The 71915-nt window shown below is 46.7% G+C and overlaps 1 protein-coding gene, 1 long non-coding RNA gene and 2 pseudogenes across 2 annotated transcripts; 2 read left to right on the top strand and 2 right to left on the bottom strand.

Annotated features, from left to right (window-relative positions):
• Positions 1–12624: 12624 nt before the first annotated feature.
• Positions 12625–56381, bottom strand: BDH1 (3-hydroxybutyrate dehydrogenase 1). Its single transcript, XM_037037501.1, is given in 9 exon segments — positions 12625–13018; positions 13021–13377; positions 14880–15031; positions 15034–15057; positions 21533–21674; positions 32877–32987; positions 33642–33714; positions 37883–38009; positions 56242–56381. Coding segments are annotated over 8 exon segments (1041 nt in total). The 5' UTR covers positions 37975–38009; positions 56242–56381; the 3' UTR covers positions 12625–12928.
• On the top strand, positions 31424–31588 carry LOC118980987 (uncharacterized; annotated as a pseudogene).
• LOC118980850 (c-Myc-binding protein-like) lies at positions 46988–47310 on the bottom strand (annotated as a pseudogene).
• LOC118980852 (uncharacterized) lies at positions 51083–53510 on the top strand. Its single transcript, XR_005065232.1, has 2 exons — positions 51083–51542; positions 53066–53510. It is a non-coding gene; the product is annotated as an uncharacterized LOC118980852 (long non-coding RNA).
• Positions 56382–71915: the final 15534 nt, after the last annotated feature.

Here is a 71915-nt window from a genome sequence, read left to right as displayed (position 1 = left end):
AGGTAGTGACTCCTCAGGAACAAGGAGGAAAGGTGGCCATTTTGAGCAGGACATAGTCTTTGGGTAGAATCAGCGTTCCTACAAATCTGTGAGGAGAGGCCACATCAGAGAAATCATCCAATTGTCAGGATACACCCATGGGTTTAGTCACCTAATACACCCCAGAGTGGTGGTCTGGGAAACACCTTGAAAGGCGGAGTCCCAGAGAACTCACAGTTCATTCATGGCCTCGAGAAAATGCAAAATCATGCCCCTCCTGGGCTTTCTCATAATTTTACTTTTCCTGGGAGAGACTGCACTCTGATAATCAGGTCAAGATATCTTCCACTTCTAGGACCCTGGGTTTACTATAAAGAGTAAGACCCGGGAAGACATCAGCAGTGGGTCCAAGTGCAACCACCACTTCCCACTGCCTTGAATAATGGGCTGTCAGAGCAGGATAGGCCCTTGAGACCATCCTGTCTTATGCTCTCAGGGGGCCTCAGAATCTCCCAGGGAACTAGCTAACAGTGTGGGTTCCCACAGATTTCCCCAACCCTGTGACTGATCCAGTAGGCCTGGGAGAAGCCCCAGTATCAAAGTCTTGTACAAAGTTTCCTAGGCAATCCCAATATGAGATATTTAAGAATAGTGATTCTAGTTCTTTTTCCCATCTTACAGACTCCAAAAGAAATGCCCTCCTCACCATGGCCCGCCAGAGAACCTGCTGTTGAGCCAGACACCAAGTCCAAGACTTCGGACTCCCACTCCCCTGGACTGGCCAGGGCTAGGATAGGGCGTGGAAAAGATTTCTTTCCCAAGTCAGTTGTGTGACCTTTATCTCCTAACAACAGCCCCCCCACCCTGCTTTCTGATCGTAAGTGGAGCTGCTTCTTGTAGGGAAATGCCAGAAATGAGGGTGGACACTCTGGTCTTTGTTAGAGAGGCTGCCAGGATTGACACAGTAAGGCCACCAGCCCAACACAGCAGCAGCTCAGTTATAGTTCTGGGTCTTCTAATGTCATGTGTGACTTTGGACAAGTCATCCCTCCCCCTGAGTCTCTGTTTTGTCTGATTTACAAAACAGGGATAAAGCTGCGGTCTACTCTGCCTATCTCCCAGTCTGGTGTGCATGTGCTTCTAAACCCCAAGTGCAGCCCAAGTGGGAGGGATTACAGACACCAGAGATGTGACTAGAATATTGATTTCCACTCAGTGTTCCATGAGGACATGCTAGGCCTGTCTTAGAAAATGTAGAGGAAGCTAAGAAATTGCCAGTGATGCTCGTGGGAGATTCTCAGAGCCTTATGTTCTTGCTGGCAGGAAAAGGCCTACAGCTAACAGCGCTCCAGTGCCAGGGAACTTGCCATGATGAGGACCTCCTCATTGCCAGGTGTGTGTGTGTTAGGGGTGTGGGGAGTCACAGGATCAGGACCCTCCTACCTGTGGCCTGGTCCAGTCAGCACACTCTGTTCATCTCTTACAGTGTCTTGGCGCAGGAGCCCTGGGAAGTGTTCAGAGGATCCCAGGGGATCAAGAGAAGTAACATCCCACACTTTCCTGCCTCTGCCTGTTTTGGCTGTTAGAGCAGATTCAAGAGGGTGGCCTAGTTCCACCAGAGGATATCTTCCCTCTCACCACATCACACCTCTCAGCACTGTCTCTCGGCTGGCAGGAGTCCTGGCTCACCTAAAGTCATTGGGATGCTGGGGTTCTTACACCATTTTTCCAAACACTTGGTTTGTCACTTTGCTCAATGCCTTCCTCTCTTTGAACCTGTTTTCTCATTTGTAAAGTGGGGAAAATCTTTCTTTCCCTCCCTCCATTATAGGTTGGCTGTGTCCAATGAGAGCACATTGCTGGCATCATTACTCGTAAGAGAAAAAGGCAGAGGAGGCCCAGACCAGGAGGAAGAGATGGGAATAGAAAGACCTTCAACCTCAGGATGCAGGAAAGCTTTGCAGAGTTATTTAATTCCTCTCCCTACTTGGGGCCACCCCGGGGCGGTAGGTCCTTTGCATTACGATGTCCCTCAATCACCAGTGCTGTACTCAGCCTGGTCACCCCTAGAGAAGACATGTGAGACTCAGGGACCTCGTGGTGATTAAGCCTAAAGAAAAAGTTTCCAGTCAGAGACCTAAACAGATAATTCCTTGACACAGGTGTGAAATCATCTGGGCCAGTGGTTCCCAAACTTTTTTTATTAGAACCCTTTTTTCATAAGATCTTAAAGCAAACCCCTTATCAGCTACTTCTGAAGAATTGCTGAGACTCCAGGAAGCACCACTGATTTATTGTGCAGATGGGAAAAATGAAGCTCGAAGAGAGGATGGAATGTGACCAAACCACACAATAAACCAGTGGTTAAAACAAATTCTGCAAACCACCTTCAGCTCAGGCCTCTAACCCTCAGCACAGGTGTCTCTAGCTCAATGGCACATCAAAGGAAAATGGAAGGTTTTTCTACTTCCAGACGACTTACACATTCAGATAGGGGGCCTGGGGTAATAAATGGGGGCGATGTATTGACACAGTTGTAATAAACAAATCTTACTGGGGCACTGGGGGCTGTAGTCTCCTTTGAAAACAAGAGTGTTTGGCAGGATGTTTTCAAGTGCTGAGCCCCTTGCTGAAATAAAGCAGAAGCAGGCCCTGCAAAACTAGACAAAGGGGAATTCCTTACAGCTGCCTTGGCTCTGCCTTCTCCCTTGCTCCTCTGAGACCTGGCAGCCAGGCTTTGCTGGTGGCCAACATAAGACTGACCCAGCTGCAGAAGGGCCCCAGATGCCTTCCACCAGTGGTTACAGGGTAGGTCATGAGCCATGAGGCAGAACGCAACTTTTGGTGGGCTTCTTGGGTTGGCTTCCTGCCCTGGGAAGCTGACAGCCTGGGATGGGGAGTGGGCAGAGTTGACCCACCATCAGTCCACCATATTAATATGGGAGAGGTGAACAGGGACAGAAGACCAGGCACAGGACATTGTTACTAAGAGATTTAGAAATCTGACCTAGGTCCCGGAAGAGCTGAGGGAGGCAATTGTCCTCTGATGTACATCCATGTGGCCCAGAGAGGAGGGAGGAACTCACCCCAGCTGCTCAGCTGAGAGGCAGGAAGAGGCAGGACTGGTAAGCTTCGAGAGGAGACACGTGGAACCAGCAGGGCTCCCGAGGCCACTGAGATGTGCTGCCTCCTGTGTGTGAATGGGTCCCCGCTGCTGGCACCTTTGGAGCTGCTGAGGAGGTGAGCCAGGCAGAGGACAGGTGCTACTGGGGACTGACCAGGGAAGGCTACAGAAGGTCCTGTGGCTGTGCACGCTGGCATCTGCCTGCCTAAATGACATGGCTGCCTCCATTTCTCTGATCTAGGGAGTGGGTATTGCCACTAGTTTAAAGAACACTTGCTTTCTGAAAGGAGCTGAGGTTGAGTGGAAGGTCCCTGAGCCTGAGCTCTCCAGGTAGAGATTTTGCTCACCTAGAAAAGAGACAGGTCATTTTGTAGAGGAACTTGCAGACAGGTTCTGAGCAAACCCTTAACCCCAGTCTCTGCTGGCATCTGGCAGAGCACCACATCCTCTATGCTCAGGGCCTTCCACGCCCTAGCTATTCCTGGCCACGAGAAACTCTCAGACTGTTCCAGCTGGAGGGGCCTTCAGAGACCAGAGAGTTTTGTGGCTTTCACAGTGTTCTAGAACTAAGGAGAGGCCTCCACCGTAGTGTAAGGGAGGACAAGGGATGAGAGCTTAGACTTCCCCCCACCCCCCATTCTACTCAGGACTGCAACTTTGATCTTGACTACATTGAGACTCTGTATGAGAGTTATGTCCTCTTTCGAGTTTATTGTTCTCATTTTCACTTTATAGTGCACGACCTTGGGCAACTTAAACACCTCTGTGTCTCAGGTTCTTCATCTGTAAAATGAGAAAGGTAACAGTATTGTTTTCATAGGGTCATTGTAAGAATTAAGCGAATTAGTGTATGTAATGCACTTGAACGTGTTGAGCCTGAGTCACAGGAAAAAAATGTGTGTTAGGAGTGGTTGTTATTGATGTCATTACTATTATTTCAAGATGAGGAGAGTGAGGCCCAGAGAGGAGATGGGACTTGACCAAGTGACAGGGGAACTTGGTAGCAGAAAGGTGATGAGCACCGAGGGTTCCTGACTATCTAGCACACAGGTGGCAAACACAAGGACATAGGCTGAATTTGGCCGTCCAGCTTGTTTTATCCAGCCCGGCACCTTGTTTCTACCCAGCAGCCACACTGAGTTCTTGCTTAACTGTTAAGGAGTGCTTACATTTATACAGCCTTAAAATTACATTCTGCCCTTTAAAGGCAATTGCGAGGCTGATATGGTTCCCGGTGAAAATGAATTTGACACCCTTGACCTAGTGGAATTCTTTATGTCTTAGACATTTTGAGGTTGATCCTCCAGGGAGAGCTTTGAAGATAAACAAAAGATCATTTAGGGGAGGCCATGCTGTTTAAGGGGCCTCTGGTACAACCTCTATGGTCCTCAGAAGAGGAGGAGGGAGAATGAGGGTCAGAAGAGAAAGAGGAGCGGAGAAGGAAGAAAATAAAGAGGGAAGAGGAGGAGGAGGAGGTGGGAGAAGAGGATTCTTGAGCCATCTAAGAGATGGTTTCTTAGCTTGGTCTGCTGTAACAGGGTACCACAGACTCGTGGCTTAGCAGCAACAGAAATGTATTTCTCATAGTTCTGGTGGCTGGGAAGTCCGAAATCAAGGCTCCAGTACAGTCCAGTGAGCGTCCTCTTGCTGGTTCATAACTGGCTCCTTTCATTGTGGCCTCCCATGCCTGGTGGAAGGGCCTGGGGAGTCCTCCAGAGCCTACTTTATAAGGCACTAATCCCATTCCTGAGGGCTATACCCTCCTGACTTAAGCACCTTTCAAATGCCCCACCTCCTAATACTATCATCTTTGAGGGATAGAATTTAAATATCTGAATGGGGGCTGGGGAGGTAAAAAAAAACATTCAGCCCAAAGCAGATGATCTCCCTGGGGATGCTCTTCTTTTTTAAAGATTTTATTTATTTATTTTTAGAGAAACAGAAAGGGTGGGAGGAAGAAAAGGAGAGAAACATCAATGTGCAAGAGAAACATCAGTGGGCTGCTTCTCACACACCCTCAACCAGGGACCTGGCCTGAAACCCAGGCATGTGCCCGGACAGGGAGTCGAACCGGCAACCTTTTGGTTTGCTGGCTGTTGCTTAATCCACTGAGCCACACCAGCCAAGGCCTAGGGATGCTCTTGAGGGAACATCTTCATTAGGTGGAGGAGCTAGACCTCAAAAATATTTCAAGTCTAAGAATTTTGTGTTGGGGGATAAGTATTACACTTTTGGTGGCCCAGTCTCAGCCCGATTTATGCCAATTTCAGCGCAGCCATAGCCTCCTTTCCATCTGAGCTGAGCCACAGGCCCTGGAAGGTTGCAGCCAGCTTGGCAGGAATCCTGCTCTTTGTCTGAGAAACAGTCAGTGCTTATGCTCCGGAGTTAAAGAGAGTCTGGGTCTGAATCCTGTCACTTTCTGACTGATTAGGTAAGGAATTTAAACCTAAGCTTCAGTTAAATCATCTATAAAATTGGGATTATAAATCTTGCCTCTTGTTATTACCGGGGGGATCAAATGGGATAATGCACACACTGGCACAGAGGAAGTGTCAGTAAATGCTGATGATTACTGCTATCAAATGTGGTTTCCTGCCCTGAGGTGTGTGCAATGGCTTTCCCATCCTCGGTCCAGCTGGGGCCTATGTTACTTAGGATTTACTTTGGCTAGAAAAAAATAATTCCAAAATAGTGGTAATACAGAAAAGGCAGAAGTTTATCTCTTTTCACATACAGTCAAGATGGGTGGTCTAGAGTGGAAAGTAGTTTCCAGTGTCTGGCATCCAGACACTATTTTGTAATGTCCATACATGATCTTGACCTCATGGTCCAAGATGGCAGCATCCAAGTTTAAGGCAGTAGAACTGAAGGGATGAAGGAGCCAAAGGGGGCTTATAGCTATCTCTTAAGGAAGGTTCCTGGAGGCTGTTGTACACTATATCTGCTTATATGCCAATGGCCAGAACATAGTCACCTGATCACCTTTAGCTGCAAGGGAATCTGGGAAATATAGTCTTTATTATAGATAGCCAGGGGCCCAGCCATATATTGATGTATATATTCCTATAGAAGGGAAGACTGGATATCAGAGACCTGTAGCAGTCTCTGCCCCAAGCCTCTGGCTTGTCCAGGCCAGCTGGGCAGCTGGGAGCCAGGTACTTGAGCACTAAACAACCGAGCATGGGAAAGACCCTTGCCCATTCATGCTCCCTCAGAGACAAGGTTAGTCCAGAAGGTATCCAGCCACGTAACAGGAAAAACAAAGACATTCATTGAGGAAGATACAAAATACAAGAAACATTGTAAATAGGACAATGACGCCTCAGTCTCCTTCAAAGTAGGCATCTTGGGACCTCACACAGTTCTCCCAATCTCCATCAGCTTCTCCGTCATATTTTCCTGAATATCATCGACGGTCTGAAATCTCTTCCATTTCAAAGATGATTTTAGTTTGGGGAGAAGCCAGAAGTTGCAGGGCACCAAATCTGGGTTGTTGAGATGACTCAGCCCAGGGGGGTTGAGTCACCTGGGTGATTTGACGTTTTGCCAAAAAAACTCTGTGTGAGATATGAAGCATGAAGCAGGAGTGTTGTCATGGTGAAGCTGCCAATCACCAGCTGCCCATAGCTGCGGCCTTCTGAGTCATCCAAATAGTTTCCAGATGTTCAAGCTTAATGCAAAATCTGATGCAGATCCATTGCTCTACTCATCAGTCAGTTGAATACAATGGACACACAGTACACGTGCTCACTCAATGGCATCTACTCCCCTCACTGAATAGCACAGTGAAGTTGTCACTGTTCATACCTTCCAGGCCACTCTCCTTGGCTGTCAGGTTACACAATGTTGTACAAACCATTCTTGTTATACTGACAATGGTTTGACTTTTTTCTGGACAGACTCAGTATGCCATTGACCTAGAGCTCCAAGGCTGGTCAGGGAAGAAGACAAATTAAGTTGTGTGTAGCTTAAGTTTTATGTATTTCTGGTAGAAAAAAGCATTTCACTTCCTCCCCCAAATCATGGCACTTGTCACCTTGGGTTAAACTTTCTGGCCTCCTGAGCTCTGGGAGGGCAGTGGGATGCCTGCCATTGGACACTCCTGCTCAGGACAGGGCCTGCCACAAAGGAAGAACTCAAATAATAAAGGAAACAAGGAGTGGAAACAGATGCTACTAAGCACAGGGTTGACGTCTGAATATGGGAACACTGAGGGCACTCGTATTATCGTCAGCAGTTGCTCCTCCATTCCCATCAATGTCCCCTGAAATCACATCATGCCTGCTGCCAGTCTGTTCCACTGAAACAAGTCTGTTGACCCTGCCAGCCCACAGGGAAGTTTAGGATGCCCTCCATAATGTCATAGAACTTTCATCAGGTCCTAGTGGTCTGTTGCCCTGTTTCCTTGAAGGTGCCCTTGAGTTTCCCTAAATTGTGTGTTTTCTATTCAATACCATGCTCTTTCTTTTTTCCTTATGGTAAGTCCCATACCACTTTGTATACCTTTGGTCAAACATTGAGTCAAAACCTTTGGCCAAAATACAATATAAGTAGGAGAGAGAGAGTAAACAACCCAGTAACAGAACTCACAGCCAGAGGCCCAGCGAAAGCTCACTGGCTGGGAGTGGGCCCAGCCAGGCAGTAGCCACAGTGCAGTCTGTCAAGTCAGCTCACGTCACCTGAGAGCACCATTTAGCAGCACCGACACCCCAGGAAAATGGACTGTTCTTGAAACAGGGTTGAGGTGGGGGTGGGGGGTGGGGCTGACTGCAGCTAAAGCGGAGAAGAGCAGCCAGCTCACTGCTATTTCTGAAGGACCCCAATGTGATTACTCAGGGAGCTGTGATTAAGCGCATCTATAATTTGATGAGTGGAAGCAGCCTTACATTTTATAGAGTGATTAAGTCTCACTGAGAGAACAGTACATGGTGTTTTGGGGCCTCAGCATCCCCTAAGGTTGGTTCCCATTTGCACTCTCTGCTCTAACATACGTTCATGAATGCCAAGGCCAGGACGGTCCTCAGCCACAGTCCTGAGAATACTTCCTGGCCCTGCTTTCTACACCTCCAGCACTCCGTAGTGCTCAGGCCACTGCCAGATCCCACATTCACAATGGGCACAGTTGCAGTGAGACGCAGGAGACTCAGCCTCCCTTCTGTGCTGCTTTCTGCAAAACTGTGGGCTAGGAAAAAGTTGAGGTTAATGCTCCCCACACCTCACAGGCTACATGGTCAGCCTCTGACTGAGCAGAGTGTAGCCCAGCTCAAGGTCCCTGATGAGGGAGACTGAGGTCAGCTGGGGGCTAAAGGATGGAGTCCCAGGGAAGGCCTGGGATTCTTTCTTGGTTCTCCCACTTTCTGTGGTCTTGAGCAAGTAGCTTTACCTCCCTGAGACTTAGTTTCCTCATCTGTAAAATGGGAATATGGTCTTGCCTAACTCATAAGCTGTTTATGAGGGTCAGATGAAAGGTAAGTTGTAAGCACACTCGATTAGTTGTGAAGGGGCATGTGCACGTGAGGACTTCCCAGCAGCTCCCCAAATGTATTCAAACCTGGGCCAAAGCTTTTGGCTGCATGAGGGGACTCAGATGGCCACTCAGCTTGGTGTGTGTCATCAAGAATGAAGGCTGAGACGACTACAGCTGCAACCTTCTGCTCAGACAGTGAGGGGTATGAAAACCTTGCAGAATGAGGGCCCTGGACTCTTGACCTGACTGGGCCATTTCCAAGTATCCAGTGGACTAGTTGAGATTTAAATTGTTCTGTGTGGGTCTGAGTCAAGCCAAGTGCCAAAGGAATTCAGTTAGAGGTGGTAGATTTCCACTCAGTCCTTGGATAAATTTTCCCCAACCAAGGAAACACCATCTGGGAAAGTGATGAGTTCTCTGTCACTGGAGGGTTTCAAATCTGGGCCCTCCCCAAGGAGGCCCCCAGGAAGTGGAGACTCAGGCTTGATGAGAGCTGAGCCCCTTCTTTCCTTCTCCGAGTTTTGGGGGTCCTGGCAGCCTCTCCCAGCCCCAGCCCGTGGCCTGGTCCTTGGTGCTTACCCTACACCTCTAAAGTCACCACTCAGAAACCACCTCCTTTGGTGCCTATAAACACGGGGACAGCTTTATGGTGCTGGGATTGGTTTGTTCAGGCTCCACGAGAGCACACAGCACCACAGCCCTGCTTGTTCCATCTCCTCACCAGAGGACTCTCAAGCTCTGTGCTCATTAACCCTCGAGCCCTTTGGGGGCAGCTCCAGGATCTCTCTGCCCAAGGTTTGGGTTTGGGTGTTCGTAGAGCCCTCAGAAATGACCCAGAGAGGGGCAGTGTTAGCCCAGACAAGGCAGACTTCCTGCTGGAGGGTTGCTGGTGGGCGCCTCCAGTACCTTCTCTCCTAGGTGGTGGCACCCAGAGCCCAGAAGGGAGGGAAGCAGCAGCTGGCTCATGTGGCAGCACACTGCAGTTGTTACTGGGCACGTGTGCACAGATTTTCCCACTGTTACATAACAGATGTATTTTCCCCTTTTTTATTTTAGATCCTGGTGATTGGCTGCCCTGATTTTCATGCATCACTAGCTCTGGGTTGGAGGTTAAACCTGATTTGGCTGCCCAGTTGAATCCCTTACTTGCTGAGAGACCTGAAATAGTCTGTTTGCTTAGGTATAACATGAGATACGGACTCCACCCTGCTTACCTCCCAGGGCTGCTGCAAGAATCAGGAGAGAGAAAGGGTGAACTGGCTGCGTAATGTGCCCAGACAAGACAGATGTCTCTGGTTGCTACTTGGCAGCCCAAGCCTGGTGCCACCTGAGCTGGGGATGACTCTGCTTGCTCACATCAGCACCTGTACCAGGTTCGCACAGCTTTGCAGAGCTGGGCACTGTTCGGAACAGGTAGAGAACAGGCCTCACAAGTGGGGACTCTTTGGCACGGCCCCTGCTGTGGGCAGCAGGGGCACAGCCCAAGCAGCTTGAGGCAGGCAGGGCCAGGCCAGCCTGTCACCTGCTCACAGCGCCTCTTGGTCCTGGGGTAGAAAGTTAAGCACAGCTCTGTAATAAGGCATTATCAGGAGCATCTTGCACATAGATGCTCCACCAGCCTCCGCAATCAGGGGAGGCTTAGTGCCTGCTGAAGGCAGCAGGCCATGGGTCTCACAGACAGACGTGCTACTCGGCAAAGTCCAGGGTGCAAGCTGAGCCTCTCCTGACACCCTCACAAGTTCTAGGCTTTATCTACATGCTTTCCCTCCTCCAGCCTGAGGCTCCAACTGAGGCCCTGGACTGAGAGCCACCTGCTGAAATTCACACCACAGGGGAGGCAGAGTGGGACCGGCAAGGGATGCTGGACTCTCTCCCCACCTCACAGGCCCTGGGGAAGATCAAATAAGATCAGGAATCCTCATCCCTGAACCAGGCACCTGCCGACTAGGAGGTGGGTGTACATATCAAGGGGCCCAGAGGCTCAGACAGCGGGAGAAGCGCCTTCAAGCCTCCCTGACCCAGTGAATCCTTCCAAGGGGTAGATGCTGCAGACAGTGCTCCTGCCTGAGGCAGTGTCATTTGTTCCCAGCAGGACTGGATAGTGAGACCCTGGTGACAGCCTCTGAAAAGTCTCTTCCTTCTCCTCAACCCCACAAGGAGGGGCAGCTCTCTGCTGCCAACGAGTGAAGGTTCCCAGGGCTGTTGGGGCCACAGGGTAAGTGAACAGCAGCACTCAGGGGCCTTTCATGCGGATGCTGGGTCGGCCCGACCCACTGTGATGCCGGAGTTGCTTCCCCTCTTGGGAACAGCCATCTCTTCTGTTCTGCCCACCTCAGCAAGCTCTTGTAAGGATCAAAACCAGACTCTGCACCTCTGCAGGCACTAAGCTGCCAAAAAATGAACGGTAAATGTGAGGTTTTAACTAGCATTAGATTATCTGGAGAGGGAGGTTCTCTGGGCTTTTCAGTCATGAGGATAAAAATTAAAAATCAGAGCAGCCTGCAGGCCAGCCTAGCAGTTTTCTTTTTCTTCTGGAGACCCCAGCAGACTCGGAGGAAGGTTCTCCAGTGTTCACCTCACGGCTGATCCCAACTCAGAGCCTATGCCCATCTCTGCTTCCTGCTAGTTCCCAGCTATCCATGCATTTGTGTGACAAGTGTTACATTCATTTCCCTTTAATAAAATTAAGCATGAAAATGGAAGATGTGAAAATGCAATTCTGGAAGGCAAGCTCTGTGAGACAAAAGAATCTTAATGTTATATAACCATGATGGCCATCGACTGCCCCTCTCTGGGCTCTGGAGAATTTCAGACCTGTCTGCCTTCCCTGTCATCCCCGCTGGCCCTCTTGACCTTGCTTTGCAGAAGGGAGCTGGGACAGGGCATCCTTGATTGAAGACAGGGAACAAAGGGCAGGGTGAATTTGCCCGTTGCGGGATCTGCTTTTCCTCGGCACTGCCTGAGCCTTGCGGCCAGTCCCAGCTACCCAGGAAAGCTGTTTCTAAAGGGCCTCTCGTGTGTGTGCCAGTGGGAATGAGGAACCTCTGAGGGACTTCAGGCTTGAGTGGAAGCTCCCAGCGGGGAGCAGAGGCTGCAGAGGCAGCGGGCCCTCTAGCGGCAGGCCTGGCCGTCCCAAGGAGAGTGGAAGGGCCCATTTTTTGTGGGAGTGAGCACTCAGGAGCCCATCCTAGGGCTGCAAGCCACCTGGAGGAGGGTAGTGCCCAGTTTTGGTCCAAACATCCAGACCCTGAAAAATTTCAAGGACAGCAGCCTTCAAACCCAAACCCTAGAAGTGATGACACAGACTCTGCCTCTCAGTGACCTTGCTTCCTAATTAAAAATAAGGCCACAGCAGGAAGGCAAGCCATCAACCATGGCCATCAACATGGCCATGTTGTTCTACAGAACAACATGTGTGTGAATGTGTGTGAGTGTGAGCACCATGCGAGACAGGAAGAGACTCCAGACCCACACCTGGAGGAGAAGGTGCCAGCGTCTGGCCTTTGTACCACAGCTCCTGCCAAGGGTGCCCCACGAACGGAGCTTCCACCCCATGCAAAACTAAGCAGACTCAACCCAGAAACCACTCTCTCAGCCAAAGAGCACCTCCACAAGTCTGTCCTAAGTCTTAAGAGGTTGGAGAATCTGCAAATAGAAATCTTCACAATGTCCCCACTGTGTCCCCTCGACACAGTTCTGAATTGCCGGCTCTGGCCACACACACCAGCACCACACACATGCAGAGGTGGGTGATGGGCACGCAGCAAGTAAGGCTCGGGCGAGGCCATGGAACTCTCAGAGGAGACTCGGCTGGATCCAGAGCGCCCTGTAACACAACATGTGAAGCAATGCTACAGCACGGACAGGAACACATGGCTTGGACCATTCATAAGCAATAAAAAGATTATTCATGTATCCAATTCGGGCTACAAATTCATTGCATACAAAAGAAAAAAAATCTGTTCCCTTACTCATGAGGTTGGCTCAAGGATCAAACGAGATAAATTTTTTGAATGGGGATTTTGGCTTAAAAATGTAAAGGATTTGGATTCTATTTTATAATAAATCTGCTTTTAATATAAAGATATTTCCCAAAAATCTTTGTATGAAATCATCTTCAGAAAGATAGATACAACATGTTTGCCCTGAGGTACAGGGGCCCTGCCCATCATTCTGCAACCACACCGAGGAGGCCTGGGCTGGCTACCCCTTGGCTGACACTAAAACTGGTAGTGGGGTCCTCCAGGGACGGTGGATTACCCACCAGTGGGTAATGAAGAAGTCTCTGTACCAGCTCCTTCCTCCCTCCCTTCTCGCCCCTCCCACCAGGGCTCCGGCAGAGGCCAGCTGGAAACTCCTCAGTGTCTATAGATCCTGTCGGAGATCGCCCCAGGCAAGGGGGTCATGACCTGAATTTGCAGCCACCTGTGGTAGTCCACGGGGTGGTAGCAGGTGTATAAGGCTTGGCAGCAGTCAGGGCGTGGGTGACAGCGTTGATAACAGGGGACAGGTCAGTGGAGCCACTGTTGCAGTAGGTCTGCACGGCGGCGGTCTTCTCATCAAAGTACTTCTTGTCGTAGTCCTTGCGCACCACCTCAGGCGGCTCGTCCCACAACTTATTGGCAATGGCCTGGATGCGCTCGGGGCTCTAGAGGCTTGTGGCAGCAATGAAGTTGCCAGGTTCCACCACACAGACCTTCACACCCAGAGGATGCATCTCATAGTGCAGGCGGTCAGAGAAAGCCTCTGCCCCGAGCTGGGTGATGCAGTATGCGGAGCGGGCTGGGTGGGCCACGCGCCCAGCACGCTGCTGATGTTGAGGATGCGGCCCACGAAGGAAGACAGCAAGCACCTGCCCCGAAGGCACTGCCTGGTGGGGCAGGGGGCCGGTGCCTGGCATGTTTCTAGAGACCTGGCTAGACCCTGGTCTCCTGGCCCTTGATATTTATGTGGTGAGGGCCTGGCCTTCTGCACCACCCAAGGTCAGGGGGCCTTCTCCTTCATCCTCAAGGCCAGCTCAGGCCCACACATCAGCATCAACGTTCCTGATATTTTCCAGGTGGCCAGCTGTACTGGGCAGAACAGGGGAGGAGAAGGGAGCGGGAACAGGCCTGCATTCCAGGAGGGCACAGGATAATGCCCAACACACGACTAAGCTGTGCCTCACCCCTCCCATTGTATCTTCCCCCCAAAATGTTATCACCTGGCAGCGCTCTCTCAGCCAGCAGGGAGGGGCAAGGGCAGGGGCAGGGTTCGGAAGCTGTCTTCAGGACTAGGGCATGTGTGCAGCATCTCAGGCACTGGGCAAGAGCCATGACTCCAAGCAGCCCTCCCACAGGTCCAGGCCATCCAGACAGACAGCCCAGGCAGACCTGGGACCTGCTTACCCTAGGTGTGCGCCCAGGAAGTAAAGGCACAGCCTATCCAGGGCCCTGTGAGAGTCTCCTTTCAGAAACCTTTAAGCTGAAAGTCACGGAAGGGTTCTTCTAAAATCCTTAGCCCCTGTGGGTTCATGCCATCATTGCTGGGACCTTGGGAGTGATCACGTGGATCTCCCCTTCTTGCTGCCATATTGGTTGTTCTAGGGAGAGCATCGAATTAGTGACTTCTTAGGTGGTTTGGTTACATTTGGCTGCCTCACATGGTTTGGGCATTTTGTGCTCTCCAAATTTCTAATCTCATTATTTTTTACTTGTTAGCCTAATTGTCTCATTTTTTTAAAGTGTGCATAGTAACACTAGAATGGTCATACCAATATTCACCTAACCATACCCTTACTGATACTATGATATGATATATAAAGCTCTGTACATAAGGTTGGTTATTTCTCTAGATTAGGTTCCCAGAGTAGGATCCTTTGCTGCATAGACTGCCTCTCATAGGCTGCATTGCTTGCCTTTCACCTGAAATACCTTCTTTTTAAGATTTTATTTTTTAGAGAGGGGAAGGGAGGGAGAAAGAGAGGGAGAGAAACATCAATGTGTGGTTGCCTCTTGCATACCCCCTACTGGGGACCTGGTCCGCAACCCAGTCCTATGCCTTGACTGGGAATTGGACTGGTGACCCTTTGAATTGCCGGCCAGCACTCAACCACTGATCCACACCAGCCAGGGAGAATCTGAAATACCTTATGAAAACCACACATCCCTTTCTGCCCGCCAGGCAACAGCTCCTCCACTCACCACCACCCATAGATCCCACCGGCCCCTGGGAGTCATGTGCTCAGCCTCACTAGGCTGAGGTATTAGAGCTGCTGAGACCTACTTCCATTCTGAGCCAAGATGAAATTGTGGGGCAGGTCCAGGGGGCAGAAGGGAGGTCCCTTTCCAACTCACCTTTGGCCCTTTGGATGAGGGGGAGAAAGGATTTTGTTACCCTCACTGTGCCCCAGAGGTTCACTTCTGCCACCTCCTTGTAGGTCTCCATGCTGGTGAACTCCACCTCCCGAAACGCTGAGATGCTGCATTGTTAACCAGGCCCCACAGGCCTGGATGGGAGGGTGCAGAGCTGAGGTCACCACACGTGCTCCGTCACCCATCAGCCCGCTGCCCGCTTTCCTCCCCACTTTCATCCTTTTTCCCCATGACTTGCCAGCTTTGTTCCCAAGGCTGTGGGGACACCTTCTAGAATCACCAAAAAAAACCAGGAGACAGACAGTGCTGGCTGTAACCCTCCCTTGGTCTAGCTGGTCCAATCCTTATCTTTTCTCCTCCTTAACTGAGCCTCTGGGCCCATCATGACCAGGCCTGCCGGTGCCCCTAGCCTGGAGCCCCCCCTCACCTCACACACTCCCCCTCTATTCCAGCCCCACAGGCTCAGCACCACGCTCCCCGCCCAGGCAGCTGTGTTATCCCTGCCTCCGAACCTTCGCTGGCATTTTCCCTCTTGCCAGAGGCCAGGGGACACTCGGGAGCCTTTCAGGCCAAGCTCTTCTGGAAGACCAGAGAACTGACCCAGTGTCCAAAGTCACATAGCAAGTAAGAGGCTCAGCCAAGCCTTGATCTCAGGTTTGGCCCCAATCCTGCCTCACCCTGAGATCCACCTAACGGTGATTCCCTGCTCTGACCTCCCTTCTTCGAACCATGCCCTGTTGCTGGTTATCATGTGGTGAGCCCCTGTGATCCAGTAACCTGTTCATCATTAACTTGTCTGTATTCACCTGGTCTTGGCAGGTACACAACATGCCTCAGACTTGTGTGGTCCTGTGGGGCTGAGCACAGGGTCAGAGCAAATGCATGTTCTCCAAATATACCTGGGTTGACTGTTTCCAGTAAGACCAGCAAAGGGGCAGCTGGCTTTTACAGACACAGAACACTGGTGCTAGAAGGCTCCTTAGAGGCCGCTTAGTCTGATAACTAATCTTACAACTTGGGACACAGAGGCCCTGAGGGGAAAAGACTGGCTTCAGTGTGCCCAGTAAGTTAGAAGCAGAAGCTAGTTGGGGAAAGTGGCGGTGAGGAGGCAGCCATGTTTTACAGGGCCCCCTTTGAGTTTGTTTTTTTGGGATGCAAGGACAGAACAGGCCAGAGCCTCAGGACAGAACAGGGCCCTGCCACTTTGGTGTGGAGACCCTCAGGGTTCAGTCTCTAGCACCCATGAAAGCCCCTATCTCGGTGCAGCGGCCTCAGCGCAGGGCTGCCCTCCCAGGGGCTGTCTCCGGGAACTCTGGCCGGCTTGCTTCTGAGTTAATCACGGACTTTGTGTAAATGACAGAGTAATTGGTCTCAAGCTGCTTCCCTTCCGTGTTACCCAAATTAAAGCCTTGTCAACTGACCTCTGGTGTCTTCTCCTTCAATTACAGAAAGTTAAGGACATTTATTAGGGAAAGGAAATTGCTGGTTAATATAGTGCTCGTGGAGTTCTCACTCCCACTCCCCAGCAAGTGCTAAAGCCTGTTCTCAGACTTCACTGGGGACCTTGCACTGACTCAGCCACGACAAGCCCCACAGCTGCAGCCCAGCCCTGCATAATTCCCGGTCATCCTCCCACCCCCTTCTAGGAAGCATCTCTCACCACTTGGGGAGGCTGACCCTTTACCCTCCACCTTCCTAATGGTAAGCTGTCAGTCCTCCTCCTTTCTGCAACTTGAACTCTTCCATCGCCCCCATCTCCTTCCCTTCAACGTTGCACACATTAGGTGCTTAATAAATGGTTGTCGGGTGAACGCAAATACAATGTCTCCACATCCTGAAGAGCCTTCTCGTAACCATGCTGCTCCCTCAGGCATCTGCTCCCTGTCCCTCAGCAGCCAGGCTTCTGAGAACACAAACTAGCTCGCCAGTGTCCCACTTCACGGGCACCCTGGGTCCCAGCCTACCACTGCCCTGGCGACCCAGGGTGCTGCAAGCTAAGGACACCTGCAAGCTAAGGACACCAAACTCTGTCCTGGCTCTCAGCTTCTCCACAGTGTGAGTACTGCTCACCGTTCCTGATGCTCACTCCTCCCTTGACGTTAACAAAACCCACAAGTCTCCTCCGCCTTCCTCGCCGCCTTCCTCCTGCCGGCCCCACCAAGACGCAGGTGTCTGGTCCTAGACTGCCTCCTCTGAAATCACTCTGGGGGCTCAGGCAGCCCCGTTCTCTTTATGTTCATGGAGTCTTCCAGATGCTTTGTGTTCCATTTGTATGGGACGATATCACACAACCCAAAATAAGTCATCTTTTTTCCATCTAACATTATTTACAGCTGACACTGACATCTAAAAAAGTTTAACTGCACTTGACCTGTGAAAGCACATTGCTCCTGGATGACAGCTCCGTGGCCTTGATCAGTAGTGACAGTGTGTGGGCCCAGGAGCTCGCCCGAGTCCTTGGCCAACATTCTGAGTAAACCCATGACATCCCTGCTGGTCTGGGTGACAGCTAAGTTCCTGCAGTGGCCCCCTCGCTCCTCTGTGGAGGGGCCCCATGTACCCCTCGGAGACACGGCTCTCTCCTAACCCCAGTCTCCTCTTCCTGACAGTCGGTTTCACCCGAATGTCCCACCGCTCCCCAGCACACCCTAACCATACCAGTATTTCAAGTTCCTAGCTGCCCAACCCCGCTCTTCCTCCTTGTTCATAGTTCCACTTTCATTTCTGACTCCTCCAGCTCCTTCGTTTCTCCTCCCGTCTAATGAGTACTGTTAACATCACTGATAAAGATCAAAAGGGCAGCTGCCAGGCCCTGACCTAAACATTTTACATCTGTTAATTCACCTGATCCTCACCACCAAACTATAAAGCAGATATTAAATTGTCCGATGTCTGAACGAAGCAGCTGAGGCTCAGAGAGGTGAGGTGCCCCGCTCATGTCACCGACAGTGAGGGGACAGGACAGAATGTGGATCCAGGCCTGTGTGAGGACACAGCCCTTATGCTGCTGTTGGCTTCCTCTGTGGTGTCACCAGAACCGATGTCTTCTTTCCTGTCTCCATGGCATGGGTTGGGTCCTGCTATATCTCCCTCCTGCATCGCAGGAGAAGTTTCTCCTGTGTCTCCCTGTCTCAGCCTCTTCTCCACCTCCACCCTGATCCAACCTCTCTAATCGGAGGTGCCTGTGCCAGCCACGTCCTGCTCCGGAGGCTCCCTGCCACGGCAGAGCACGTCAAGTCTTTCCAGGCTTTTCTCACCCACTCCCCTTCAAGTGGTCCTCCTTCATGAAGCCCTGCCAGCCTGCTGCTCCCTGACATCATAGCCCCTCCTGCCTCTGCTGCTTCCTGGCTCTGTGCAGCGTCCCCACTCCTCAGCTTGAGAGAGCAGACAGGTCTAGGTAGGAGTCCTGGATGGCTAGCAAAGCACCTTCCCCACTTCACAGATGGGCAAGCAGAGGCCCACACAGGTGAATACACAATCCCAAGGTTACACTTCTAGTGAGAGGTGAACCTCAGAGAAAAGCCAGTCTTCTCGCTCCCAGACCAAGGGTATCCCAGACAACATGGTCTTCCCTTGGCACAAGGTCCCTGTGCTACCTACCACAGTTCCTCACAGGTTCTGCCATGAGCTGCCAGCTTCCTTTTGGCTGGTGTCCAACTGCTAACCCCTCTGCCAGGTCAAACCTCTGGTGCTCAGCAGGTACTCCGTCAACATTTACTGACTGCCGGGTGACTGGTTTCAAGATCGGATCACAGATCGGATCACAGCAGATCCAATACCCATAGCCTAGTGAGGCTGAGCCAACAGCCTGCTAGTAGGCCCACTTACTCAGCCTTTTCCTGGGGTGGGAGTCACATGCTCCAGATGTCCAGTCCCTCGGAGTCCTGCTGGGGGGCAAAGGGACTAGTGGCAGCTGGCTCACAGCTGTAGCAGAAAACCCCTTCATCTCACCCCTGAGACTGGCTGCCCTGGCTTTGGCGGCAACAGTTCCGTTGAGCCAGGGTGAAGGGCACCAAACCTGCCATCAAAAGGTGCCCTCCACTTGTCTCCTGGGAGCTTCCTGCTCCAGCAGAGGCTGAGTCTGAAGCTGCCACCCCTTTAAGAACCATGAACTGGTCTGAAAACTCTTGGGGGGGTGCCACCTGGAGTTCAGAGACAGTACTGCCAGAGAAGGGGAGAATTAGAGCTGCTTTACCCACCAGGAAGACAGCCCTGGGAAAGAAAGAGGCAGGGGACAGCGGGGAGGGAGGGAGAAGGGGAGCGGGGAGGGGGAGACCTGTACAAACAGATACCTCACATTTATTTTCTTTCCAGACCTAGAAACCTTCCAATCTTTTCCCCCCAAATGCAGTTTTGGTTAAGTAAGCTCATGGTGAATGGTTGACCAGCCCCCATTGGAACAGGTCATGCGGAAAAAGCATCAGGGAAGGGTTTTGCATCAGGGTGGTGCTGGGGTTTGAGCACCATCCCAGGACAGTGGTTTGGGTGCCTGGCCCTCGTGGGTCCCGATTCACTCTGCTCTTGCTGGTTAGGCTGTCTGCTCGAACCTACGCAGGGAGTGGAGGCAGTTCTGCCCTGGCAGGAGGCGACAAGGGCCAGAGCCCTGAGCAGCCCCCAGACTTGGTGCAACTCCACGCTGTGCTCAGTTCCACAGCGATGATTCCTTTACACTGGCATTTTAAACCACTACAAACCCACAGGCCAAGAGGAGGCGGCTTTATGGTGCTGGCTGCAGCTGTTTCCCCGCCTAGTAGTTTATGAAGGCAGCAGCAACCCAGCTGCCAGGGAAGGCGGAGAGGAGAAGGATTTACCACGAAGAGGGGGCGAAGCAAGCTGCATTGTCTGCACTGGTAATCATCCCAGTGGGTTTCCCACCCAGACTTTCTTAATGGGTGAGGAGCCCTGGGCTGCCTGGCAACTGCTAAACAGATATTCTGGAAGTCACAGACCTCCCCTTAGAGCACAGAGAGGCCTGGGGATGCCTGCTGTGGGGTGGGGATGGCCCTGGGCTGACACATCAGTGACAGGCTGGCCACCGGAGCAACAGCTTCTTTAATAGCCACACAGCACAGGAGCTGCTAAGGTAGGTGCTGGGAACAACAGCAGGCCCACCTGGCTGACAGTGCCCAGCACAGGGCCTGGTCACCACACCCTTTGCCCTCCCCACTGCCAGCAACTGAGGTCACTGCTCAGGAGAGCTGTCCCCACCCCCACCCCATTCTGGGGAAAGCAGAGAGCTGAATCAGGCATCCTATTTCCACCGGAAGCTCAAAGGTAGATGTCGTAGATGAAGTCAGCAGGCCAAACTGGCTTCCCCAGGCCGTACCATCTACGCTGCTGCGTTCTCCATGAATGGCGCCCCCTCCCCTCTGAGGCACAATAGAGCCCCGCCCACCAGGGTTCTCCACCGGCTGAACTGGGAGGACACTAGAGTCATTGTGTTATGGAAACTCTTTAGCCTGTGCCCATGTTGCCTACTGCCTCCCAAACTTTCTGCCCCTTTGGCTTCTGGGGCTCTTCCCCAACCTCTCTGACAGTTGTCTCTTCCCCTTCTCTGGTACCTAATTGCTCATGTTCCCCAGGAGACCCTCCTTGCATCTCCCCCCTTCCTAGTCTTGCTTCCAACCTTGGACACCTGATATCCAGCCCAGATACTCCCCCCAGGGTGTTCCTTGGGCACTTTAGCGTCTCCACATCCCTTGACTCTCCATGCGGGGGTACCATGTGTCCAGGACAGAGCCCTCTTGTCTCTCCCTCATCCTCATATGCACCAGTCACCAAGTCCAGTCAGCTATGTCTTCTCAGTACTTGCATCTGACCCTCCCCTTTCCCAGTACGCACTGCCCTCGTTCAGGACTCTTGTACCTGTATTGTCCCTTTAAACCCACTCCGCACTGTCAGCACAGCCCCCAGAGCTAGCTTTCACGAGTCTGACCAGGTCATTCCCTTCAGGAAATCCCCTTCAGTGGCCCCACTGCCCTCAAGAGAGTGGCTACTTCCCATGCCTGGCACCCCAGGCCCTGGGGACAAGTTCCCTCCCAACCTAATTTGCTGTGATCAGCTTCACCAGACTTGACCCCTGACTTGTAGCCCCTGCCACAGCTCGTGTGCTTCCCACCATTACTCATGGGCTCCCCTCCTCCTGGAACACCCTTGCCAGCACTCTGCCACAGTCTGACCTAACTGACCCCTTTTCCAGCTCACCCTGAGGTGTTCAGTCCCTCTGTCCTATGCTGCTCCCCAAGAGGGGACCTGGAGATCACCTGGTTTAGTCCCCCAATGGATCGTGACGTTCTCAAGGTCAGGGACTATGTCTTGGCCACCTTTGTGTTCCCGACCCATAGGCCCAGCACTGGGCTCTGTGTGGGCATTCTGTGTGCATGGGCCAAGCTGACCTGAACCAGCACATCCATTCATCAATCTTGTAGACTCTGAAATCACCTTTGGCTTTATTTCACGTTGCCTGGTTGCAAAGTGTGTGTCATTTAACCTATTGCACAGGAGTTCGAACAGTAAAGACAGTGGTCTTTGGCAGGAAACCTGCCAACAGAGGGTGGTGTTTAGAAAGGGCTCCTGTGCAGCACCTCACTGCCCCAAGGCGCCCCCCACCTTTCTCAGGGTCCTCCAGGCTTGTGCGGACAATCTCCACCATTTTCTCCACCTCCTCGCTTTTGCAGACATTGAGCTGAACAGTTCTCAGTCAATCGCCCTTCAAGCTGTCCAGTTGCCTGGCTCCAACATCCCCTTTGTCCTGAGGAGGAGACAGAAGCTGCTTCACCCCCCTACCTCCAGGCCGAGGACAAGGGCCAAGGCAGGGAGCTGGCCCCACGTTCCTGCTGAAGCCAGAGCTACCAGCGACTGAGGCAGTGGTCCCTAGAGGCCCACTTTGCCTGCTCCTCCAGTTGCGGGGGTGGCTGAAGCTGTACCAACCACCAAACGAAGTGCCATAGACATAACTATGAGCCCCTAAGTCCTCACTGGCAGGACCATTTCTCTAAGCAGAGGTCACAAATTAAATACCTACCAGTTCCAGACATGTGGGTGTCACAGGGTGAGAAGGTGATACTTAGGACTGGAGCACAAGTCTCACCTCTCAGCCCCTGCCAGCTCTTGTCCACTTGTGCATGCAAGCTCAGGGTTAACAGATGCTTGTGACTGAAATTTCTGTGTAAAATCTCTTAATTTTTTAAGTGTTCACAGCTTATTTGTGTTCTCCAAAAAAAAAAAAAGAAAACGATACTTGGGCCAAAGCACATCCACAGGCCGCGTGTGCCCAGCAGGCTGTGAGTCTGCCACCTCTGTTCTAAGCCAAGGGCCTGTCGCCTGCCAGAGCCAGGCTCTGCTGCCGGCTCGGTCACTAACCAGGCTCTGTACACTCAGGTGCGTCCTTTAACAGGTGCCCGGTTTTTCCAGATTCAGTCAGTCATAAGCACATTGCCACCTGTCCTGATTTGCTCAGGTTCATGGAATGAGGAAACTGTTTTTTTCAAAGCCTGCTAAGTATTAAAGCACTATGCAAATTCAGGTAATATTACACAGGAGAAAAGTATCACTCACTCAGCAAACATGTCTTGGGCCGCTATCACATTCCAGCACTGTGCTAAGTCCTGGGGATGCAGAAATAAGTAACAGTGCCTGTTCTCAAAAATCCACATTGTAGGGAAGGCGGCAGATGAGTAAGCAAACCGCACAAGGAGTATTTGCTGCAGGAAACCTTGTGTAAGGTGGGGGGCTGCAGAGAAGGTGGGGTGGGCAGGCAAGGCTTTCCAAAGGCAGTGACAGCTCCGGACAGGGGCCCCTGAGGCAGCTGTGGGGTGTGAGGCCAGAGAGGTGGGCAGAGACCGTGTGGTGAGCTGCAGGAGAGTTCACCTGAAAGCAGGTGGCATTTGCTGAGTGTTTACTGCACTTCACATTGTGCTAAGCACTTGACATGCATTTTCTCATTAGTCCTCACTCACATCATGAGGCAGTTTGTATTATCATATTTCATCTCTTCTATGACATATTTTTTCACAATAGGGATGAGCTACACACAATGTGAAAATGACACACTGGCAGTCATAATATAATTGGTAGTGATTTCCTCAATGGTGATGGGACAGTAGTGGATCTTACAAGAGGATAGGATCGCTACGGAGGATAAAGTGGTCAGAGGATGGCCTACTCTCAGACCAGGGCTTGCCCAGGGCATGTACAATTGGTACTAAAGCAAGGGATAGAGTAGGTGGTCAATATGTCAGCGGAAAGTTCTCTGTGGGTAAGGTGGAGTCTTGCATAAGCAGTTTGAACCAGAGGACCTGAACCCCAGGACTGGAGTTCAATGTCAGAGGGATGCACTGTCAGAAGAAGTCAGAAGAGAACAGTGAAGGGACCGTGTCCAATGGGGCCAAAGGTGATAGAGATAATCATTCTGGAGAGAGAATTCAGGGAGAACATGGTGACAAGGGAACTGACCTGTCCTACGCAGCCCAGAAAACAGACCCAGGGCTAAGAAGTCAAATTCAGCTCAAAATGACGAGTGTCTGTCACAGTCCAGAGGTGGCATGGACTGCCTAGGAGGTGTTCAGACACTGAGGGTGGGGGTGGGGGTTGGGGCAGGGTGAGGAACATGGTGCGGAGAACACCTGGGCATCAGACAGGAAGTCAGGGTAGCTTCCACTCCTAAATTGTTGTCCTTTCCGGGGAGCTCCCCGTGCCCCCACTCCAGTGGCCCTACTGCAGACACAACACACATGGCTCCTGAGTCCCAATCTGGCACTAGGAATGGCAGTCACTCCCAGAATCGCCTCTGTACACAGCAGCCGGTTGTGGGGCTTGGTTCACGCAAGGCTTGGCTCTGGAAGACTTGGATGTGCCAACCTTCCCAAATGACACGGCAGGTGTTCCATCCACAGGACAGACAGGCCGGGACTTTCTGCTGCCATTCCCACGGAGGGCTCACGGAGAAGAATTCCCTCGCCTGCCATCTTCAAGGCTGGAGGGGCTGGGGCCGCAGGCACCGCTCTTTTCCACACACAGCACACAGGCACCAGGAAAACGCATCTTGTTTTAATCCAGTCTTCATACCATGGCTCCTCAAATGCTCTTCAGAGCTGAGCCCAAGAAATCTGAGACCTCAAAGGAGTGCTGATGTCTGCTTCCAATAGGAGAGAGTCCAGCTGGGATGCACAGGAAGCACCTGAGTGTCTGTCGCTCTTCCCGGATTTGGCTAAGCCCGCTGCCATCTTCAGCAACTCCAGACGCCACCCCTGACCGCTCCCTGGGCCTCTAGCGTGCACGAAGCCAATGCTCCTGCAGTCCCCAGGGGAAGCCCCTCACCTCAGGTCAGGGCATCCACAAGAGCTGGCTTGGCAGCTTGGCATCTAAGAGCTTACTCTCAAAGGAGACTGCCCACAGCCTCAGGTTCAGCATTCAGGCCCCCAGGAGAGAAATCCTACCCTCCTACCCTCACCTGACAGACTCCCCTGAGTCCTCTACCTCTGAGCAGCTCCACACCCTGCTCCTGACAGTCACCTTAACAGGGAAAGGGCCTCTCATTTTGTCCCCGGCTGTTCCAAGGAGACCTTTCGAGACTGCCCTCAGCCTGTGAGCTACAGACTATGGTGGCTCATTCGCTTCCAGATCCACCTGTCCTCAGGCCATGGGCCACATTGCCGGGCTACAGTGCCTCCCTGGCTCCAGGGTTTCTTTCTATCTTTGTCCACATGTCTTGATACTCAGAGACAAGCTTTCAGTCCTGCTGCATTAGTACTGGTGTAGCGAAGTAACTAGTTTATTGATAAACCCACTTCTTACACTCTCCCTTTAAACTTCATCTGTAAGCTCTTTTTCCCACCCCAGATGAAATTTTAGACAAGTCTTATAACTTTTCCACTCATTCTCAGATAATAGAGGACCTCTTGTTTTGGAACAAAGTGTGCATTTCAGTCTGGTAATCAAATAACTCCTGCCCAGCCTGGTTTGAAAACTCAAACTCTCAAACTTGTATCCAGTTAAGAGCTTGCCAGTCTCAGACCTTCAGGACTGTGGGAATCCAGTGTGTGACACCAGGTAGAAGGGGTGGAGGTTGTCTTTCTCACTGTGTTCCAGCTCCTTCTGCTCTCCTATTCCTTTGCCTCAGACCCTCCCAGGTTAAACCCAGGGGCTGACAAACGAGGGAGCAAGACTGTAGTCCTCTGAGGGTGGTACATTGCCGTCTGTGGCTGGTACCCTGGGATGGCAGGTGCACTGGGGCTGGCCCTCCCTCCCTGGTGCACTTTGGTGGGTTCTGGAAGATCCCTCCACTGGAGACTCCTGCGCCCTTCCCTCCTCCAGCTGGGCATCCCTCAGCCTGGGCTTCAGTGAGGCACCCCCTGGCCAGGCCACGTGGACCTCTAGGGGTTTCACTGGGCAGATGCCCTTAAGATGACTCCAGGAGCTCTCCCCACCATCCATATGGGGTTCGGGCAATGGTGTCTTGCTCAGGTAGGACAGGCCTTCCCCTGTGTAGCTCTCTCTGCTCTGCTTCCAGATGAGCCATTCTGGCCTCTTTCTTAGGCCTTTAAACTTCTTTCGGTAAACATAACACTCCATTCTGTGGCCTCAGACTCCAGGGCACAAATGGTAAGCTCTGCAAGGAGTTCTCTTGAGACCTGATGGAAAATATCACAGCGCATGAACATCTCTTTTCAATCTCTCCACATCCTCCACCTCAATTTACCACAATGGTGAGGCAGGTGATGGGCTGATCCTGGCAGAAAGATCTCACAGTCTCTCAGCATCATTGTCAGTGATCTAGCACCTCAGGGCACGATGCAACAATACTCAGCCTGCGTTACATGTGAGCATCTTTTTAATAAAAAAGTATTTATTTATCTTTAGAGAGAGAAGAAGGGAGAAAGAAGGGGAGAGAAACATTGATGTGAGAGAGATACATGGATCAGCTGCCTCACACACGCACCCCAGCTGGAGACCGGGCAGCAACCCGGGCACATTCCCTGACTGGGAATTAAACCTGCGACCTATCACTCTGCAAAATGACACCCAACCAACTGAGCCAAGCCAGTCAGGTCACATATAAGCATCTTGCCACATGTATTAGAATTACTATAAGAAGGAAAGAGAGCCTGGGACATAGTAATAATTGTAGGAAAAACATAAGGAGGAGCTAGCAGAAAAGTTGGAGAGAAATCAAGGGAGCAGCACCCACAAAGTCAAGAAATAAAGTGTTACAAAGAACAGCAGTTTGGCAAAGTCTCCTGATGGGTTGAGTGTGACACAGTCTGAGAAGTGACCAATGGATCTGGCAAAAGGGAAACTTTGGCCTCCTTGATAAAAGCCATGTCAGAGCCCCTCCTGGTCCAGTCCTGCCCTCCTTTCCCAGCTCACCTTCCCTTCTTCCATGAGGACCGCATCTGACTACTGGCAGTGCCTGGACATGCCTCCTCCACTCACCACAGAGACTCCTGCTTATCCTCCCGGATGGGGATTGCACACCACCTTGGCCTGTCAAGGCTTCCCTGTGAAGAGAGATGCAATCTGTTCCCTCTCTCATACAAAATCTTACATTCCCCTCTACAAGTCCCCCACCCCCGCCGCTCTCACCTCACACCCCTCCCTCTCACTCACTTGGCTGCAACCACAGAGCCCCCCCCCCCACCTCCCTGGTAAGGTCTTTCTACCCTCTTTAAAACTGAACACCTCCTCTACCACATTCACCCCTCCATCTTTTCCTGCTTTATTTTTCTCCATAGCTATTTACTAACCCACAGAGAAGCAGTTTACTTATTGTATCCCTTGCCTATCTCCTCACTATACCCACCATGTAAAATCCACAAAGGTATGAACTTTTCACTGAATTGCAATATGCACTATTGTCACAGAATTTTGTCAGCTCACAGTAAGTAGGCAACAAATATTTGTTGAATGAATGAATGAACAGAGTGGTACAGGCAAAAACCCAATCCAGGTGGGTTGGAAAGAAAATTGAAAGTACAACGGTGAACACACCTACTACAAACAAGCTGACAGGAGTGCTTTCCTACAAAGATGAGCAGAACAATGGGGCAGCAGTACACGTAGGGTGTGGGGAGTGGGGCACACACCTTCACTACAAAATGATCTGGTAGAAAGTGAAGAGTTAGCACTGTAAGAGGGTTAAGACATCTGCTATAGCCAAGTCCTTGAGGTGGCCTTCGGCACTGAGATCTGAAGCACAAGAGGAGGGGTAATCTCTAAGCAATGGCCGCAGTGTCTGGGTGCAGAGGTAGCTGGAATCTGTCACGTGGCTCCACATCTCAGAACCAGGCTGTAGACTAATCTCCCCATTTTTTAAAGCCCTAATGACTTCTGCCTTCTCTAGCTCTTGCCCAGAAAAGATAGATCACAACACTGAAATAGTCGAGAGGCAGACACCAAGCTGACAGTGAGTGGAACGACCTAAGATGACCTAATCCAACCCTCTCACTATAACAAAGAGTAGCCTGGGGCTCAGGGGAGTGTTTGCCAGTCCCTGGGTTGGTGACTGATCTTGAACTAGAACTCAAGGGCCCGACTCTGTCTCCAAGGCTCCTTCCTCTGCAGCACTGAGCAGCCTCTGCCCTGCACTCTGGAGTCAGGTTCAGCCCCTTGTACCACTGGATAAGCCAGCACCATGGTACAGGTACTGAACATATGGAGAAAAGAATTTTAAAACACAAAACATTTTGTGGCTTCACATCTCCTGCCAGGTCTGCTGGCAGGTCCACATTACACAGAGAACCCAGCTCCAACCATGCCACCCCCACACCCCAAATCCCTCCCAAAACAAGTCCCTTCATGCATTGTTAGAGGGAGCAGGCATTGGTATAGCCTTTTGGGGGAAAACTGGGCAGATTTAAATAAAATCTAAAGTCTACAAACCTTTCCACCTAGCATTTTCACATCTAGAACTTTTTCTAAGAATCACTAATGAAACTATGCAAAGATACGTGGCTTTGTTTATAATAGCAAAAGTCACAAATGATGTGCACACATGCATTTTAGTTACTTTGGGGCAAGAAATTGAACTGAAAAGACTTCACTTTTTTACATCATCTACTTTATTGTTTGATTCTATTACAAATATGTATTACTTTCATAACATAAAAGAAGTAAAAATTAAAAGGACAAATAAACTCTTCTCTGATCTAGAAAATGTTCAGACCACGGCAATGCAAATGACTTTATTATTTGTACATTTTTATATTATAGAAATTTTTGCATTGAGCAGATATTGTTTTTAAGATATTAAATCTAATATTAAAAAATTCCTTCCTTGGGTTCCTATTACCTTCAAAATAAAGAAAAATGTCTTAGCCACTGAGCAGAGGCAGCAAGTTGTCCCAAATGCCCATCTTTCCTTCTTCTACCATAGTAAAACCTCTGACTTTAAACAGGGCACACATTGTCTCAGAATACCCACTGCATTTCTCAGCCTCCCCAGCAGTTAAGGCCATGTGACTAAGTCCTGGCCAATAGAGTGACAGAGCAGGTCATGCCTTTAAAGAACAGGGGTGTAGGTAACAGGTACACTGAGATAAAAAAAGAAATGGCCCAAATGAAAGAACAGTTCAAATTTCCAGAAAAAATACAACTGAGCGACTAAGAGATACCCAAACTATCAGATGCACAGTTCAAAACACTGGTTATCAGGGTGCTCCAGAACTCACTGGGTACTTCAACAGCATAAAAAAAGACCTAGACAGCAACGAAGGTTGCATTATGTGAAATAAAGAGAAATCTACAGGGAATCAACAGTGAAGGGAAGGAAACCAGGACTCAAATCAACAGTTTGGACCAGAAGGAAGAAATAAACATCCAACCAGAACAGAATGAAGAAACAAGAATTCAAAAAAATGAGGAGAGGCTTAGGAACCTCCAGGACATCTTTAAACGTTCCAACATCCGGATTATAGGGGTACCAGAAGGGGGAAAGAAACAGCCATGAGTGGAAAACTTATTTGAACAAATAATAAAGGAGAACTTCCCCAGTCTGGCACAGGAAATAGACTTCCAGGAAATCCAGGAAGCTCAGAGAGTCCCAAACAAGTTGGACCCAAGGAGGAACACATCAAGGCACATTATAATTACATTAGCCAAGATTAAAGATAAGGACAGAATCTTAAAAGTTGCAAGAGAAAAGGATACAGTTATGTACAAAGGAGTTCCCATTAGACTATCAGCTGATTTCTCAAAAGAAACCTTATAGGCAAGAAGGGGCTGGAAAGAAGTATTCCAAGTCATGAAATCCAAAGACCTACATCCAAGATCGCTCTATCCATCAAAGCTTTCATTTAGAATGAAAGGGCAGATAAAGCACTTCTCAGATAAGGTCAAGTTCAAAGAGTTCATCATCACCCAGACTTTATTATGTGAAATGTTAAAGAGACTTATCTAAGGAAAAGAAGGTCAAAAATATGAACAGTAAAATGACAACAAACTCACAACTGTTAACAACCAAACCTAAAGCAAACAAAACAACAAACAAACAAACAAACAAACAAACCAAACTAAGCCAACAGCTACAACAGGATCACAGAAATGGAGGTCACAAGAGGGTTATCAGTGGGGGAATGGAGGGGTAAGAGGGGGAGAAGGTACAGAGAATAAGTAGCATAGATGGTAGGTACAAAATAGATAGGGGGAGAGTAAGAATAGTATGGGAAATGTAGAAGGCAAAAAACTTATATGTACAACCCATGGACATGAACTAAAGGTGAGGAATGCGGGTGGGAGGGGGTGTACAGGGCAGAGGGGAATAAAAGGGGAAAATGGGACAACTGTGATAGCATAGGCAAAAAGATATATTTAAAAATAACAGGAGGGTAGACTCACAATGAGAGAAATACGAACTATACTGAGATGCATTTCTCACCTGTCAGATCGGTACAAATCACAAGCTTGATGCACATTCACTGAGTGAAACTGTGTGAAAGCGGATACTCATACACTACTTATGGGAATATAAAATTACACAGCCTCTTTTATAGGAAATTTGGAAATATCTTTTAAAATAAGGACATATTTTTTAACCCTTTGACCTAAGAGTAATCTCAGGCCTAAAAATTTACCTTAAACATAAACCTCTCAATAATACAAAAATGTATATGCACAAGATTATTTATTGCAGCTTTATGTGTAATCGTAAAATATTGAAAAACAATGTTCCTATACAGAAGATGGCTGGGGTCTGCAGTCCTCCCACACAGTAGAGTACTGTAGTACTGTTTTAAACAGTAAGAAAGATCTCTAGGAACTCATATGGAGTCATTTCCAAGATACATGAAGTTTATTCTTAATTGTAAAAGGCTATGTGCAGTGTGCAAACATCTGTGTAAGAAGGGGAATGAAAGAACGGGGTGGTAAAGATAGGTGGGGGAGTAACACTGCTCAAAGCACACCTTTTAAAATAATTTTGACTTTAGAACCTTGTTAATGTTTTACATATTCCAAAATCAAATTAAATCAACAAGATCAAAATACAAATAAATGAATCAAATTGTATTTCAAATATAATGATAAAGACAAAAAAGAGTTAATCCAAGTAAACTTTAAATACAGCACTCAGTATACCTTCAGCCAACAGATTAAAACACTTTAAAGAAATCTTAAGCTGTACTGTGGTGACCATAGTATGCCTCCTGCAGCACAATCTGCTACACGAGCAGCAGATAGAAGCTCTCCAGGTGTCACACCTTCAGAACCACCACAGCGTGGATGCCACAGCCACAGCTATGCTCGCCAGGGCTTCTCTCAGCCAGTGGCTGCGCATGGTGGGTGCACTGGGCCATTCCTGCCAATATTCCTGCCAATATATTCATCCCAATATAATGGGATGAATGTAGCAATTATGAAGCTATTGTGTAAATGTCATAGGATTAATCAAATAAGTAAATATATTGATACAGTTGGAAATCAGGGTTCTAACTGCAGGAGAAAAAAGAAACAAATATGGAATGAGGAAAGCAAGAAGGAATGCTGTTGTGTTGAAGTGAAATAGGAGGTCAGTACCATCTCATAAATTATGTGTGTGTGATATTTGTAGGAAATGGAGATAGGAGATAAATAGATATATTGTATAGATATGTATATGTGTAAGTGTGTGATTGTTTATACATCTAGCTCTGTCCACTGAGAGGGACAAAGAGCAGAAATGCCCCATGAGCAATGAGCACACTTAATGTTCAGATGTTGGTTTCTAAATTCCACTAAAAGGAACCAGGTAGAAACATAGCTACATGGAAAAATGTGTGTGAATGCTCATAGCAGCATTATTCTTAATGCCCTGAAATCTAAACATATATTAATATGCCCATACAACAGAACATTATCCAGCAATATAAAGGAACAAACTACCTATACATTCTGCAACATGGATGAATCACATAAACATTATGCAAAGTGAAAGACATTTAGCACAAAAGCCTGTGCATTATATGATTCCATTCATATGAATAGTCCAGAAAAGACAAATCTAAAGAGATTTTAAAAAGTGGCTATTTAATCGCTTCTCAGCCTTTTGGCTAAGATCAAGTGTAGTATTTGTTCTTATCAGAAAAAAGTGGCTATTTAGGACAAGAAGAAGGTGTGGCAGTTGTGCAAACGCTGAAGAGGGAAAGTTTTGAGGAACAGAAATGTTCTAAAAATGAACTGTGGTAATGATCTCTAAACTGGGGAAACTGTCCCCTAATTACTTTTGCAGCCTCATGCCCCAATGCGCCCCTTCATGCACCCTAAATTCCACGGACAAGGGTTCCAGGACCATTCAGCGGGGGAAAAGAACAGTCTTTTCAGAAAGTGTGATGGGAAAACTGGACATCATGCAAAAGAATGAGGCTGGACCCTTACCTAACATCACATACAGAAACTCAAAATGGACTGAGAAACTAAATACAGGAACTAAAACAATAAAACTCTTAGAAGAAAACATAGTACAAAGGCTTCATGACATTGGATTTGGCAATGATTTCTTGAGGATGACACCAAAAGCATAGGAAATAAAAGAAAAATAGACAAATTGGACTTAATAAAGATTTTAAAATTTTGTATATCAAAAGATACTACATAGAGTAAAATGACAACTCACAAAATGGGAGAAAATCACACAACTTGTAGGGGATAAATATCCAGAATACATAGAGAACCCTTAAAACTCAACAACAACAAAAAACCCAATCCAATCCAAACACTGGCAAAGGGCTTGAATGGACATTTCTCCAAAGAAGATACATGAATGACCAATGAACACATGAAAAGATGCTCAACATCACTAATCATTAGGGAAATGTAAATCAAACCTGTAAGATACCATAGGTATTGGGACCATACCCATCAGGATGGCCGCCATCAAAAAACAGAAAACAAGTGCTGGTGAGGATGTGGAGGAATTAGAACCCTGTGCACTGTTGGTGGGAAGGTAACATAGTACAGCTGCTGGGGAACACATTTTGTCTAAAAAATTCAAATAAAATAAAATGACTATATGATTGACAATTCTACATCTGGGTATATACCCAAAAGAAATGAAAGCAGGGTCTTGGAGAGATATTTGCACACCTATGTTCATAGCAGCATTATTCACAGTAGCTGAAACATGGAAGCAACCCAGGTGTCCATCAGTAGATGAATGGATAAGTAAAATGTATTGTATATATACAATGCAATGTTATTCAGCCTTAAAAAAAGAAATTCTGTAAATTGCCACAACATGGACGAACCTTGAAGACATTATGGTAAGTGAAATAAGCTCATCACAAAAAGACAAGTACTGTATGATTCTACTTATAAGAGATACTTAGACAATGCAAATATATTTAATACCACTGAGCAGTACACGTAACAATGGTTAAGATGGTAAATTTTACGTTACATGTATTTTACTGCAATAACCCCCCCCCCCGACAAAACAATGGCTATGTGTGAAGGACAATGGTGATGAAGATGACCCATCTCTTACCTTCATCAAGCAGCCAGCAAACACGAGGAAGCCTTTTGAATGCAGAGGCGTGGCCAAGGAGAACCCAAATCCAGAGTCACAGCCGGTGACCAGGACAGCTTTGCTGCCGACCTGTTTTAGAAGATTAGACCCATGTTAGGAACTAGGATCCTGAGGGCAAAGTGGCCAAGCCTCCTCTGGGCGATAACAACCAGCGCCTCCCGAGTGGACTAGGCCTGGCGCTCCCTGCCTGGCTGTTTCTGTCTGGAGAAGCACCCTACTATGGTGGGAAAAGCTTGGACCCAGAATCGGGAGACTGGGTTCTAACCCGGACTCTGCCACCAGCTAATAATGTTGCTTAGGAAATTACTTCCCCTTCCTGGACCTCAGCTTTATCATCTGCAATCACCCTTATCACCATCATCATCATCACTTACCACATCCAAGGCACTGTGCACACATTATTCTTAATTCTCATAATAACTCCACACAGGAATTATGATTATTGTACCATGTTATGAGTGAAGAAAAAGATAGTTTTTAAATGCCCAACATACTAAGCAATAGAACTGAAATTAAAACCAGGCCTGAGGGATTCTAGAGTCTAAACTCCTAACCTCTAAAACTCATTTGATGGGAGGTTTATGGGGAGCGAGGTGGGAGTCAAGAATTCGAGAAAGTGGCTCTGAGTGACCTGGACGCTCTAAAGCCCTGCTCTGAAGGTAGCGCAGGGCCTGGGGGCTCTGACCACTTGACTGGTTCCCAGGCAGCTGGGCTGCCACTCACTGGGGTCACTGCATCGGCATAAGTGTGATGACCTACAGGGACGAATGAGGCGGAATAAAACTGCAGTGAGCACCTGCGAGAGAAAAGGAAGCCACGAGCACAGGCTGAGCTCACACCTAGACCTTGTTCCTGGGGCAGGAGCAACTCAGAGTCCCCTCAGCCACCAGGGGACGGTATAGACTGTCTCCCCACGCTGAGACCCTGAGGACAGCCTGCTGGTACCACTGAGGGAGAAGTCCTCTTTCCTCCAGGGCTGCTCTGCTGGTAGATAGGGGGACATCGGTTGCAGTGACCATTTTTGCCACTGTGTAGGAAGAACGTTCAGACAATACAGCTTTGTTAACAAAACCTTTTGAAAATTCCATGATTTATCCCTTGGGCTTTATGTTGCTTTCTGATAGTTTCTTTAATTTAACCTCTTATTTTGAAATGATTTTAGACTCACATGCAGTTAAGAAATAGTATAGAGAGATACCCTGAACCTTTCACCCAATTTCCCCTCATGTTATGATCTTGCAAAGCTACGTATGACATCACAACCAGGACACTGACATTGATGCAGTAAATACAGAGCATCCCCATCACCACGAGGATTCTTCACATTGCCCTTTTACACCCACTCACCCGCTTCCCTCCCACTCCACATCCTCTTTAACCCTAACCCGTTCTCTAGCTCTATAATTTTGACATTTTAAGAATCTTATGTAAATGAAATTTTACACTATGCAACCTTTTGGGATTGCTTTTTCTTTAAAATTTTTAAATGGAATTTATTGAAGTGGCATTAATACAATTATATAGATTTCAGGTGTACAAGTCTATAACACACCATCTGTATATTGTATTGTGTGATCACCGCCCAAAGTCAAGTCTCCTTCTATCACCATTTATCGCCCCTTTTCTCTCTTCTGCCTCCCCTGACCCCCTTTCCCTCTGGTAATCACCATACTGTTGTCTGTCTATGAAGCTTATGGGGTTGTGAGGTTTGTTTTTTTCTTACTCCCTTCCCCTTTCCACCCAGCCCCATGATACGCCCCTCAACAACCATCCGTCTGTTCTCTGTATCTATGAGTCTGTCTCTATTTTGTTCGTTAATTTATTTTGCTCATTAGATTCAACATATAAGTGAAATCATATAGTACTTGTCTTTCTCTGACTGGCTTAGTTCATTTAGTGTCATGTTTTCCAGGTCTATCCATGATGCTGCAAAAGGTAAGATTTCATTTTTACAGCTGAGTAATAGTCCTTTGTATACATTTACCACAGATTTTTTATCCACTCATCTGCTGGGCACTTGGGCTGCTTCCAAATCTTGGCTACTGCAAATAATGCTGCAAAGAACAAAGGGTTGCTTATACTCATTTGAATTAGTGTTTTGGGTTTCTGGATAAATACCCAGAAGTGAGATCACTGGGTCATAAGGCAGCTCCATTTTTAATTTTTTGAAGTAATTTCATACTGCTTTGCACAGTGGCCGCACAAACCCCCATTTCTGCCAACAGTGCAAAAGTGTTCCCTTTTCTCCACATTCTAGCCAGCACTTACTGTTTGTTGATTTATTGATGATAGCCATTCTGACAGGTGTGAGGTGATATCTCATTGTGGTTTTAATCCACATTTCTCTGATGATTAGTGACGCTGAGCATCTTTTCATATGCCTATGAGCCATGTGTATGTCCTCCTTGGAGATGTGTCTATTCAGGCCCTTTGCCCATTTTTTAATTGGATTGCTTGTTTTCTTAGTATTGAGTTTTTATGTTCTTTATTAATTTTGGATATTAAACCCTCACCAGAGGTATCGGCAAATATGTTCTTGGGATTGCTTTTTTCACTCCACATCAATCCTGGAGATTTATTGAGATTGTTGTATGCATCAAAAATTTGTGTCTTTGTATTGCTAAGTTGTATCCAAAGTTTGCCCACTATGCAGAGCCCATAAGAAGAGCAGGTTCCAGGTGTCAGGGCCGGGACCACACTTAGACACTCCTGGGGAGGCTCTCATCCGGACAGATGGTGTGCACTGGGTGACCACTGCCCTGAGGCATACACACATGGGAAGGGGGGTAGTGCTCTGCCCAGGGCACCACATCTCAAAAAGGTGCTCAGGCCGAAAGGACACATTCAGGTGGGAGACCTGAATATTGAGTGGGGAAACCATGGGAGATGAGCAGCAAAAACATGTAGGCAATGAGAAGTCAGAGCGGTGGGGGGACAGGGTTGCAGTGGCAGGGCGTCCCTAGAGATGAACGTTAACTTGTTCAGTATGAATAGAGAGGGTAGACCCAGGGACAAGGGGTGGAATTTTTGGGAGAAATGATTTCTGTTCGTTATGAAGAAGGACTTTATGAGAGCACTATCCGAAGGCAGGAGGCCTGCTGGGAGAGGCACTGTACTGTCTGCCCCATAGCTGGAGATACAGGGTTGGAAGGTCAATTGTTAAGGATGCTATCACAGGACCCACCCACAGGTGGGGACAGAATTATGAGGCCCTTGCCAACTGAGATTCAAGCAAGATAACCAGGCCATAGTTTTTCCCCACCCAAAGTCCTTCTGCCTGATGTAGACACAGTGACCCCTTCCATCCTCCTCATCCACCTGGCCCCGCTCCGAGGCCTCTGCTGACACATTTGCCCTGAGGACAGCTAATGCCCTCTGACTCAGCTCTGCCCCAGATCGCCCTGTCCCCAGCCCCTTCAGCCTAACCAGTTATTTCCACAGTCCTTCCCGAAGATTTAGAATCTCCCCATGACAGTCTTTCTTTACCCTCAAATGAGCCAGAAGCTTGACCAATATCTCATTCTCCTTTAATTTGAGGATAAAACCTGTGTTAAAGTATTTAATTTCCTTTGGCACTATTTTTCCTCTATAAAAAAACAATCTCCAGAAACCTCTCAAAGTCACATTTGAGACAAGATTTTGCCATTTCTTTTTTAAAAATCATTTTTTATTGTTCGAATACAGTCGTCTCCGTTTTCCCACCAGGATTTTGCCATTTCTATGAGTCACTCACTGAAAAAAAATTGCAGTAATTCCCCTCCTCAAAAGCTTTTCAGTAAAGCCAGACTACGTTCCCTCTTCAGAGGTGACAGGGTGTCATTTTAACGGGAAGGACCATCTTAACTCTTGTCACATGGTGTCCTCTGGTAGTTGAAGCCCCATCTCCAACCACGCTGCTGTGTCCTGAGGAAATGCTTTTAAGTGAATGCTCCTGTAAGCCTAAATGCAGGCTCTTCTCAACATATTAATTGGTGGCTATAAATATCCATCAATTTTCTAGCTGCTGGGACCTTGAGTTTAACCTAACACTTAATTTCACTGCTCTTAAACAAAAGAAAAAGGCATTATTTTTTCTGGCTCTGGCTATGACAGAGGAAAATGAGGCAGCAGAGTGCACTGAATCCCCTTGGAAAAGGCAATCCCAGAGCTCACCAAGAAGAGCTGATTGTTTAATTCGTACTTATCTTTCTCTAGATCACACAAGCAGTTCAGTGAAGTCTCGGGACATTTTAGTTACCTGGCTTCGTGTGTAAGGTTTGAAAAGAGCCGGTACCCAGGTGATCAAAGTAATGCACAGATCGGGCAGAAATGTCCTGGGCCTCCTGAGGCAGGGCACTGAGAAGACACCACCTCACATGGGTGGCACTTTCCAAACAGGAATACCTACATCTAGACAAGAGGACATCACACAAACCCACACTGAGAGACTTTCTTCCGAAGGTCAAGTTCGAAAACAACAAAGACTCAGGAACTGTCCCTTAATAGGAAGAGAGTAAGAAGACAAAACAACTAAGTGCCCTGTGGGACCCTGGTTGGTACTGGGGACTAGTAAAGGTCCTTCAGTGAACCATTCGACATGTGAATCAAGTGTGTAGGTGGGTTAATAGCATATCAGTGGTAATTTCCTGCTTTTCATGACTGCACTATGGTTTGGTAAGATGTTAACATTTGGGGAAGTTAGGTAAGGAAGATATGGAAACCTTTTTACTATTTTGGCAACTTTTGTATAAGTGTAGTTATTTCAAAATAAAAAGTTTAAAAATCTGATGAAAGATATTCTTCTGTGCCCTGTGTGGGTCTCTGCCTTCTGAGGACACCTTTGAGTTTCCTTTGCTGGTCACAGCAGGGACTGAGAGACACTGCTGAGAGTCAGGCTTTAGGGCCACCTGCCATCCTGTGTGAAGAGCTCTGCTTTGCCCAGAAAGTGTGTCCCTTAAGGCCACCTCCACCATTTGGTTTCTTACCTTGTTCCATTTTCTCTGTCAGGGAAACTCAGGGTTTTCCCTGGGAGCTTTGACAGGGGTCTAGAGAGGTGGGCAGTCACCATTGTGGCCATACAAGGTGGACTGAACAGCCTCCTCCGGGCGAATTCTGAAACACACAATGCACCCTCAGTATCGTCTTGTTGCCCTCAGAGGTTTAGTCTGGGGGGGCCGTTTTTCCTGCAGGGTGTGAAAGTCAAACCGAGCCCTGTCTGTTTGACCCAGGTCCGATTAGGCAGGCCTTCCTGCACCTTCCTCTCAAGCTGCAGCCTCGTGAGGTAGAGTCAGGAGGATGGGGCGGCTAGAAACCTGGGTTCTGGTTCTGGCTGTGCCACCAACTCACTGGGCAACCCTGGATGAGTCATTGCTCATTTGTAGCACGAGGAGGGTGGACCAGACCAGTGACCCTCAAACCCAGCTGTGCAGCAACCCCTGGGGGCTCAGGGACTCAGAGGCCTACCCTCTCAGGGATCCCAACTCCGTGAGCCGCTGTGTTCCTCACACCCAGCAAACCATCAATCTGTGTGACTCAGGACAACAACCTTTAGCCTCAGTTTGCCCACGTGCCTCCTCAGACAGCTTTTGCAGCCCCATACTATATACCATTTGACTCGGCTCCTCACCTCTCACTCCAGCCCCACCAAACACAGGGCCTGGCTCTGAGGCTGGATTCATCCGTAACTCATTACTGCTTGGGGATTGCAGTTATATCATAAAATGAGCACGCTTTAATCAACCTGAACAAAAATACACACACACACACACACACATACACACACACACACAGAGTCTCTCCCACCACCCTACCAACCCCTTTCAAGGTTAAATCAACCTTATTGCAACAAGGCCACGTAGACGTAGTGTCTCCTTAAGGTTACTCAGCACCATAACTACTTGTGCATTATTAACTGTTGATCATGGCATGGCTTGGTGCCTCCCTGTCCCAGCCACTTGTTATGATTCCTCCTGGCCTCAGAGAAGAAGGGGAGGCTGGGAGGGAGCTGAGCAAGGCAACCATAGTCAGAGAGAGACGGCCCTTTTCTTGGTGAACCTTCCCAGCCTCTGCTGTGCTTCTGCCTGGGGGCAGCTCCTGTCCTGCCCTTTTGTTCTCTTCGCCCAAACCCAACTTGGCCAACAGGTCTGCGATAATCTCACTAACTAGCCAACCACTGCAAGTTCACTGCAGGAGGCAAAAGGAGGTTTAATCTGTTTAATCCCCACAAAAGGAAAACAAACAGGATCTCCTGGTTTAGGTGACTCTCCCCGATCAGGCAGTAGGCTCCTGCTTCCCCTTCGGCTCCTACTCTCCATACTCCACCGCCAGCACTGCAGCCAAGTTATGTGACTCCCTCGCCTAAAAGTCTCCTTCCCTTACCTGTTGGAACAGCCTCTGCCTCCCTTCCTAACCTTGTCTAGTACTGCCCTCCCCTGGGCTCACTACATTGCAGCCACACTGACCTTCTGGAAGTTTCTTCTGTACACAAAGCTCTTTCCTGCCTCAGGGCCCTGGTCCCTGCTCTTCCTCACTCTAGATGGCTGAGTTCTTCTGAGCTTTCAGACTTCACAAATGCGGTCCCCAACCCCCCATGCAAAACACAGAGGTAGTACTCTTTAAGACCGCTCTTCTATCCAAAATTAATATCTTGTTTCATTACTTTATCTTCTCCTTCTAGATCACAAGCTTGGTGAGTCCAGGCGCCTTGGCCATCTTGTGCTTCACAGAATCTCCCACGCCTAGAAGAAACCTGGCACCAAGGAAGCAGGCAGCGAGTCTCTGCCGAACGGGGGTACTCTGTGCACTCACAGACCCCCACCCCACCCAGACTGGCCCTCCATGGAAGGCAATGCCCATCATGCCCACGCTGGACTCAGACTCTTTAACTGGGTGACCTCCACCCCACCCCAGCACAGACCAGCTGGCTGAACACACATCTCCACCTTCTCTCACCAGAACTGGAGTCTGAGGTCACCACCACTGGGTAATTTCAAATCCAGCCATCTATAATTAAAGCCCTTTCCATCCCTTACGCTCAATACTTGTGGCAGAGAATGCTTCAATATTATCTCCAAAAAGAGGGCTGCTTTGAATTTTATTTTCCTCATAGTCCGCAATATCTAAAAGTGGCAGAGTCCAAGTAAAGCGCACAAAAGCGCAGCCCCTTGAATAATGAATGCACTATCCACAATGTTGTCTCATGTGCAGAATGGTAGACCTGTAAGTCTTTTTCTTCTTTTTTTAAGTTTCTTAAAAACATTGCTATTTTCACTCCAAACACAGTACTATAGGCAGTGGGATTCCCACATACTCTTCAGGGTTCCTGGCCATCTTAATGCCTTGAGCTGGGCTTCACTCTCTGTAAATATTAAATTCTCAAACTTGAAAAGCCCCTCACTTGCCTGTTGGTTTAGAATCAGAAATGATCGTGGGAGGTAGGGGCCGAAGAATGGCAGAGGAATTGTGGGGTTTGGGAGACAATCTCCTTAGCCTTGAATTCATTGATCTGTCCTTGGGAGACTTGACACAGGGGGGCTTGACTCCCAGCAACCACATTTATAAGACACTGTAGCAAAATGAAAATTCTCACATGTTAATTGTAATCTGGAATAAACTTCACTGAGAACAGTTGCATCTGCTCTCGGGAGTACCTCCTTTCAATTTCCAGTGCATAACCCATTTTAACCTGTGAGCACTCCCTAACCAAAAATACAGTGTGCATCCTTGCCCTGATGCTGGGCTCCATTGCTGCATTTGGACAGGACTATCTTACAGATGACATAGCTGGGTTTATTCCTGTGGGTCAGGATCAAGGTGTGCCCTGCAAGGGACAGACATTCCTAGTACTGACATCCTTGAAAAAGGTGAGGCATCACCAAGAAATAAGTAACACAGAAGGCAGGCCTCAGGCAGGAAAGAGAAGTCACTTATTTCTAGACAGGAAGTCCGAATGAGCCTTGGCACAACCAAGTGGGAAGGGAAGGCCCTGTCCCACTGGGGAGGGCAACCTGGGTTTAGGCAGGAACCATACCATGTAGGAACCCCAAACTGAGGACCTTAAGACCAGCTAAGGTGAGACCCCAAGGCCTAAAAACTGGCAGCCTCTATTATAGTTGGCTGTTTCGTTTGGCCAGCCTAGTGTTTTAGAAGGCAATGTTAGTAGGCAGCTAAGTTATGCTTGAACTCAATACAATTTTCACTTACCATCTTAAGCCTACCCAGATCACTGTTGCTAACTGCCTGGACACCATGGGATTTGAGTTTGAGATTCCTCACCAGATAGATACATATTATCCTTTGGCCATCTCCCTTCTGATTGCTTTTTATATATAATGTTGCCTAAAAGTTCCAGCTCAATTTAGCTATGCCTGCTAACTGCACAGTTAACGAAGGCTTCCTTGAAGCCTTGCAAAAGAGCACCCTGATAAATTTTAAAGCCCTCATTCAAAAAAATGCCTGTTATTCCTTAGAAAAATAACTATTCTGGAACAAAAGTTTAAAAGCATGATATAGGAACATTGAATGATATAGTAGACATTGTTCTCACCATTTTATCATAAATACCGCAATGACTCTTGTGTACCTGTATTTAAGAGACCCTAATTTGGCAAACCTAATGCTGACATTTGGACTAGTCTGAGGCACTCTAGTCACTAGATTAGATTTAGGAGATGGCCAGTTCTCTCCAGGGACTACTTCACAAACACTCTCTGCAGTGGTCATCTTTTGGATGTCTGTCCCAATCACTTTATCCCTATTCTCAGACCTGCCTTTCACCCCCATGATTTGGCCTCTGCAGCTATAGTTGGACAGTGAGACCTCTCCCTAGCCATGATGTACTGGGTCGGGGAGAGACACCTGACCCAAGATGACTCTATCACTTTGTCCCCTGGCACTGAGAAAGAATGATCAGCCTCTGTGGGGCAGGAACATGTGATCTGGCTGCTGGAGTGGAGAAAGGGGGCAGTTATGCTACATTGGGCCTGATGCCACAGAGAGATGGAGAAAGCCAATCTGCAGAGAAAGAAGAGCCAGGTACACATGCAGAAAGGAATGGAGTTGGAGATGGAGAGAGAAAGAGAAACACAACAGAGTGTCCTTCAGCATGGGGATCCTTAGAAAGAAAATGCCTACTAAGAAGGGCTCCTGCCTGGCTGGTGTAGCTCAGTGGATTGAGCATGGGCCTGCGAACCACTCGATCGCAGTTCGATTCCCAGTCAGGGCACATGCCTGGGTTGCAGGCCAGTTCCCGGCAGGGAACATACCAGAGGCAACCATACATTGATATTTCTCTCCCTCTCTCCTTCCCTTCCCCTCTAAAGATAAATAAATAAAATATTTAAAAAAAAAGAAGGGCTCCTGGTGGCTAACCAGGCTCAAATTTAAAAAACAGAGCCTATCAGCCATTTCTACACAGGGACCTCTCATGCAAACCTCACTTCAGGGAGAAGCCTGCACTGAACTGACTGCCTGCACTGTTTCTGCCATCTGAGTCAGACATTACAATGGAGTTCCTGGAATCCTATTTCAATCAATAGGACTGAGACTTTCCCCATCCAATTAGAACTGCACAGCTATATCCCCATCAGCATCTTCACCATCCAATCAGAGCAGCTTCATTCTGATAAATCAGGACTGTGCCTTTTGGACCAATCAAACTTATGAGGATTTGGAGTCCTCATTTGCATGAGGACAGACCAATCAGGGACCAGGGGCAGGGACTTCTGCCTATATTACAGTCAGCTCCCCTCTGGCTCTGGAAGCATACTTTCCCTTTCCACTGAAGACTGTGTCTGCCTACTGGAGTTGAAACCCTAGAGGTGTCTAACTGGAGCAGAGCAGACCAGACCAGGCTGGAAGAGAGCAGAGCAGAGTTATCTAGCCAGGGAGGGGCTGGCCTCAGGACTTCCTCATTCCAGTGCCTCGTTAACAGCTATGCTGCTTCATAACTGATGGGTAACACCATTAAGCTGTTCTCACAGTGGTGCTGTTCTCCTAGCTATGCTATATCACAATTGAGCTGCTTGCACTGAATATAATTATTCTTCACCCCATCCCAAACTGGGGATTCCTGCTGGTGTTGAATTGATGCCAACCATAGGTTGACAGGCAGATCTGAGTACGAGGCTGTGGTGCTCTCCTATCCTCCAGCTCTGTGTAGTGCGCAGAGTCTTTACTCTCCATGCAGATTTAAGCAGCTTCAAGTTTCTGTTACTGGCAGCCAAAACAATATTGGCTAAAACCCACTGAAAGCAGGTTCTTTCTCCGATCATTATTATTAATTCTTATACTTATCCCACATTCTGAATGCCACACTGTAGATCTTACAATGGCAACAGGAACACAGGCCCCACCCTCTCTACTTTTTTGGTTTGTTACTGGACTGAACTGCGTCCTCCACAGTTGCCGGCCAAAAGTAAACTCTGAGATGACTTCATGAGAAGGAATAAATTTTATTTCCAGCCAGCAAGCAAGGACACACCAGAGGTTCACTCCCAAAGTGGTACATTCCTGAACAATTCATCTTTATTCAGGGAAATCATGAATAAACTTCAAGGTGAGCAGCAGCATCCCACGAATAGGTGGGGACATTCCTGTGCATGCACAGTTGGAAAACATGCCTACACACATGTCACATACTCAAAAATGGCAGAAGATGCTAGTTTATAATGAGGGTGAAACAAGAAGAGTTCAGGAGGAGGTAACTAGAGGGTCCTCCAGGCTACTTTAGCCGGCTTCAGGCAGTCTGAGCTGGAGCAGCCCCCTGGTCCTGCAAGTCAGTCACCCTGGGCTTATTCCTACCAACCTTCAATGTTAGGAGTGGTGTACATATGGAACAGAGCTTAACTACTAAGCCTTTCTGTTAGACACTTTGCAAATGACAAGATACGAGTCACATAAACCTTACAGGGGTGTCCAACCCATGGCCCCTGCCTGTGAGCTGCTTGCGGCCCAGGATGGCCGTGAATGTGGCCCAACACAAAATTGTAAATGTACTTACAACATTACTCAGCTTATACTAAGTTTTATTATTTAGATATGTACATTTTCTATATTAGTGACCACAAACTTGGGACTTGCTTGATGATTTTAAAAGATTATTGAAAGGGCTGCTGCATAATTAGGGTTATTATGTTGAGAACTTTTTTGGTTATCTGTGGTGGCGGATATCAGGAAAATTATGCACCAACCTTTTTTTTCCATTAGTTTTCATTACGTGCTTGTGTATGTAATGTGTGGCCCAAGACAACTCTTCTTCCAGTGTGTCCTAGAGATGTCAAAAGGTTGGACACCCCTGTCTTATGACATCTGGGGTGAACTAAGTGGGTTTACAGGTTAATCTAAGCAAAGTTACGGATTCTAAATTAAAATTAGTCTGTGTGTATATATATTTAAAGATATTATTTATTTACTCTTAGAAGGAGAAAGAGAGGGACAGAAACATCGATGTGTGGTTGCTTCTCGTGCACCCTTTACTGGGATGGGCCCTGACTGGGAATTGAACCGGAGACCCTTTGGTTCACAGGTCGGTGCTCAATCCATTGAGGCACACCAGCCAGGGCTTATTTATATATACATATATGGTTACAAATTGGTCTCCCCCAGGGGAAAGTGTTACCAGAACTCCCAAAATTACACTTGCCAGAGTAAGTAGGAATTCCATCATTAGGTGAACAGGGCTTGCCTGCTGAATTCAGGACAGACCACTAAATGATGAAGTCTCAGGGCTGCAATCCTGGCCTCTTCTCACTACCATGGCAAGTTCTCATAGCATTAAATACGATCAACATCCTACCAATCCCAAATGTTTATCTCCAACCAGCCTTCTCCTCTGAACTCCAGACTTATACATCCAATTGCCTATCCAACATCTCCACTTAAATGTCGAATAGGTGTTGCAAATGTCACCTGTCCAAACTGAGCTTGTGCTATGGCCCTTAGCATCTGCTCTTTTACATCCTCTTCATTTCTGACTCCTCTGCTTCTCGCACACCCCTCAGCCAAGCTGTTGTCAGCCAACCCTGACTCCACCTTCACAATATGTCTAAGATCCTCTGCTATTTTTTTTTTAAAGAAAATACAGTGATTTACCACTTACAAATCTTTCAGATACATTCCATTTGACCCTCACAACAACCCTGAGAGGTAGGCTGTGCAGATATTACCGTATTTTGCTGTGTATAACACACTCCTGTGTGTAATGTGCACCTATATTTTGGGCCCCAACTTTCAGAAAAAAATCTTTTGATTTTTAATTTTTTATATAATCTTTATTATATTTTCCATTACCATTTAGTCCCCTTATACTTGTACCCTCCAGTTGTTTTAATTTTTAATTCAATAATTTATTTATTTATATTTAGAAACAAACCTGATCATCACATTCCAGGGTATTATTTGCATACAGATATCGTTATTGCTTTCTAGAGTTACACTTTTAATGAATAAGCATAAATAAAAGAATTAAAAGCCCTTATAGATATGGCGTTAGCACTACCCCTATATAATGTACATCCTTACTTTTCCCTAAAAAATTTGGGCAAAAAAGTGCACATTATACATGGCGAAATATGATATTCTCATTTAACAGATGAGAAAAGTGAATCTCAGGGCAGTTAATTGATGTGCCAAAGATTCTCAGTTTGTAAATAATTTCGGTTAATATCTGTCTTTGGCCTAAAAATTTAGCACCGAATCTTCTCCTCATACTGACCCTACCTACTTCACAGGGACAATGAAGATAAAATGAATTCAAGGCCAGAAAAATGCTTTGGGAGAAAAGAGCACTGTATAATTATACCTGCAAGCTCTAATTTTCCACATCACCTTTTTCCTTCCAACTTGTGTGTAAATCCAGAATTTAATGTTGTCTCTGTTCTGTGTTCCACTAAATAAGGCAGGGGAAAAGGGTGCTCTCGTTTAGTTATATAAATTACAATTAGGGTAATTTGTTATTAGAGCAAATTGAAAAGCAGCATGAAAAGGCCAATGTACAAGTAGGACCCACTGAAGCACAGAGCGAGAAAGGCAACATTATCAGATAGGGCAACGTTGCACAGAATGAAAGTGTGATGTCAGAGTTCAAACTGGCACACGCAATGGTTATCTAATGCTAGGTGGTGGCAAAGAAGAGCCATTTGTTCGGCATCATATAAACAAGCAAAAGATTAAATGGGAACTCATGCCAAAGTATTTCATGTCACACAGATCTCTCCAGCTGCCTATGTTACTGGACTTAAGGGGTTCATTGCTTGAGATGTTCTATTCAAGTATGAAACATGGTTGTTGCAAGGTAGTTTTATTTACTTGCAGCAAGTAAGGGAGACAGAGGAATCATATCGAAAGCTGTCTCACTAAAAGGAGGGTTAGCCGTTGCTTATATACACTATTTGATCATTACACGCTGATTTCTTCTTTGCTGTTGGCTTCACTTACCATGTTAGGTTCTTGTCAAGCTCATCCTGCTTACAGTTGGTCTGCACAATACTGTGCTACATTTTAACATTTAGCAAGAATAACATTTAGTAAAAATGGCCCAGACCTGGAGACCCTGGTCCTATCTAACACCTACAGAAAATATAAACAACAGTATCATCTGCATTTTAAAGAAATTTGCTCATATCCTAAACTAACCAAGGAACAGCTCCATGCTAACCTTCCTTGGCTAAAATAAACCACATAGTACCATAATTCCTAGTCAGACCAATACACAGAATGTCTTTTCTTCCAGCCAAAGGATTTCTCCCAACAGAATGTCTCTTAAGGTAATGAATTAGATGGCTGTTCAGATTTTTTTTCAGAATACACTGTGGATTGTCTTGCTTTTAAGACCCAAAGAAGATTCAGTTTTCGTGGGGGGATCAGCAACTTTTCTTCCCCATGCAGATCATGTCTTGGTAGACTTATTCTCATCCGTGGCAGCCAGGGGGCCCTGTGGTCGGAGCCCCCCAAGTTTTTATCGGTGAGTCTAAGAACATGTGTTTCTAACAGTGGATGTGAAATAGGTGAATTTCAAATATTAAATGTTTTATAGCATGTGTTCAGAAGATTATATATTATATAAACTATTCAAGTCATATGAAACAATTTTCAGGGTCTTTTTAACCAAGAAGAATTCTACTCAGCACATTTCTCCTCCTGTGATTCATACTGAGCAAGCTTTGTTCTGTTTTTTTATTTTTATTTTCTTCTACAATAGTTTCATATTTCTCTTTCATTTCAGTTCTATCTCTAGATTTTCTGGGCTAGCAGCTCCTAAGTGATGCTGTAAAAAATCCAAAGCACTATTAGGTGTCTCTGATTCTTCACCAATACCTGTCAGCGTGTCCAGTACCCTTGACTTCTTAAAGTAACTCCAGAACTGCTCACACTTTAAGTCAGCAGCTTCGTAATGGGCCATAATAATAGTGGCGGCTGCGTAGCTGGCTCCAGAGACGGTGGCTGGTGAGCTCTGAGCAGTACTTCCCTCTGCCAGCATCTTTGTCTAAGCCTCCATCCCTTTTTGCCTGGATCATTGCAGCAGCCCCCCAACTAGGCTCCCTGCTTCGAAGCATCCTAGCCCCGCTTCAGACACTGTTCAACACTGCCTGTGTGATCCTGTGAAATAGAAATCAGACCATGTCAGGAGTTGGGGGACTGACTGGGTGAAACAGATGTAAAGACTGAGAAATACAAACTGGTAATTAATTACAAAATAGCCATGGGGATGGAAAGTGCAGCCGAGGGAGTACAGTCAATGATACTGGACTAACAATGCATGGTGGCAGGTGGACACTAGAAATATTGGAGGGAATACTTTGTACAGTATGATTGTCTGACCACTCTGCTGTATACCTGAAATCAATTCAAAATAATATTGAAAATAAACTGTAATTGAGAAAAATTTAAAATGCAGAAAAAGGGTGAAGGTGCAGAAAGAAAGGACTCAGACCACGTCACTCCTGCACCAAATTCGTGCTCAGAATAAAAGCCCAAAACAGTACAGACTGTCTCCAAGGCCCTACATGATCGGGGTCTCCATGCCTCTCTGATCTCACCACCCTGTTCATAGCACCTCAGTCACAAAGGCCTTCTTGCTATCTTTGGAACCTGGCAAGCAAGCTCCTGCTTCAGGGCCTTTGCCTGTACTTTTCCCCCTACCTGGAACATTCTTCCCCTCACTGTCCACAGGGCTCATCCCCTCACTTAGTCTTTTACTCACATGTTTACTCAGTAGGACATCCCCTGCTACCATATCAATCCCACCCTGACATTCTCTATCCCCTTTCCCTACTTCCATTTTTTTCCCTCTTTGGTAACTTACATTATAACATTACATGTATTGTGCTTATTTATCTTATTTGTCTTTCAGTCCTGTTAGAATGTAAAATAGGAGACCAGGAGGTTTTGTCTCTTTCATTTACCATTGTATCCCAATACCTAACAGTGCCCTGTACACAGTAGGCACATAATATTTTAAAGCATTAAGTGTTTTCAGCAGAAGGATACCATGATCAGAATTATATTTTAATATGATAACTCTCAGTGGGTTAAGAAGCTATGGCAGTAATCAGGGGCCACAATGTACAACCATGTGGGCTGCATACTGCACAACTCAAGTGAAATGAGAAAAGTTACCCACCCCTGGAGAGACATAAAGGGCTACTAGCCCTGGTGAAAACCATGGAGGTAATTAGAAGTGGTCAATCCGGCTACGTTTTGAAGGTAGAGCCTACTATGATCCGCTGACAAATTAAATGTAAGATGTGGAAAAAGAAAGAATTATAGATATTTTCAAGATTTTGTTGCAGATCAAGACGATCCAACTGACAGATGAAGAAGACATTTTTTTTTGCGTCATCTATTTTATTGAACTTGCATTTCTTTCAGAGTCCTATTTAGTTGTTACCCTCCTTGCCCCTGAGTCTTCTCTCATAAGGAAATCTATACAAGCAACTAAAACTTGCCTTTGCTTAAATTATTAAACCTTCTTTGTTCTTTCAAGGAATTTTTGAAATTTCATTTCTTTGTCTAGCTATGATTTGAGAAAGTAAATATACTTCTTTTTTATTATTTATTTTTAAATTTATTTAATTATTTTTCAAGTACAGTTTTCTATTACTCCCATCCCATCCCCCACCCCCCACCCCCGTGCTCCCCCCTTCCATTTCCACCCTTCTCAGTTATTGACCATGTATCCTTTATATATGTTCCTCTAAATCCCTCCCCTATTTCCCCTGAAATTCCCTCCCCTCTCCCCTCTGGTCACTGTCAGCCTGTTCTCTATTTCAGTGTCTTTGGTTATATTTTGCTTGCTTGTTTGTTTGAAGAAGACATTCTGTTCATAAGAGCTTACCACATTTTGAATCAGAGTATACAAGCTGAGAAACCTGGTCCTTACCAGGGCCCCTCCAAATTCCATCTCCAACTATACTTCTTCCATCTACTCATTATACCACTTGCTATACCATCCCTCAACGAGCCCTATACTTTTCCAATTTACTGGTTTTGCTCATCCTATGAGAAATCTGACTTGTCTGACCAAGTCCTACTGATTCAAATTAACACCTCCTTCAAGATGTCTTTCTTGATCTCCTAAGGCAAAAAATCAATCTCTCCCCAAATTCACATTTCACTCCTTGCTTCTGTGCATCTATAACAGCACTTACCTAGAGAGGGTACTAAGAGAGGTATGTATTTCCGTTTACAACCATTCACAACCCCAATGTCACTACCAACCCCCACCTGGACTGTGAGTGCCCCACACAAAGGTCCAACGATTTCTGGCTCCTGCAAATTATCTATTATGGTGTCTGATAGGAAGCAGACGCTCTAGAAAAGTGTATTGGGAAAGAGTATGAAAACTACACACATTTCAAAAGTCAACTTCCTTGCCCGCCGCGGGTATGTGCCCTGTACCGGATCAGAAACCAACGCTCGAGAAGAAAGTATGTTAGCTGCGTCCTACAGGATCCCGGCAGCAAGAAGCCTGCAGGCGGCCATCCACAAAGAAATATTTGCCTCTGCACCCCCTCGCAAGGTTAAACGGAGACTGCATCAGCTGACTGTGTTCAGAATTTGCATGACCAGCTGGAAAAAACAGCGCAGAGCTCAACTACGCGTGCAGCGACAACCCCTCTACCAGCAGAGACTCGCGCCAGAGGCTCGAAGACCGCCCTAGACCGCCGGGTCCCAGCCTTCTTCCTGCAAGCAAAAGAGCGCGCCACGCCTGAAATACACCGGCGCCGTCACCGCAGGCTGTACCTCGTAGCCAATCTCAGGGCAACTTTCCTTCGGTTGGCCTGAGGCGGGTACCCGTAGGGGCTCGCCCAGAGTCGAGCTCCCTTTGGCTGAAGCGGCATCGCCCGACGAAGCTCTGCTGCATTTGAGCCCTTGGGCCCCCTTGGCTCCGGTCTTCCCTCCCCTACACCAGCCTCCCCAGCCTGCCCCCGCAGCGCCTCCACTTTGCTTGGTTCTCTTCCGTTCCCAGTCCTGTTGCTCACCCAGTACTCCAGCAACCGCCGGCTTGGCTAGTGCTCAAGACAGGTGTACCGGTGGTCTGACCTCTGCCTAGCATCCTTCCCAAGGCCACAGCACTAAGGAAGGGAGCATTCCTCACGTCCGAGAGAATAAGGCCTCCTGGAGGGTACGGGAGGGTTAGGAGGGGTGCGGGGCTTTAAGAGGAAATACGGTGAAGAGTGGAGCAGTGCTCTGGGCCCGGGACTGGAAAGCAGGAGTACAGAGTGACCTGGGTCCGGTTCATTCCCTATCTGGGGCGGGGCCCTTTCTGTAAAATGCAGCAGCAGGGAAGGATGAATCTGGAGGGTTTTACTGGGAGCCTCGGGGACGTTTTTTCATCCTGGGCAGCCTCCTGCAGAGCACCTTATACCGAATAATGGCGAGGCTCCCACAAGGCGGACAGAAGGCCCAGGAGGGCGGCGGTTGAGGACCATCAGAGGCTGAATCGGGTATGGGCGGGATCGGTGCATCCTACTACCTGGTCTACTCCGCAGCCGCCCATCCCATCCGCAACCCCGCGACAGGGAAAGGGCGGCGCGAGGCCAAACCAAACTAAGCAGAGGCCGCGAGCGCACATCCGCAGAGATGCAGACCCCTCCTCTTACCCCAAACCAAATGGGATTCCGGCTGTGGAGGGTTTTGCTGGGACCCTTAATTCGCGCCCGCCTTAATTCGGCGCTTCTCAGGTACTCGTGCTCCTAGTCTGGCGGACAGACTGGGGGCGCTGCAGCCATTTCCTTCTCTAAGGCCCTTCACCACGCGCACGCCTGAGGCCTCAGATACCCGGGTGCGCCCGGACACCTCGGGTGCTGGCGTGTGGCTCCGCCGGCGGATCGCAACGGCGGACGTCGCCAGGGCCGGGGGTGCTTCCGCGCCACCTCCTTAGCGCTGGGGCATCCCACCTGGCGCGGCTTCTACCGAGGTTCCCCCAATCGTTAAGCACCCAAGCTACCCGTCCTTGCTAGGCGCCCCCTGCTGCCGGGCCGTCTCGCAGCTAAGCCGGGTGCACATCTCACCCGCGTCCCGCTCCTAGAACTGGCCGGGGAAGAGAAGTCACTGCTTCGGGAAGTGAGGAAACCCTGGTGTGGAAGAGGCTCCTTCCAGGTCCTATGCATGTTTGCTGTCTTTAGAGCTCACCTGGGTTGGTTAGTTGGTATTTATTCTTTTAATATTTTTAGTATTGCTTTTTTAAAATTAGACATCTCGGCCCCCAAATATCTCTTAGGGAGTCTGGGGGGAGGGTAAAGGGAAAAACTGGGACTATTGTAATAGCATAAACAAAATATTTTTAAAAGATACAGTCAAATATTTTCAAAGTATAAAGCTATCAACATTATTTGTGTTCAGTACAACACGTGTATGTATAATTAAAATAACAACAACATAATGACACCAATAATTGTTTAAGTTATGGGCTAAAGAGTCATTCTCACATTTGAGCTTTTCTTTTCAGGAGGGCATGTCCCCGTTTTGCATGATAGGAATTGTTGTGAAATCTATGTAGAGTCCGAAGAATATACCAATATAATTACATATAGTTTAGGACTAGATAATGCTTTTAAATTCCATTGTGTATAAAATAGATTTAATTATGTTGAAACTGATGTACAGAAGAAACTCGGTTACCAAGTGTAGCAAGCAAAATTTCAGCATTCAAATCATATTATTGCATAACCATTGCTATGTATTCATAACAAAGTCAGTAACTCTCAGGAATTTAAACTCTACTGAGTCTTGTGTGAGTGTATAAGCTACCGCAGTATTCACAAGTTTAGGAACCCACCAAGCTCCCAGAACATGTTTCAAAGGTACAAGATGACCTTATACTCTAGTTCCCCAGTCGGTCAGTGTAATACTTAGGGGCATCCCTCTCACTCCTGATAGGCTCTGTTTAGATGAGGGATTAAAATGGTTTCCATGCTTGGTTAGTTGGTTTTTAAATTTATCTTTCAATCAGATGAAATTTATTTAAAGATTCACTCTGAAGAGTCTTTAAAAATAGTTGAATAGTGTAGCTTCCCAGAGTTCCAGCAGCATAATGGCAGAGGGTGGTGGGCACAGATCAGGCTGCCCGACCCACAACAAGCCTCCAGAATAAGAAATGAGCTGAGGAGGAAAGGAAATTATCTGGGCAAATTATTGGCAGATAAGGACTGATTGGAAAGGGACTAGGCATATGAAAATGGGGGAAGGGGAAGTGTTGCAGGGTGAACTGGCTTGGTGGGGCTTTAAAGAAACCTGTCAGCTCCATACCATGAGCTTCTTCAGGGCCAAGGCTATATCTTCTTCATTCCCAGCTACTGGCACACAGAGCCTTGAAAACTGGAACAGTCATGGAAGGAGGATGCCCTTGGTTCTCTGTACACATGTCACAGACACACTCAAGCCAGAGTACTTGCTTCAGTGCTGTGTTTCAAAAGGGTTACTCTCTATATAACAGCCATAACAATGAGTTGCTCCTTTGAGCCACCAGGTTACCCTTTTAGGGTTAGGTATTGCTGGAAAAGCAGTTAATTAAAGGGGAATTAACATCCTACCTAGGAAAACTATAAGTCCTACTTTGGACTGAGAATTAAATGAAAACATAGTCCTATTGCTAAAGACAGGAAAAGAATGTTTGACCTGCCTGTGGTTATATCAGACTCTTCCTGTGGCTAACCTCATCTTTCCAGCCTATCTTTTTACCCCAGCTTTGCTGTGACAACCAGCTTCATATAAGTGTAACCCAAGAGCACCTTGCCTCAGCTGCACCTGGTATCTTCTTGCCTCAGGGCTTCTCTGTCACTGCAGCCTAGGACTCCTTTAAGAAGTGACTGCCATTCTGACATGTGCATAAACCTGAAAGTGCAAAGAGACTAACACGTCATGGGACAACCCTTGACCAAGGCAGACAGGAGCCGGTGGAGAAATACTCTCCTCTTCTATTCTCGCAGTGGGAAATTCTGCTCCTAAAATGATAGAACTCCAGTTGCCCATGGTCGTGCCCAGCTTGAGCAACTCAGTAATGCATCCCTTGGATTGCCTTTCTCTCCCTCCACCCCTGGCCTGTTTGACTCTTCCCAGTCTTCCACTCCTGTTTCTTCCAGTTAATTCCCAAAATAAACTACCTGGACACAAGTCCTTGCTCAGGGTCTTCTGGGGGGGAACTCAGATTAAGCCAAAAATTAACCCAAAAGAGGTGTCTCAGTCCACTTTCCAGAACTCATTCTCACCAGAGCTTTCCCAGCCTGCTAACTAGGAATTGATTTGTTCAGTTTGAGCTTTTACTCCTTTTCTTTCCCAGTTGCCTGGCCCTCCAGGACATTACCAATAAGCTCTCAGAGACAGGCAACCCCCCTCAGAAGATCCCTCTACCCAGAGAGTCACAATGGTTGCTCCTGTCCCTGTATCAGCAACAAACATTCCCAGGAGAGAGGTCTCACTGAAGGGTTAGACTAGGTAAGAGTCTCACAAAGCCATTCTCAGCCCCACCTTAAACCTCCCTCTCCTTTCAAGGTCCTGGCTGTTCCCTTTGAAACTGCAGAAACTCAGTGTAGGGGTTGAACATGGATGCAGAAATGGTGTGGGACCCAGGTCACTCCCAACACAGCCTGTGCCAAGATTCTGTCTCCTTCCTATGGCTCCTACCCCAACCCCCCAAAGCAATTCCTCTGCCTGGAAAAGAGGTCTCAGGCCAGGGTCTTAGGTAGGTACTTAGCATGTTTTCATCTCATTTCAACACCAAGAGAGTGTTGTTGCTAATTACCAAGCTAAGTTTGGGAGAGAAGGAGCCCTTAGTCCCTGCCTTCATAGAGGTAAACAAGATATGTATATAAGCTAAACAAATTATTACAAGTTTCCTGTAAGTTTAAAAAAGGGACTTGTCAGTGTAGTGGGAGTTTTGGCAGGTGTTCAGGACAGGCTTTGTAAAAGAGGTAGCATCCTAAAAGATTGTAGTAGGAATGAAGCACCCTTAGAAGATACCCCTGCTCAGAGAGCCACAGTGGTTTCTCCTGTCCCTGTAGCAGCTCCCAATTGCTTCCCAGCTCACACCATTCTCAAGTTCTAGCTCAAACTACTCATTGCCTTATCTTCCTAGGCCCCGGCCCTCCCATGTTAGGTCTGGCCCTGCCCCATCTTTGAATGCCCCTGGTCTTCTCTGCCTTCAGTGTCAAACATTGAATGTCCGATGGTGCAGTGAAATCCTGCAGAGAGCCAGTCACTTCAAAGCCCTGCAGGAGCCCACCCACATGTGCAGCGCTCTCTGTTTAGTTCTGCTGGAGGTAAAGAATAGTATCACCCACCATCTCCTACTATCTCAAACCGTCAGTCTTCTGTTTGTCTTGATACAATTGAATTTTCCTTAAAAGATTTTGGCGGGGGCGGGGGAGGGGCAAGAAATCTTACCCTTAACGTGCAGAATGTTCAAAGTATCAAGTGGCTTTTTCTATAATTGACAGTGAAGGAAAGAAAAGGCCCAACAGAGTATTCTAAAACAAAGCTGTGATGCTCAGAATCTAGTGTGCTGAAAAGAGCCCGTGATCCTCACATGACTGTAGTACTGACTTCTACCGGTGGGTGAGCACTGGAGACACAGTGTCTTCCCTTAAGTGCGTGAGCAAGGAAGACAAGTTCTGGGACCTTAAGGGAGAAAGAGGAGCATCCTCAGTACCTGCATCCCAACCCCCTTTCTGTTTCTTCATTAATAGATTTAATTAATTAAAATGTTTGTTTAAGCCACAGAGTTGGGGGTCACAGACTGGAAATGTAAGCAAAATTCTTTTGAGGTCATTGGGATCTTTGAGGAGGGTAAAATGTAGGGAGATTAAAAAAACAACTGTGACCCACCTCCGTTCATCCCACCCCAAGCTACAGCAACCCATAAATCTTCCTTCCTTCCTTCAGGTGGTGTGTACTGAGCTCTTATTATATCCCAGGCATTGGGCTTTGTTGTTGAACAAATGCCATGATAACCCAGTGCAGGTTCCTGTCTTCAGTAACACAACTTGGCATCAGTGGCTGATTGCTGTGTGCCACACACTAGGCCAGGTGCCTTGTGCACATTATTTGACTTAATTTCTGCAACAGTCCTAAGTGCAGCCAAATATTATCCTCATTTTGCAGCTGAGGAAGCTGAGGCTTCGAGAGGTTAAATGACTTGTCCACAGCAACACAGCTAGGAAGTGACAGTGACAGATCCTACCCAAGTCTGTGCCACTAAGAGAGGACTTTTTTAAGAATACCACCAATTGTCTGAACATTTCTGCTTTGAAAAACAAGGATAAAAGTTCACATTTATAGGCTATTTGGAGAACATAGTTTTTTAAACCAGTTGGACATTGTTTCTGTGAGTAATTTAACAGAAGCTAGAATTACTTAGAAATTATACAGAAACTGCTTTTAGTGAGGACACTACAGGTGCCATGATCTGATGCCCTCAATTAGGAAAAATAATTATAGGTCCTAACTGATCATGTAAACATTGAAAGATAAAAATAAGGACAAAATTCTTAACCCTTAAATCTGATTTAATTTTCTGAACTTCAAATTCTATTTTTTCAAAGAATGTGTTACAATAAACTGTTTTGAAAGCCAGGATACAAAATCATATGCTTACTTAATATATTTTCAATATCTTTCTAATGAATGTCTATTAAGTATGTTTTCTGCGTATTCTACCAAGGACAGAGCCTGCTACTTCAGAAGGGAAATTGAATAGCGAAGCTGCTGCCTCTTGTTTTGGGGTTGCCAGTACCTCTTTCCAAAAACCCTTTGTCTTCTCAGCCAGCCCCCTCTCTTCACACCAGGCTTTTCCCAAGACTTGAAGGTTTTCCTTCTGTGGATAGTTCTCACATTAGCATTCTCTCACCTTAGTGGGTGGGTAGCAAGCCTCCCTGGGCACTATCAGCAGGCAGGATCCTCTCCAGGCAAGTTACAAGCCCGATACACCTATAATCCTCTTAATTTGCAGTTAATGAGGTATAAAAGACACTCCAGCGGACCCCTTCCAGGCTTCTGGACTGGAACTTAGGGTTTCTGGGTTGGCAACAGTACTTCGAAGCTCAGATCGTGTGTTAGTTTGGCCCAAAGTACTGTTAGGGTTATTCCTCCTAATGCTGTCCAGATTTTCTGTCTTGGCCCGTATCTGGATGCTGAAGTTGCTTCCCAATGAGGTCACCCACTCATGACTGACTTGCTTCTCAATCAGGTCACCCACTGTATTGTGGCTGAGGATGGTAAGCCCAGCAATTGTTAAAAGTGTTGCCCCAGAGAAAATCCTTGGTAATTTGGAAAAGAGAATGATTAACCCAAGACAGAGTAGCAACAGTGCAGATTTTTAACAAGAAGAAATTTTACATTGACCTATCTTTAAGGTTTCTTCTTCTTGAACAGGAATTTGAGGTCTTCTAGTGCTTCAAAGGCACAGGTGGAGCCAGGATTCTTCTCTGGTCCTGGAGAGGATCTGCCCTTTTACTCTAGAAATATGGACTCAACTATCTACCCCTAGCAGCTTGACAGCCATGAGGGTATTTGGGACAACCTGGTAGGAGCCCTTCCATTTATAGCTAAACTGGTCTGTAGGGGATCCCTCTTTTCAATTTTTCAGAAGTACTCAATAATCTAGAGATCCAGTGGCCTGGAATTTTTCCTTTGGGAGTAAGACCTTATTTCCATATTCCTGTAGTGCTTTTTGTACTTGTCCTAAATTTGTTATATACCTAACTGCTTGATGATCTCTGTATCAAATATAAGACCTAGAGTTGAGAAAGGCCTAACATATAGCATCTCAAATGGACTGAGTCTAGTATTGACCTGAGGGGAGTCCCTGATTCTCGTGAGTGCTAGAGGTAGCAATTTAACCCAATATTGAGAAGTTTCTTGACAGAGCTTTGCCAATACCCTTTCTTTGGCCTCACTTACCCATTCTACCTTCCCAGAGGGCTGAGGTCTCCAAGTGGAGCGAAGGTAATATTTTATGCCTCAGAGATTGATCGAATGATCTTGGATGTGAAGGGTGGCCCATTACCACTTTGTAGGGAGCATGGGAGAGCAAATCAGGCTATTATTTACTTTAGGAGGGTTTTTGCTACTTCTGTGGCTTTCTGCTTCCTCATTAGAAAGGCCTCAGTTCACCCAGTAGAGGCATCTATCAGGACTAATAAGTATTTGTATCCTCTACAGGGAGGCATTTTGGCAAGTCAGTCTGCCCATCTTCTCCTGAATAGGCCCCTCTTCACTGAATGGGCTCTAACAGTGGAGGAAGGGATGCTTTTCCCCCAGGGCTGGTGTAGGCACAAAGGGTGCGGGCCTGGGAAACCTTCTCAATGGTAGATGTTAGTCCTTTGCCTACCAGTAATTCCTTAACCGTTAACTGTTGTGGCTTCCCTTCCTATGTGGAAGGAGTCAGGCAAGGCCTTTAGAACTTTCCACTAAGAGGCCTGGGGTAGGAGGAGTTTTTGGTCAATGTATATCCAAGGTCCTTCATGGATGCTCCCTTGCTCCAAAGCCCAAGATATCTCCCCCGATGTATATTTGGACTTGATGTCTGAGCCATTCACAGGGGGGTGGGGGGATCAGGCTAGTTGTTTGGCAGTCCCTAGTGCTGCCTTTTTTGTCTCTTGGGCTGCCCTTTTGTTTCCCTGGGAGATAGGGGACATACCCTTCTGGTGACCTTTGAAGTGCATGCCTGTCACTTGCTCAGGGAATTTAACTTCTGATAGATTAAGGATTTCTGGCCCCTGTTTAATGGGGGAATTTCTAACAGTAAGGAGCCCCATTTCTTTCCACATGGCAGCATGAGCATGTAGAGCAAGGAAAGCACATTTGAAGTCTATACAGATATTAGTCCTTTTTCCTTGTACTGGAAGAAGGGCCATAATTTCAGCCTGTTGGGCCAAGGTTGAGGGTGGAAAGGATTGTGCCTCAGTGATGTTATATAAACTAACTACTGCATATCCCGCATTTCACTGCCCGTTCTGTGCAAAGCTGCTTCCATCGGTGAACACTCTTCATCAGGGTTTCTAAGGGCTGGTCGGTCTAGCAAGTCAGTTCTACTGGAATAGGTAAGATTAATAATCTTTGAGCAGAAGTGGGTCGAGACTGGAGATGATTCTGTAGGCATTAAGGAGACTGGACTTAAGGTATTACAGGTTTTTATGGCTACTTCAGGAATGTCCAGAAGAAGGGCCTGATATTTGGCTAACTTATTTCCTATTAGCCATAAACGCCCTTTCCTTTCCAGTACTCCTTGTATCTGATGAGGAGTTAAGACCTCTAACTTGGGCCCAAGAGTTAACTTAGCAGCTTTCNTGGCTTCCCTTCCTATGTGGAAGGAGTCAGGCAAGGCCTTTAGAACTTTCCAGTAAGAGGCCTGGGGTAGGAGGAGTTTTTGGTCAATGTATATCCAAGGTCCTTCATGGATGCTCCCTTGCTCCAAAGCCCAAGATATCTCCCCAGATGTATATTTGGACTTGATGTCTGAGCCACTCACAGGGGGGAATCAGGCTAGTTGTTTGGCAGTCCCTAGTGCTGCGTTTTTTTGTCTCTTGGTCTGCCCTTTTGTTTCCCTGGGAGATAGGGGACATACCCTTCTGGTGACCTTTGAAGTGCATGCCTGTCATTTGCTCAGGGAATTTAACTTCTTCCAATAGATTAAGGATTTCTGGCCCCTGTTTAATGGGGGAATTTCTAACAGTAAGGAGCCCCATTTCTTTCCACATGGCAGCATGAGCATGTAGAACAAGGAAAGCACATTTGAAGTCTATACAGATATTAGTCCTTTTTCCTTGTACTAGAATAAGGGCCATAATTTCAGCCTGTTGGGCCAAGGTTGAGGGTGGAAAGGATCGTGCCTCAGTGATGTTATATAAACTGACTACTGCATATCCCGCATTTCACTGCCCGTTCTGTGCAAAGCTGCTTCCATCGGTGAACACTCTTCATCGGGGTTTCTAAGGGCTGGTCTAGCAAGTCAGTTCTACTGGAATAGGTAAGATTAATAATCTTTGAGCAGAAGTGGGTCGAGACTGGAGATGATTCTGTAGGCATTAAGGAGACTGGACTTAAGGTATTACAGGTTTTTATGGCTACTTCAGGAATGTCCAGAAGAAGGGCCTGATATTTGGCTAACTTATTTCCTGTTAGACATAAACGCCCTTTCCTTTCCAGTACTCCTTGTATCTGATGAGGAGTTAAGACCTCTAACTTGGGCCCAAGAGTTAACTTAGCAGCTTCCTCTGTTAGTATGGCAATGGCTGCAGCTGCTCTTAGAAACAGAGGTCATCTGATTGCTACATTGTCTAGCTTTTAAGAGAAACATGAAACTGGTTGAGATTCCTGCATTAGTGGTTGGACTAAGATGCCTAAAGCTAGTCCCTGCTTCTCTGTTATGTATAAAGAGAAAGGCTTGTTTAAGTCCCTAGGGCTGGGGTCTTAATGAACTAGGGCATGCCTGATTTTATTAAAAGCCGGATCATGTTCCTTTCCCCACATAATGGATTTGGTGTCTGGTCCCTTAGTAGCTTTTTATAAAGGTTTTGAAATTAATGCAAAGCTTGGGATCCAAATTCTGCAATATCCAGCCATTCCTGAAAAGAGCAGAGTTGCTGTTTGATAGCAGGTGGTATTCGTCAGTGATTGTTTTCATTCTTTCTTGTGATAGTTGTCTAGATCCTGGAGTTAGGATATCTCCTAAATAGTTTACTTTTTATTTAGTAATTTTAGCCTTTTCTTACAGACTCAATATTACTAGTCCCCAAGGAAATTCAGAGTTTGGATAGCATTACAATCTGAGGCTACCTTCGAAAGGCTGCAGACTAGATTATCCACATATTGTAAGACAGCTACCTCTTGTCATTGTAATTCCCTTAGATCTTTTTCTGATGCTCTTGAGGACAGGTGAAGGCTATCTCTAAACCCTCGTGGTAGTACCATCCAGGTATATTCTGATGAGTCATTGTTTGGGGGTCTGTGCACTCAAATGGGAACAGGTATTGGGAATCTGGGTGGACAGGGATGCCAAAGAAGGCATCTTTAAAGTCTNGCAGAGTTGCTATTTGATAGCAGGTGGTATTCATCAGTGATTGTTTTCATTCTTTCTTGTGATAGTTGTCTAGATCCTGGAGTTAGGATATCTCCTAAATAGTTTACTTTTTATTTCGTAATTTTAGCCTTTTCTTAAAGACTCAATATTATTAGTCCCCAAGGAAATTCAGAGTTTGGATAGTATTACAATCTGAGGCTGCCTTCGAAAGGCTGCAGACTAGATTATCCACATATTGTAAGACAGCTACCTCTTTTCATTGTAATTCTCTTAGATCTTTTTCTGATGCTCTTGAGGACAGGTGAAGGCTATCTCTAAACCCTCGTGGTAGTACCATCCAGGTATATTCTGATGAGTCATTGTTTGGGGGTCTGTGCACTCAAATGGGAACAGGTATTGGGAATCTGGGTGGACAGGGATGCCAAAGAAGGCATCTTTAAAGTCTAAAACTGTATATCACTGAGCATAGTCCGGAACTTGAGTTAGCATGGTGTAAGTGTTGGCTATAAGAGGATGGAGGGGAGTGGCAGTCTCATGAACTAGCCTTAAGTCCTGGACCGATCTGTACTCCCCTGTCAGTTTAAGAATGGGGAGGATAGAAGCACTGCAGGGGGGCTGACGGGGTGCTAGCAGCCATGTGTTAGGGATTTCTCTGTGATGGCCTGCAGACCCTCTAGGGTCTCCTGCTTAATGGAATATTATTTCCTATGGAGTTGCCTGTCCCAGGCTTTCAGTGAATTTGAACTGATTGGACAGTCTTTGCTTTTCAGGAACTCCAGAGTCCCGAACTAGGGGACCTACCTTCTGTAAAATTTTTCTGGAATGCCATTTTCTAATTTCATTTTATTGGCTAACATAATTGTAAAGATCTTAACTGGAACCTCCTGAAACTTCAAAATGGCCCTTAATTTGGTCAAGAGGTCTCAACCTAGCAACGGCATAGCACATTGAAGAATAATTAGAAAAGAATGTTTAAAATTTTGGCTTTCAAATTGACAGGTAATAGGGGTTGTGCAAAAACAAGTTTAAAATTTCCCTTCAACCCCCCAAATGTTCATTGAACTAGAGGAGAGGGGTTGCGTAAGAATCAAGGGCAGGGTAGGTGGCCCTCACATCGACAAGGAAGTTAATTTTCTTACCTGACACATCAAGGGTTACCCAGGGCTCCTCCTTAGAGATCAAAATACTGATGCAGGCTGGAGCCAGTCTGTTCCCAGGGCATATCAGTCCTCAAGTGCTGCTGCGGCCGTAGGCGAGGGCCCCTTTCTGCTCTGGGAAGGGGGCAGTCTACCTTCCAGTGCCAGGGGTCAGGGTTTGCACCTTTGCACATGGGACATGGCTCTGGGGGTGGCCTAGTGCAATCCCTTACCCAGTGTCCAGGGTGTTTGCATTCAGAGCATGTTTGATCTCTTTGCCCTTGGTGTTCCTGTGGCTTTCCTGGGTCACCGAAGGTGGCTGGACATTGCCGATGGTGCTGCTAACAACTGGGGCTATTAACTCAGCCTGCCTCCCCCCCCCCTTCTTCCTACACTGGATCTGCTCCTCCCTTTCCTCAAGGTCTCAGTTGTTAGAAACGAAGAAGGCACTGTCTATTATTTGGGAATAGGAGTTTGTGGACCCATTTGTAATTTCTGAAGCTTTCTATGAATATCTGGTGCTGACTGGCTAATGAAATGCTTCCCCATTAATACTTGACCTTCTGGAGAGGATGGATCTAGATCCGTGTATTTCCCAAATGTCTCAACCAGCCTGTTATAGGAGAAAGCAGGATTCTCTTCCTTTCCTTGTGCTATTTCTCTGATTTTTCATAATTTATAGACTTCCTAATCCATTGTTTCATCTCAGCTAATGAACACTGAATCATGGTGTTCCTGTTTCAGTTTCCTTTCTGAGTATTACAGTCCCAGTTGGGCTCTTGATCAGGGACTGTTTGAGGCGCTGGTCCTATATCATGGGTGTTTTGACTATGTAGTTGTTCTGCATGTTAGCAGGCCTCTTCCCAAACCCACTGCTTCTCTTCTGGAAAGCAAAAGGTAGTCAGGATTATTGTATTTTGCCATGTATAATGTGCACTTTCTTGCCCAAATTTTTTAGGGAAAAATAAGAATGCATTATACATGCATAGTACTAATTCCATATCTATAAATGTTTTTAATTCTTTATTTATGCTTATGCATTAAAAGTATAACTCTAGAAGGTAATAATGATATCTGTATGCAAAATAATACCCTGGAATACAATAATTAGTTTTGTTTCTAAATAGAAATAAATAAATAATTGAATTTAAAAATTAAAACAAAAGATTTTTTTCCTGAAAATTTGGGTCAAAAAATGTGGGTACGCATTACACAGAGAAACACATTATACACAGCAAAATATGGTATATAAAGTTCTCTCCAGGACATATCAAAGGCAAGGACTGAGGTTTGGAAGTTACTAGTGAAGCGTGAGAGATCCTCAGAGAAGTTTCCTAGTCAGTCTTTGTACTGCCGCAGGTCAGTTACTGAAAAGGGCACGTGCACCCAAATAGGGCCTTCTGTACCTGCTAAATACTTTCTTTAGGGGCAAGAGCACAGGAGCTGTGGGGACATATGAGGCTCCACCCCGAGTGTCACTGGACGAGGTTTCTGGTAGAGGAGTGGAGAAGAGGTTAATGCCTCTGAGGTGGGAGCAGAGGCTTCTGAACTGGGGCCTGCTTGGTTCCCCCTGAGAGACAGGTGGGAAACTTAGAAGGGGGTCATCTCGGGTGTCATTGTTGACCCTTAGAGAGGCTACCCCCCTTGTCTCAGAACAGAGGGCTGGATTGTGGTACAGTGCCGTGAGGGCTTGAACATATGGAACCTCTGACCACTCGCCCAACCTTTTACAAAACAGGTCTAACTGGATATGGAGTTGTAATTGTTGCTCCCATTTTCAGGCCAAACTTCCCCATTTCCTAGTTTATACTAAGGCCAAGCCATGTTACAAAAGAAGATCAGCCTTTCTTTCTTGAGATTTTCAGGGTCAAATTTTTTCCAGTCTTTAAGAATTTCCCAACAGGGATCCTGAGGGAATAGAGGGGTGTTACCCATCTTGTCCATGGTGTACCTGAAGAAGAAAAAGAGTGAAGCTTCCTGGCTCCCTCGAGGCATACCTCTTCATTTGTCCAAGGAGTTCCCTGGTGGGCTGCAGGGCATCCCCAATCAACTGTTCTAGTGGGTTACCGGGCATCCCTCACTATCCCCCATTCTCAGCTACCAGACATCTCTGGTGACACTAAGACAGGAAACGAACTAGAGTTGCCGTGGACTAATTCCACCCTCTTTCTCAGTATGTAATTCAGAGGCTTTGATAAGAAAATTAGCTTCTGCTAATTTCCTTTGCTCCTAATTCATTAGCTTGGCTAGTTTTCTCTACTACTTGATTATCTTGGGTTAGTTTAACTTGGGCTAGTTCCTTTGTTCTTCATACCTTGGGATACTTTCCTAGTAACTGATTAATCTGGGAATTGATTCTTTAGGTTGGACCCTTGCAAGGAGTTGTGGGGAGAGGACTGTAACTGATTTAACCTGGGCTCATTTCCTCTGCTCCTCCTCCTCACTGCTTAACTCAAACTACAATAGTTTCCTCTGGATTGATTAACTCAAACTAGTTTCCTCTGCTCCTCTGCTCCTCGTATTTGATTAGCTTGCCTCCTTGTAACTGATTCCTCTGTATAGGGGGCAGACACATTCTAGTTTATCTGTTTTGCACGACTAACCTGGGTTGGGAGGGCCTCCGAAAGAGTCTTAAAGGGCTCACCATCCTTGACCTATGTTCAGCAAATGCAGCAAACATTCACAAGGAAGCGGTAGTGGGTGAAGCAAGTTTTAGGAGGAACATGTTGGTTTATGAAGAAGGGAGTGAAACAGGGTGTAGCCCAGAGGGGGACCCCAAATAGGGATTTGGAATGGGGTCCAGAACTCAAGGTGTCCAGGAAATATTAGAAAGATATATAGGATGTCCTCACCCCTTCCCCCACAGGTGTGAGTTGGGGGAAGGGACACATGGAACAGGAACATGCAGAGCTGTTTTGTACAGCAACAGCTTTGCAGCTAACCTCTGGCATGTTCATTTAACATATCTATAACCTTTAACTGGTTGCAGAGATATGTTAAATAGCTGTGGCCATGGGGGATGAGCCAGGGGGATGGAAGTGACTTCCACCCAAGATGTAACTGAGGGGACAGCTCCCCCTGGTTACAACACCTGTGTGAGAGCTTGGAGAAGATTGGCTCCATGCCATGGGGCCACACCTGCCGAGACTCACGATGGTAGCCCCATAAAGCTGGAAGAATACAGGAATGCTGGCAGGTGTAACTGATTGTAGGAGGAGTTGGAAATGGGGGTACAGAGGAAGGTTGGTGCGGGGATTTAAACCCAGACTCAGCAGCCATTGAGGAGAGAACCATGTGACTTTGGCCAGGGGGGGGACCCCCATAGCTTTGCCGAGGAGAACCACAAGGCTTTGGCAGAGTGGAGAACCCCGCAGCTTTGGTAAAGAGAGAACCACACAGTTTCGGCCAGAGTGGGGACCTCCACAGCTTTGATGGGGGCGATCCCTGCAGCTTTGGTGACAGTGGGGACCCCACAGCTTTGGGGTGCTCCTTTTGGCCGCATGGCTTAAGAAGACTTTTTTTTCAGACTTTGCCTGGAAAAAAGGGGGTGCAGGGACTTTAACTAGTGGACCATGAGAAGGTGCCACATGACTTTAATTAATTGGAGATCCTGATGGTGACACAGCTGATGGTGCCAAGAACTTGAATCACAGACGTCTACTTCTTTTCCTGAGATATGGTACCCCAGATTAGGGCAGAGGGAGAAGGAAGGACTGTGTGCATCTGTGGGTATACTAAGGGACTTTGATATTTTGATGAAGACATTAGGTCACTACTCTAAGTCTGTATAGCTTTAAATAAACATTTCCTTTCCTTTTCGTGAATCTCCAGCATTGAGAGGTGTCTTTCATCTGGCAGTGGACAATGCAAACCTAGTAGGGGGTACTTTCAGTAATAGTATATTGTACCACCCTTGGCCCTGTTCTGTAACAGGAGATGCACTTGGCAACCCTTTCTGAGAATTATAAGAGTACTGCATGGAAAGCCACAGGGAAGGGACAATGTGCCTCATTGCATGCATACTGTCTTGTGCCTGGTGAGGAGCTAATCTCCACCCCTGATTCATGAATAGGTAATCCTCACATGAGAGTCTTTTAATGTGATGGGCACTCTATTCGCTTTTGACTGCCTAACCCGTACCTACACAAAAGTGGCAAACTAGCTTCAAGGAGCTAGGGTGTCCCCAGGCACAAAGGACACAGAGAGAATGAACGTCCCCTCCACCCACCAGGGAGGGTGAAAAGGGGTATCTTACCACTCTGGTGTTCTCACAGAAGTTCTCCTGGCTGGCTCACCAAACTGTTGTAGATGGAGACAGGGTCTAGGCTTTTGGTGGCTGTGAACAAAGAATTAGATTGATCACACAAATATTGTAAAGTAAAACCAGTGGGGAATTTATTAAGGAAATTACACTTCCCAAGATGTGGAAGCAGGACATCTCTGGCCAGGGAATGATTCCCACTGAATGGCTCCTCTCTATTGAATGCTTACAGGCTTTATATGGTTTTTACTTAAGCTTCTACACATACAGTTTCCCACAGGGATCCTTGATTTCTCACTTGGGGGAGGAAACTGCGATATGAATTATTTTCAAGTGTCACAAGGTGATTCTCAAAAGTCAGGATTCTAGCTGATGACAGCTGCAGTGTCTCAGGGCTTCCTATTCTATCTCCTGCCTCAGTGGGACAATAACCTCTTTGTTAGACACTGGGTTCACCTACTCTGTCCTTACTTCCTTCTCTGGACCCCTCTCCTCACAATCCTGGGGTGTCCTCCCTCAGGGACTCAGGGACAACCCTCATTCATTTAGACAAACATTAGCAGAGAACTTAAGGGACCAGTCACTTGAAGGGGGTGGCCTGGTGATCCAGTATGTAAATGACCTACTTATCTGTTCCCCCACAGAAAAATTGGGCGGTGCACATGTAATACAGACCTTAAATTATCTTACACCATTAATCTCAGACAGATACCAAGCATATTACAGGAATATAGAAACAAACTTAAGGCTATCAACACAAACAAGTTATATCAGGGGACACAGTCTGTTTTAAAACCTGGAAAGACAATGGTTCCTCTAGTTCTCAGCTACAACCTTTGTAGAAAAGACTCCTCCCTGTTCTTATATCTTCCCTAGTGGCCATCACATTCCATGGCATCTCCAACTGGACACATCACTCTTTTTTTTTTTATTTAACTCTTGTTCAAGTACAGTTGTCTTTCTTGTATTCCCAGCCCTGCCCCCCCCAATGCTCCCCACCTCCCTCCCATCTCTGCCCCCCCACCTTAGTTATTGTCCATGTGTCCTTTATACTTGTTCATGTGAGTCCTTCCCCTTTTCCCCTGTGATTCTCTCCCCTCTGGACCCTGTCAGCACGTTCTGTATTTCAGTGTCTTTGGTTACCTTTTGCTTGCTTGTTTGTTTCGTTGTTTAGATTCCTGTTAAAGGTGATATCATATGGTATTTATCTTCACTGTCTGGCTTATTTCACTCAGCATAATGCTTTCCAGTTCCATCCATGATGTTGCAAAGGGTAGGAGCTCCTTCTTCCTTTCTGCAGCATAGAATTCCATTGTGTAAATGTACCATAGTTTTTTGATCCAGTCATTGACCGATGGGCATTTAGGTTGCTTCCAACTCTTGGCTATCGTAAATTGTGCTGCTATGAACATCGGGGTGCATAGGTTCTTTGGGATTGGTGTTTCAGGGTTCATAGGATATACTCCTAGCAGTGGAATTGCTGGGTCAAAAGGTACATTCATTTTTAGTTTTCTTAGAAAATTCCATACTGCTTTCCATAGTGGTTTTAACAGTCTGCAATCCCACCAACAGTGAACTAGAGTCCCCTTTTCCCCACAACCTCTCCAACACTTGTTGTTTGTTTCTTTGTTCATGGTAGCCATTCTGACTGGTGTTAAGTGGTATCTAATTGTGGTTTTGATTTGCATCTCTCTCATAGCTAGTGATATCGAGCATCTTTTCATGTGTCTCTGGATCCTCTGTATGTCCTCCTTGGCGAAGTGGACACATCACTCTTGAGTCAAACCGTGTTAGGAGCCAACTGCACCTTCAGGACTTCTGAAACGGCAAGACAATAGTATCTGTTCTTGTGAGCCAGTAGAGGACCTCAAACTCCTCTTCAAAAAACAGAAACCTATTACAAATAAATAACATGAAAATTAGGCATCAGTATAATTGTCTTTCTTCTATTTCTGACACTCTTTCTATCAACCTGTTGATATGTTCAGCCTTCTCCCCAAGAAAAGGAATTTTTCTATCCCTGTTGGCTTTAACCCTATCAAATAAAGTCCCAAATTCTCCACCCCACTAATCTTCTTGTCAAACTTGTCATCTCTAGGATATAGCAACACCATGTCAAGATAATGACGTTTCAGGGATTCTAGCCCATCTCTACCTTGGGAAGAAGCAGCCAACAGCCTCTCTGTTCCAGTCTCAAATCCCATTCCCTTGTGGCCTTTAGGTGAGGCTGATGACAGATTCCATACAAAACCCTAACCCTTACCTGCCCAGAAAGGGAACAAGGGACTCTGTCCCAGAAGCAGCTCCACAACCCTAATCAGCCTGAAGTTTTATGAATACAAAAACTGACCTTCCAGCACTTATTGCAGGCCCCTAGAAAGACATCACTCATGGACATCTCCTCCAGCTGACAGCTAGCAAGTATAGGAACCCAAACCACGACAGCATCCCCTTCCAGCAGGAAGCGGTTAGACAGGTCAATGCCCAAAAGTCCCCAGAGATTTGGGTTCCTATTACTTGAAGGGGAAAAGTTTGGTAGTAGCCAGGAATGAGAGGGAAAATAAAGCAGGGCCTCTGCCCAGTACAATCTAATAAAGAACTTTAAACAGGAGGCTGTGTTCAGAACATACAATCAGGAGGAGACAAGGTGGAGGGCCAGAAAAGAGCCCAATACCCTTTCCCAACTGTGGTACTAGCAGTTGTGAGAAACCACAATGAACCAAACTGGCTGTAGGTGGAGCTCTCCATTTCATTAAGATATAAATAAGCCATATGTTGAGTTAATAGTCTAATTAAACATTCAGTAGTGTATCACTGAAATTTTAGGTAAATAATGCTTCCTCAAATATCAGTAGCCTCTGGAGCTTGTGGGCGGGGGGTGGGGGGTGGGGGGTGGGAGTGGGCTGACTCACCAGGTGCACACTCATAATTGCCTGGCTTCTCTTCTAGGAGAAATTATTCTGAGTGGGACAGCAGTCTGAGTGGGCCAGAAACAAACATTCAATGTAATGGGTTTAAATTAAATAAAATAAGATTTTTGTGTACCATGAAGTTGTAGATATTTATCACCTTAATAAAATAACCATACAAAAGGAATTGTTTAGCTCTTAATGCTCAATGCCTTTTGAAACAGCAACAGCAACCTCAGTTCTTAGAGGGTGTTTAGGACCTCAACTTCCTGATATATCTCTCAAGTCCTTCGGACACCTCAAGCTAAGTGTAAAGGTCTTTGAGCCCCAGGCCAGATGACTGTCCTGAAAATGCCCTGACTTTCTAAAGACTCAGGTCAGCTGCTGGTGGGTCCATGGGCAGGGACAACTGGCAGACGATTTAGGCTTTGGCAGCTCCTTCTACAGGATGTACCTGTCCTTCCTGCCACCGCAGAGCCACCTGGCCCCTGAACCACACAGCCTGCACCACTCACTGCTTGGAGCTCTTTGAGCTTCTTGGATCTGTGAGTTTACAGTTTTTAATCAAATTTGGTAAAGTTTTTGGCATTATTTCTTTAAATTTTTTTGTTCAGCTTTTCTTCTCTCTCTCTCAGTCTAAACTTCAACTGGCTGGGGAAGCAATATAGGCGCAAAATGTTCTGGAGAAAAAAAGCATAAGTAGCCTTTTTAAGGGATCTAAGAATAAGATAGGTTTTAAAAAGAAACATAAATAGCATGTAAACAATAGCCATTAAAAGAGAGATCAAAGAAAATGGAGAAAAGAAGGAAAGGGGTGTATAAATTTGGAAGCAGAAAATGTTTAAACACTTATATGGCAAAAAAAAATTACCCTCAATAAAATAAAAACATAAATGACAAAAAGAGGGGAGGAGAACACAGATGCCACACATGTGACAAAACTAATTAGCTCAATACACATGAAAAAACTATAAATAAATATTTAAAAAGAAAAAAACAAAGGATACAAAAAGGTAGTGCACAAAAAAGTGAAGGGCTAAGAAACACATGTAAATGGGCTTGACCCTACCAATTTTAATGGCATGCCCTTCACAGTTATCCAATAGATTGGAAGAGATTAAAATCTTGGGAATGACCAATTCTTAACATTCACAGGGTTAAATCAACAATACAGATGCATACCTACATATCATATAATGAAATACTTAAAAGTCATAAATCAAGCAACCTGTTAAATAAAATGTTCTTTTCTCTTACCTTAAATACATCTCAATCTGAAAGTCCAGGTTCAAGTTTAGAATTCTCACACTCCTCAGACTTCTGCACCAGAACCAGCTCCCAGACCCTAGACCATAGCCTACCCCTCTTTCCCACCCAAGGTCCATCTACCTGTGTGTGCGTGTGTGTGTGTACATGTACACCTTGGCCTACACATCCAAGTCCTGTCTACACTCCATATATGCCCAGGGATGAGAGTATCAGCCATACACACCCTGGAAAACAGATCTGGGAAGAGGCCTCTGCATACCCTATAGGTAGGTTTAGGGTTCTCTGGGAAGAAAGTTCTGGGGTTCTAGATACCCAGAATATTGTCAAGAAGGGGAAGGATGCAGGCCCCAGGTGAACACATAGTTTTGACCTCAGAGAGCCTGTGACTTGTAGGAAGGGCATCCTCACAGCAGAGCCAGGATGGAACTTTCTGCAGCTTGGGACCCACGACAGGGGCTCCTCTGGCCCTTGTCCAAGGGAGGTACTAGATATAGGGAAATAGGCAGGTTCATACACTAGTTGTTTCAAATAATTTTGGTGGGGAGACCAATTGGACAATATTTTTCAAAATCCAATCTGGCAGTTCCACTTCTAGTAATATTTCACCTAGGTTTACTTGTAGAAATGCCCAATGGAACATGCATAATTGTGTTTACTACGACACTATAACTTCAAAAGCTGCAAATAATAGAAATATCAAATAATGAATAGTTAACTGAATTATGGTACACTTGTGCAATGAAATATATTTTGCAGTCATTAAGTAGAATAGGCAGGCATGAAAGAGCATATATATAAACATATACATTTATTAAAAGATTTTATTTATTTATTTTTAGGGAGGGGAGGGGATGGGAGAAAGAAAAAGAGGGAGAGAAATGTATTAGGGTGGTTGGTGATGCACGCTGTAAAGGAATTTACAAAAAGAAGAAAGTGTAAAGTTTTTATTCACTCTCCAAGAAAGGAGAGGGGCAGGGTGTGGAAAGATACCCCAGCACTGGGCATGGGGGCTTTGATCTTTTATTGTGTTATAATTGGATTAAAAAAGGGTGGGAGGGCAGTTGATATTGTGTGACCCCTGGGCTATTGGGGCCTTTTGACATAGGCTGTAGTGAGTTCCAATGTTGTCTTCTGCCCGTGGCTGTAGGGAGCAGTCAGTCAGATTCTGTTCTTGCTTTCCAGTCATTTCCAGTCCTGGGGACATAAGCTCAGAAGAGTAAAACGGTGGTCTTGTTCAACAAGATCACAGGCCTGCTCAGCAAATGGTGCCACAATAGCAATGGCACTGACTTTGTCCTTTCAAAATGTGCTAAGTGCCCTGTGCCCCAACCAGGACATGTTCGCTGACCAGAAATTGGACCAGTGACTTTTTGCTCTTTGAAAAGACACCCAACCAACTGAGCCACACTGGTCAGGGCTTCAACATATATTTTTAAGTTTAAAAGGCAAATTAACTATCTGATGTCTGGTACGACCCACTGTGTGAGTGTGTGTTTTGTCCTTACATTTGCTAAGAAATTTTTTAGAAGTACAAGAAACTATTAAGAGTTATTACCTCTGGTTAGTAAGCCTAAGAGTTGATGAGGGACAGTTTTTACTTTGCACCTCTGCTTGAATTTGTTTGTCAGAGCATGTAGTACTTGTGTAATTAAAACAATAACAAAAAAGACACTGGGTAAAATTTCTCAGGTGCAGCCAATAACAACCTAATGACAGTAACTGAGAACGTATTACATGCAGGTAGTGTGCTAGGCACTGGGGCAACACAGCCAGGAGTCTGAGAATCTCCTTTCCTGTCCACTGAAATTGTGTTTAGCCATTTTCAATACCAAGGTTGCAGGAACCCTACAGAACCTCAGGAGAAAATATGTCACACATATCCCCAGTACCTGGCATAGTGCATGACACATAGGTTATGCTGCACAA

The sequence above is a fragment of the Sturnira hondurensis genome, unplaced genomic scaffold (genome assembly GCF_014824575.4).
Source record: "Sturnira hondurensis isolate 20B ecotype Veracruz unplaced genomic scaffold, ASM1482457v3 Scaffold0023357, whole genome shotgun sequence".
Lineage (NCBI taxonomy): Eukaryota > Metazoa > Chordata > Mammalia > Chiroptera > Phyllostomidae > Sturnira > Sturnira hondurensis.
This window is presented reverse-complemented; position numbering and strand designations above follow the sequence as displayed.